Genomic DNA, 62,819 nt, shown 5'->3' on the forward strand with positions numbered 1-62,819 from the left:
TTCATGCATTGGAGAAGGAGATGACAACCCACTCCAGTATTCTTGCCTGGAGAATCCCAGAGATGGTGGAGCCTGGTGGGCTGCCGTCTATGGGGTCGCACAGAGTCGGACACGACTGAAGCGACTTAGCAGCAGCAGCAGCAGCATTTCACTATATGAATTGAGCACAGTTTGTTTATTCATCTCACCTGTTGACTGACGTTTGGTTTGAACCAACCCTTTCTAGATGCAGGTCATAACTTAAGTACTTGAGCGAGATAGCCAGAGTCTCATGAATTCACAGAAGGGGACTTGGCCACCCTCCAGGAGGTGTCTGGCTGGATTGGGCCTTGCTGAGAAGTGTAGAAATCTACTTTCATCCTCTCCTCCCCCTAGTCTTGGCACAAGGTCTCCTTTCTAAGAATTGCCTCATCTCTACTCACTTAGATGTGGCTTGCCTGGTTCTAATGATCCATGACCATCTGTTTCTTGCTGTATTTTATATTAATGCAAATTTTATTTATAAATTTATGTTATATAATCATGTTTATTAATTATAATTTAATATAATAAAACATTTGTTATATTGTGAAAAGTGAGAATGTTAGTCAGTCAGTTTTGTCTGACTACACAACCCCAATGACTGTAACCCACCAGGCTCCTCTGCCCATGCAATTCTCCAGGCAAGAATACAGGAGTGGGTAGCCATTTCCATCTCCAGGGGATATTCCTGACCCAGGGATTGAACCTGGGTCTCCTGCATTGATAGTAGATTCTTTACCATCTGAGCCACCATATTGTATATTATAGTATATAGAAATGTATACTATATATAGTTATCCATTATATATTACTTCTTATTTGAGGCAGAAAGAGAAGAGGGTGACAGAAGATGAGATGGTTGGATGGCATCACCAATTCATTGGACATGAACTTGGGCAAACTCTGGGAAACAATCAGGGACAGAGAAGCCTGGCGTGCTCCAGTCCCTGGGGTCATGAAGAGTCAGGCATGATTTGGCAATTGAACAGCAACAATTCCAAAAAGTTTTTTTAAATTTTATAGGATTTCAATTATAGTTTTAATTTTCACAAGAGTTATATTTCCAAAAATAAATTATCTTGCAACTGCAAAAACATAACTCCATTGTCTTCTTGGACCTAGTGTACTGATGAGAAGCTTGGTCCCAGTATGGTGTTCATTCCATTTTCATAGACTAGTTCTCCCTGGCCTTTGTTCCTAGGAACTTTTAAGAACTTCTCTTTATATTTGTTTATATTTAGCGCCTCTATTTTTTGTTTTGTTTTGTCTCTTTGTAGTTGGTAGGCATTTACATTTGGAGTTTAGATTCTTTAGCCCAGAGAAAACTTTCTCTAGGATCATTTTTATTATTTTCCTGTGCTCATTCTTCAGCTGATTTTTTCTGGGATTAAGGATTTCTCCCAGGTCCTATGGAAAGAATATTTCTCTTACCCATCTGAGAAACGTTCACTGTGTTTAATGTGGGTTGTATTTTCTGTACCTAGGGTTTTCCATCTGTTTGACCCTATCTCATTTTTATCTTTCAGAGATACACTTTAGGGCATCTAACTGGAATTTCAGAAGTAAGTAAATTATCAGCTCACTTATCTTGACAGGGCTAATCTTCAGATGGTATGTACCAATTCAACCATTCCATGGTGAAAATGATGAAATGCTTAACTGCTGGTTGGTAAATATCTGTCAACCTGAGCCTCCTACACCTCTCAAGCCTTGACATGATCCAACAAGGAAAGATCAATGGAAAGCAAAGGTGGGCACCTCCACAGATTAGCTATCTCTCAAAAGAGCATCCTTTCTGACCAGTCCTTGCTCATGTCTTAGCAGATGGATTTTTTCACATTTTGAAATGTCAGCCCTAAATACTGACCCAGAAATCAAATGGTCACTTTTTGACGAGCACTTCATCAACAGTAAATTTACTTCTGATGATGAAAACTTAAATAGGGGGAAATTAAGAATGTACTCAGGAGTACCGAGTGATTGTTTAAATAATTATTATTCACTTTCTAAGAAATAAATGAGATTTCTGAAAATCTATAATGAGATGATGGGAAGAAGTTTTCAAATTATTCAGGAAAAGCATTAAAGAACAGAAATCTAGTCATTAGCTTCATCCTTCCTTCTAGTCTGATTAGGAAGTCTGGCCCATCGAATATGTCACTAGATTTGGGACAGTCTGAACTTGGTGCATCTCAAACATAAAACAGCTTTACCATTTATCTCCTAGAGCAGGCAAATCTACTCTATTGATTCTCCCTTCCCCACATTTTAAGAACATTCTGGGAAGGTATTACTCTTTTCCATTCAATTTCCAATATTTATGAAGTCATGATAAGGTCTTTATAATTCAGAGTAAAGCTTTAAAATCACATCCAGTTAAGTAATCTTATCTTTCCTACTCTAGTCAGTGCCATCCAGGCTTAGGCCTCTTCCTTTCACTCCCAGTTTCTGCTTGGAGCCCCAACCACCCTTCAGGATGGAACAAGAATAAAAAGAGTATTAATAAAGAGATGAAAGCTGTATTCTCATGCCTTGTAGTGTCATAGTAATAATGACCTATGTCTTGATTGTGGCAGAAGCCCAACTGTAGGCTCAGTGATGAGGTATACATGTAACTTCTTTGGGGGGAATCCACCCACTGTTCAATTCCCTAATATGGGGTGAACTCCCCACCCAACTGACCTCTCTTGACTTCTCCTTAGAATCTCTCCAGACAGACTTTTCTTCTGGGGTCCTTTGTTCAGAAAACTACTCTAATGAAGAAGGTACTGGCAAGATGATTCAATCTTAATTGCCTCTTTAAATCTGCTTCTTCAATTGCTTGCTGACCTGCTCTATGTTTGTGTTAAGCAGTGCGTGCACGCTAAGTCGCCTCAGTCGTGTCCAACTCTTTGCGACCTTATAGACTGTAGCCCACCAGTCTCGTCTGTCCGTGGGATTCTCCAGGCAAGAATACTGGAGTGGGTTGCCATGCCCTCCTCCAAGGATTCTTTCCCACCCAGGGATTGAACCTGAGTCTCTTACATCTCCTGCATTGGCAGGTGGATTCTTTACCACTAGCATCACCTGGGAAGCCACGTTAAGCAGAGGAAAGTAGAAATGGAGAGAGATGGCTGGGAGGAGAAATGGGCCAGTGGGGAGAGAAGGCCATACTGTTAATGATTCTGGTGCCAGAGATGCATTAGTTTCATGAGGTCTGGAGGCCAGTGGAAGTCAGTCTGGTTTGGCCCTTCCTCAGCCCTCCCACTTCAGGGTGTGTCAGGCAACTGTGACACATCCCGCAGGACTTGAGGAGGATGCTGAAAAAGGCCAAACCAGCACTGATCACAAGGACGAGGGACCTGGGGTGGGAATGCCTCCTGCAGGGATGCCTGCAGCCCCCAGATATGCGATGCAGGAGTGGGGTGCTGTTAGAAGGCTCATACACAGAAGTTGTGACCACTAAATGAAGGTTACAAGGAACCAAATTGGGCACAGAATGATTGTGCTCTTTTTCTTCTACTCTCTTCTTCTCTTTATGGGATAGAGCAGAAAAGGAGGGTGGGATAAGGAATAAATGATCAGACATGCTGTTTCCCTAAAATCCAGTTTTAAACTTAGGCTTGGCTAGTCTGGGTTCAGTGAGAATGCAGATAGTCGATTTGATAGAGATTATGGTTTTAAATTAGTGTAGATCAAAATGGAAATTTTTAACACTCAGAGTGACTGGACAGCTCTGGGGTCTGCCTGAAATCTCAGGAAGGGATAAAAAGGAAGATATGTCTGGGCTGTGATGGGAGAGAATGTAATTTTGTACTATTTCTCACCCCCAAAATATTCCATAAGCAGTTATACACATTCCTAAGAAATACTTGTTAAATACAAATGGATTGTATGGTGAATCTAGGTAAGAACTGATTCAGTTAGGCACCAACTTGAAGAATGCTTAGACTGTAAATTAGATACTTTGATCAAAGTGGCCAATGCCAAGGGCTGTTTGTTTATAGTTTAACACTCTGACCCTGCTTTGTGTTTGGTTACCTCTTGACTCTAATCCAAAGAGACAAGAGTACAGAATATGTCTCGCCCCTTCGCATTAGCAAGCTTCTGAGTTTGGGCACTGGAAAAACCACAGAGCATCATTAATGCATCTTTCTCCCACTTTCATCATAACTGAGGAATACCTCACATTCTTAGTCACTGGGGAATTTATTAAACAGACTTTAATTTGAGGAATGTCTTAGAGAAGTTCAAAGCCTGTAAACAAAGGTCCAATGTAGATATGAGACTGAAAACTGTAGATGATGCAAGACAACCAAAGTTTGACTCCAAATGCTGCCTAGTGTTCTCTAAACCTTTGAGAAACGTGACTGCTGCCTAATCTTGATCTTTATCTGATGCAAATGCATTTACTTAAGATGGTCTTATGAAGGCCTTAGGAAGAGCCTCCAATTTATTTATTTATTTTTTAAATATAAATTTATTTATTTTAATTGGAGGTTAATTACTTTACAATATTGTATTGGTTTTGCCATATATCAACAACAATCTGCCATGCGTGTACACATGTTCCCCATCCTGAACCCCCCTCCCACCTCCCTCCCCATACCATCCCTCTGGGTCATACCAGTGCACCAGCCCTAAGCATCCTGTGTCATACATGGAACCTGGACTGGCTATTCGTTTCATATATGATATACATGTTTCAATGCCATTCTCCCAAATCATCCCACTCTCTCCCTCTCCTACAGAGTCTAAAAGACTGTTATATACATCTGTGTCTCTTTTGCTGTCTCACATACAGGGTTATTGTTACTATCTTTCTAAATTCCATATATATGCGTTAGTACACTGTATTGGTGTTTTTCTTTCTGGCTTACTTCACTCTGTATAATAGGCTCCAGTTTCATCCACCTCATTAGAACTGATTCAAATGTATTCTTTTTAATGGCTGAGTAATACTCCATTGTGTGTATGTACCACAGCTTTCTTATCCATTCGTCTGCTGATGGACATCTAGGTTGCTTAGAGCCTCCAATTTACATTTCATCTCAACATGACACGAGTTCTCTTTTGGGACTAACCTAAAAGAACCTAGATTCCTGTAATATACTTCAGTTCAGTCGCTCAGTCATGTCTGACTCTGTGACCCCATGAACCGCAGCACGCCAGGCCTCCCTGTCCATCACCAACCCCCAGAGTCCACCCAAACCCATGTCCATTGTGTCGGTGATGCCATCCAACCATCTCATCCTCTATCATCCCCTTGTCCTCCTGCCCTCAGTCTTTCCCAGCATCAGGGTCTTCAAATGAGTCAGCTCTCCACATGAGGTGGCCAAAGTATCGGAGTTTCAGCTTCAACATCAGTCCTTCCAATGAACACACAGGACTGATCACCTTTAGGATGGACTGGTTGGATATCCTTGCAGTCCAAGGGATACTCAAGAGTCTTCTCCAACAACCACAGTTCAAAGCATCAATTCTTCTGCACTCACCTTTCTTTATAGTCCAACTCTGACATCCATACATGACTACTGGAAAAACCATAGCCTTGACTAGACAGACATTTGCTGGCAAAGTAATGTCTGCTTTTTAATATGCTGTCTAGGTTGGTCATAACTTTCCTTCCAAGGAGTAAGCGTCTTTTAGTTTCATGGCTACAATAACCATCCGCAGTGATTTTGGAGTCCAGAAAAATAAAGTCAGCCACTGTTTCCCCATCTATTTGCCATGAAGTGATGGGACCTGATGCCATGATCTTAGTTTTCTGAATGTTGAGCTTTAAGCCAACTTTTTCACTCTCACTTTCAGAGTTGTAGCAAAAAAAAAAAAAGGCGGAAAAATGCACGACAATTCTTCCCTTTTTATAGTAGATGTTTCACATTGCTTCTTCTATGCAGCTGGTTTCTTGGACTTCTCCTTCCCTTGGATCATGTCAAGTTTATTACCACTCATTGTTACTTCACTGAGTGTAATGTTTGGAATTGACCAGTGTTGCCCTGGTTTGTCAGAGGGGCATAATAAAAGACTTACCTGCTGAAAATACCACCTTTGATATTAAAAATACTAATGTTATGAAACTGGTTGCTGGAAACTTGGGCTTCAGAAATAAAAAAAAAATTGATAAAAATTAAGGGAACCAATAGATAATTATCCAAGTTTAACTTGCCAAATAAAGATAAATAGCAATAATAACTGTGGGAACAATGTTCATGCCTTTTCCCATAATTTTATAAAAGTGTTTTAACACCAAAAATTAGGAACAACATAATCTAAGAAGAAACAACAGTCTTGTAAATTGAATAAATTTTCCATTATGAGACACATGCCTCATTGTTCTTTTTTTTTTCTCATTTTTTCCTTCTGACCAATGAAAAGTTTGCCGTAGTTCAGCACTGATTCCCAGACTGGCCTTTCAACATAACTGAATTAAGATTAAAAGACAGTATTACAAAGAGTAAATACTGAGAGATAACTTTACAAACATATTTCCTTCTATGCAGGTTCTCTGTAACTTTTAGGAACCTGGTCTTCACCTGAGGACTCTGCTGTCTGGTGTCAGAGCAAATGAAGTGGCATCCTCTGTATTCCTCATGGTGGTGGAGCATTCGCCCTCCATCACCCCAGTCCCCCCAAGGTCATTACACCGTACCAGTCTCGCCTCTCTCCAATACTGTCAACACATCCTTCTTTCTATTTTTGCTCCTTAATTTTAATACCCAGCACTCTGTCATTCTCTCTAGTTCTACTCTCAGTATTTATTATATTTTAAACATAAACACTTGCTATATTAAGTACTATACCATGTGCTTTAGAAGTGTTTACCTCAATAGTCATCACAGTAAGCCTCCAATGAAGCTAGTATTATTATCCCCATTTCACAGCTGAGAATACTATGGCCTAGGAGGTTACAAAGTTGGGGAGAGTCTGGAGACAGTCCTAGGCAGACTGAGTGGACTCTGTGTTCTGTCCATATGCTAAACCTGCCTCCATAAAATCCTTTCCTTTCAGGATATCACCACCACCCTACCGCAGTTGTAACCTAGGACTTGTAATCTACAAGCTACAATCTTATCTGAAACTCTTGGGACTTCTGGAAATTGGATTTTTTTTTTTAGGTGAAAAAGGCACTTCTGTTAAATATTTTGAATGTATTAGTGAAGTATGTGAAGCATTTGACATCAGCGCTATTATCTCTGCACCAAAGCATGAACCTTCAGAAGGGCTGGTCAGAAATAAACATTAGAAATAACTTCATGTCAGTGTTTGCCACCAAATTAATCAGACACTAACTTCCAATATTTTTACTTTTCGAATTTCAGGATGTGGACTTGTGCCAAAACTTGAAATCTCTCCAGTTTGGGTATATGATCCGCGACACCTGCCTTTCAGTCTCACTAGCTCTAGAAAGCCAGCTACTAGTCACTTTACCTCTCACTTCCTCTCACTTTACTTTCATCACTTGCTTCCTCACCCACCTTAAATATCAGCAACCATCATTCTAATCATTCCTTAAAATTTGTAGTTGGAAGAGACGATTCTGAACTTGTCTTATTTTGTTAATGATTATCTATCAAGTACTTTACCATACCATGTTATGGGTTACTATATAGTAACTCAGCTCCAACTATAAGTTGAGTCCTTTTCCCACCTTATCTAACTCATACAGCTCTATATGGAGGTAATATTATTCTTATATTAGAGGTGAAAAATCTGCAGCTGGAAGAGGTTATGGAAGTTGTCCAACGTCACAAAGCCAGGATTTGTCCTCAGCACTTTCTGATTCAAACTCCTGTGCAATGATTCTCTAGAGACTCTGCCTTCCTGTATTAGAAATTGAGATCTCTCCCATCTTATACCCAACACATCTACTATTACTGTTTATCACTTTTCAAGAATTGACATATAGCGCAGAAGCGAAACACAAATAGAAGTTAGAAGTATGACTCTTGGTAGAGTCCACAGCTTCTGAATACAGCTTCTGATTAATGTTAAAGAGGAAGAGTGGGAGGATCTTAAAGTACCGCTACAAAAAAAAGTGTTTTAAGCACTTCAACAACACTGAGATATAACTCCTAAAATATTTACATCACTTTAAAATATGGTCTCTTAACTCTTCCCATGCAGCTACTATTTAATTTCATTTGGTAAGAAGATAGTATATCAGAGATTCATACTGAAAAGATAGTCACCTAAAATGAAAGAAATGAACACATAAACCCAACCCAAATGCATAGATAAGAATAGAGAAGTGTATGGTAATATCAATTTTCATATATTTATTTCATCACAAATATTGAAACTATAGAGATAAATTATAAATTAGATCCCCTGTACACACACACTGTCCATTATATATAAAGTTAGACCTTGTACAAGCATATAGAGGTATATGTAAGATATATATGGGGGGCATATTGCATATGCTGTTTTATAATCTGGGTCGCAGTTTTCTGGTTTTGAGTCAAAAAATAGATTGTGGTTGCCTTTTTATGTGAACTGATACAGAACTTCTTAGTGCTTTTTATTGGCTTTGCAACATTCTATTGCATAGGTGGACCATATTTACTTAATTTATCCCACATTGATTTACATTTTTCTCCAGTTAGTAATTGAGACGTATACAATGAATATGCTTATCATGTTTGGTTACTTGCCTGACTCTTTTCTTAGGATTACTTGCCAGGAACAGAATTATAGAGTCAAGTGACATACACAATTTGAAATTTTACATAAACATCTTAATCCTTCTCAGAAAGAAAATACTGAATTATATTTCCCTTAAATGTATATAAGCATGCTCAGCTCTCATGAGAGTGCTCATTTTCCACACTCTAATTATTAATAGATATTACTGAGTCATATAAAGTTTGCCATTTTGCAATCTGGAACTCTATTACATTTTTTAGCATTATTTGATTATTTGCACACTTGACCTTTTAATGTATTCCTTAGCCACATCTCTGTAAAATTGCATATTTATTTGTTTAGTGGGATGTTTGTCTCTCTCTGTCTGTCTGTTTTGTAAAAGGCTTTTACATTTTTTTTAACTTCCCAGGCCAGAAATTGATCCCCTACATTGGAAGCATGGAGTCTTCTCTGGACCACCAGAGAAATCCAAGCTTTTACATTTTCAAGTTACTAACACTTTCTTCATCATGTGTGCACCAATGGCTTCTAAGTTTGTCTTTTTTTCTTTGTCATGGCTCTATTTTTTTTTTTAAGTTTAAAAATATAGAACATATTTTCTGTTCTGAGTCCACTAATCCAAACTATAAAAACTATGTTATCTTCTAGACTTTTAACATCTGGAAGAAAACAGTTTTGGTTTTGTGAACTACATGAGGCAAAATACTTAAGACTTTTCCAATAAATTTTATACCAAATCAACATTTCTAAATTATCTATTTTTCCTAATAACATAAACGACAGTGTCATTTTAATCATGGACAATGTACAAACTCGAAACAGTTTATAGGAAAGAAATGACCGGAAATTGCCCTCTGTCAACACTGGAAGTTAAAACAAAAAACCTCACGGAATAAGAAAACTATTACACAAAATGAGAACTACTATTACGGTAATTTCACCATTTGTTCGTAGTTTTTCCCACAGTTACAAAATATGCTACTAAATGTAACATACGAGCGTCGCATTGAGTTTGAGATGGCTGATGTGCGGGGCTAGAGGCCTTTAGGACGTCCAGAAATACCAGAGTTCAAGGAAAAAGCTGCTCACAGTGAAAGTAAACTGAGTCCAGAGAAAGACAAGGAATACACGGCGTTAACAGGGAACATGGAACAAGGAAACTTTTGAAAGCGAAGAAAAGGTAAGCTTGTTAGAAAAGGCATGACAGGTAATCAAGGCCTGAAGAGAGAAATAATTAACTGACAGAACAGGGTGGTACTCAGATTTTAGGACACTAGAAAATATGACCACCATGTCAACCATTAGTTAAGAAATATATTTCTCTCAGATGCTCAAGGATGTTCACATCAGCAAGAAGGTAAAGTATAAAGGTGATGCTACTGAAACTGCGGTACCGTTTCTCTTCCCCAGTTTAATAGGCCACTTTCAAGCACTGCATTTCATGTCACAGTTATTGGCTAACTCCCAATATATCACCAAATTAATTTCAAATTTTTCAAATTATCAATATGAAATTTATGATTATTTTGATATTAATTTTTATGTTTGATGAACTCTTCTTTAATATTGGCCAATTTGATAAGTTATATTGCAAAAAAAAACACCCCACAATAGCCCAGTGAAAGTCATCATAGAGAAGTTTTTGACAAGTTGGAAGTGAGTGAAAGTCTTTGTAAAGAAAAGAGGAAATCAAGAAAAAGACATTTTCAGGTTACAAAGGAAAGAGTCAATGGAATAAAAAGAAAACAGAAAGAGGAATGTGTCAACTACATTCCACCTTTCACCTCTTGCTTGCAGGCATTCATTACTCACTCACCTTCAGTGTCAGCACCATCCTACTCAGGCCTTAGAAGTGAAGTTATAAACTGGAAAGAAAGATCCTGTACTTGTTTTATTGTTTTTGCTAGTGGTTATTATATCTTTAACTGTAATATGCTATACTAACCTATACTATTCTACATTATTGGGGTACAGAGTGAGCTCCACTGTAGATAACAAATAGGGATTTAACATTTATGAGTCAAATAAATATTCTGGAGAAGCAACAGGAAGTGAGCATCCTAGCAAGACTGAAACATATTGACTTATCCAATTAAATTGGAAAAGCAATTTGCTTTCTCTTCAGTAACAGTCTTATTTGATTTTTAAAAATTCATTTCATTTGGAAAATGTAAAGATATCTTCAACTTCCTCAATCCAATGGCTTACATTTATTCAGAGGACAAATTCATGCTTGCTGAACTATTCTTGAAAACCCGACCACTCACAATGACTTTGATGGCTTTCCTAAACCAAGGGTAAAATAAAGCATAGATCAAGGGGTTCATGGCTGAGTTGTAATAAGCACACCAACAGCAAATCTCATAAATATAGGCCGGGGTTATGAAGCCCATAAAGGCATCAATTAATGAGTCAATACTGTATGGTAACCACGAGATCATGAATGCTATGACAGTGATACCCAGGGTTTTAGCTGCTTTTCTCTCTCTCTTGGCTACTCTGGATTTGTAACTGTCTGATGATGAATCTGTTTTGCTACCAGTATTTTCAATCTTTTTAGCCTGTTGTCTGGCCACAAGAAAAATATTACAGTAGAGAATGATCATGACAAGGGTAGGTATAAAGAAGGACAGAAAATCTATCAATACCCAGTTTTGATTTACAACTGTCTGACAGCCTCCTGCACAGTTGAGGGCATGAGACAATTCCTCTAGCCCATTCTCATTGGTACCCGTGTAGAACACGGCGCCACTGTAAGTAAGGGGCAGGATCCAGGAGATGCTGATGCATATGCATGATACAGACACCGTGAACTTGGTGGGATAGACCAGAGGGTCAGTAACAGCAATGTACCTGTCGATGGAGATGAAGCACAGGTGGAAGAGAGAAGAGTAACAAAATGCTGTGTCAAAGCATGTGTGAAAAGTGCAGAAAGTTCGCCCAAAGTACCAGCAGCTCTCCACAGACTTGACCATACTGAAGGGCATCACAGTCACTCCCACTAGAAAGTCTGCACAGGCCAGAGAGGCGATGAGAAAATTGGTTGGTGAGTGCAGCTGCTTGAAATGAAGGATGGCAGTCATCACCAGGAGGTTTCCAAACACAGCCAGGACAGCCCCAAAGCCATACACCATGTACAGAATCACGCGGGATGCGGGTGAGTAGGGGGTCTTCACACAGGATCCGTTCAGGTGCTCATAGCAGAGCTGCACAGCTGCAGTGGGGGACAAGTTGCTCATGATCTGCCCTTTACACTCAAAGAATTCTGTCCTTGATTTCCACAGACTTTCAATGCTTCTGAGGGAAAAACCTACAGTAGGATGCCTGAGGAAATGATCACATATTAGTACTATTGTTTTTCAATTTTCCTTTTTTTTTTTTTTTACTATAAATCTGAATTGTGTTCAATAGCAAAATAAAATACAAAAAATTACATTGGCCAAGATCACTAGGAGTTAGTTTTGACTAATACTTAGTTTCCTTGATTTGGTAAAGTCCTAAATATTTTTAGATGTTTTACTTCCAGATTTCCTCTTTTCAACAGGGTGTGAGATGAGAAGTAATTGTAGACGGAAAGCATCATCTCCTGTTAGGTTTATCTGCATTACTGCCTAAAGCACACAGTCCTTGCAGATAAATAAATGCCATCTATAGGAAAATCCCTAGATGGAATCCCTGTAGAGCAACGTGTGAAATTGGAAGATTGTTTTCAAGAGTGATTATTAAGATGGTTATTCTACAAAATGACTCCTCGCATTAAGTTAGGTTACTCATTACATTTCTACAAAAAAAAAAAAAAAAGCCAAAGACTTTTTTTTCTTCTTAGACTTGAAAATTTCCCCTATTCTCACTTCCGTTGTGGACACTTTCTTGCGTTTTTATTACAAAGATAAAAGAGGGTATGAGCAGTGACAGTGAATACTTGGCTTTTTTCTCCAGTTAAGAATCAGCTTTGCATCTTCACTGGACACCAACAAACAGAAAAAGGAACACACACTGTGAGCAACTTGCAATGAAAGCACTGAAAGCTCCATTTGTTGTATTTAGACACATCTTGCTTTCTGAGCTTCTGTTACAGTTAGCGCTGGTAGAGAGAAGATCATTGTGTTCTTAGGGTATTGTCACTGAAAGCAGATTGCAATGTCTCTCCATCCATGTGAGAAATGGGTGTAAACCCCCCAAGTCCTGCTTCTGTGAGATACTCACAAACAGAAGACTTCCCATTCCCCTCTGCAGTGGGTTCCATGCTATCCCTGCCCCAACCTTTGCAAAAGATATGTCCTTGTTCTAACCCCCCAAATCAGATCTTCTTTGGGAAAGAGGTCTTCACGAATTTAATAAAGAGATCACCGTGTACTATGAAGAAGGGCATTAAATCTAAGAGCAGTGTCCTTCTAAGGAACAGAACTTGAGAAACAGGGAGAGGAGAGAAGATGGCCCTGTGAAAATGGAGGCAGAGAATGGAATGGTGCCACCAGAAACCAAGGAATGCTTGGAGGATCAGAAGCTGGAAGAGGTAGAGAATGACTCTCCCCAGAGCCGTGGGAGGGAAGCATGGCCTGTCAATGCCTTGATTTCAGACTTTGGTTACAGGACTGGGAGAGAATACATTTCTGGGAGGGAATAGAGCCAGCAAAATTGTGGTTGTTTGTATGGCAGCCCTGGGAAACTAAGAGATCTCTTGGATGGTTTCCATTAGATGGTTGGCAAGGAAGAAAATTTAGCAAAGTATCAAAGGGTGAAAATCAACACAAGTCATTCAACAAGCTGGATTTCACAGCTTTGAAGGCAAGTTGCAAACAATGAGAGTGTCTGTTGTCAGACAATTAGCAGTCATAACCTGATACTGTAGGTATAATTATGTTCATTTTAAACAAAATATTTTTAGAGGAGTTTTAGGTTCAAAACAAAATTGTGTGAAAGGTACAGAAAAGTTTAAATCCAGCTTGTACATCTGGAAGTTTTCGATTCATGTACTGTTGAAGCCTAGCTTGAAGGATTTTGAGCTTTACCTTTATAGCATGTGAAATTAGTGAATTTGTGTATATGTACCACATCTTCCTTATCCATTTATCTATAGATAGACAGTAATGTTGCTTCCATGTCCTGGCATTGGAAGCATGGAGTATTAACCATTGGACCACCAGGGTCTCCTTTCATTCTCCTCACTGTGCTGAGTGTCAGAACCACCACCCACCAAAAAGTCAGCCAAGGTCAGAGAGGTGATGAGGAACTGAGCTGGAAAGGACAGCTGTTTGGAATGAGGCCAGGGAGTAGACCTGCTGGTACTTTGGAGAGCTTTATTATCAACTGCACTCTTATTTTGAAGAGATCTTTTGTTATTCTGCCAACTGTCATTGAGTTTGATTTCTACTCTTTATGCCATTTCTGAAAAAGTGATGAGCTACAATACACGAGTTTGGCATAAGCTATAGGGGGAGCCTACCTTCTAAGCTGGGAAGGCAATGTCCCTGGAGAATGATTGTACAGGGGTTTGATTCAGAAAGTACCAAGGGTAAATCCTGGATATGTAATCTTGAACAGCTTACTTGAACTCTCCTGGCATCAGATTGCTCAGCTCTGATTTGGGAGTAATAATACCCACCATAAAGGGCTGTCGAAATAGAGGTAAGGTAGGAAAAGACTCAACTTATGCTTAAGTCCAATTAATTACCATATTACATTACCAATAATATAGAATAGTACAGGTTAGTATAGCATAGTAGAGTTAGAGATATAATAACCATTAGTAAAAATAATAAAACAAGTACAGGATCTTTCCTTCCAGTTTATAACTTCACTTCTAAGGACTGAGTAGAATGACGGTGCTGACACTGAAGGTGGGTAAGTGATGAATGCCTGTAAGCAAGAGGTGAAGGTAGAATGCAGTTGGCTTCCTAGAGCAAGTGAGCTGGAAAGACTGGTATCAGTGATTAGATACCCAAATTGGAGGGATTTCAAGTACAGGTCCATATTCTAAAATTCTAAAATCTATAACATTGAAAGGTTGTTTCTAATTAATTTGTTGACAAACACTTGCATGAGGCTATTTCTAGTGTTAATTTCTTATCAGTCTATCTGAATATTCATGCAGATACATTAATATTCTTTTGACTATCTGAGTATTGATGTGGAAATAATGCATTGATGACAAGTGCTTCACAATATCCACTGGTATATTCCAAATATTTAATGGATAGGCCTTTTAAATGAAAAAGTAAAAGAGTCTGAATTCTACAAGTTTAGGGGTTTCAGATAAAAGATTGTGTCTAGTAAACTACAAGTCCTAAGTAAGGACAGAGGCAGGGTGGAGGTGATATTCTAGAAGGAGAGAATTTCTAGAAACTATGAGGCACATTAGTGCATGGTCAAGAGCACAGACTCTAGATCCAGTTGTCCTAGGATTGAATTCAGGCTTTCCCCAACTTCATAACTGGCCCAGGTCTCAGTATTTTCAGCTGTGAAATGGGGACGATAATTTTACCTTCAACAAAGAGTAGTACGATGATTATTATTAAATTGAAGAAAGTAGGGAAAACCACTAGACCATTCAGGTATGACCTAAATCAAATCCCTTATGATTACACAGTGGAAGTGAGAAATAGATTTAAGGGCCTAGATCTGATAGACAGAGTGCCTGATGAATTATGGAATGAGGTTCGTGACATTGTACAGGACAGGGATCAAGACCATTCCCATAGAAAAGAAATGCAAAAAAAGCAAAATGGCTGTCTGGGGAGGCCTTACAAATAGCTGTGAAAAGAAGAGAAGGGAAAAGCAAAGGAGAAAAGGAAAGATATAAACATCTGAATGCAGAGTTCCAAAGAATAGCAAGAAGAGATAAGAAAGCCTTCTTTAGTGATCAATGCAAAGAAATAGAGGAAAACAACAGAATGGGAAAGACTAGGGATCTCTTCAAGAAAATCAGAGATACCAAAGGAACATTTCATGCAAAGATGAGCTCGATAAAGGACAGAAATGGTACGGACCTAACAATAGCAGAAGATATTAAGAAGAGATGGCAAGAATACACAGAAGAACTGTACAAAAAAGATCTTCACGACCCAGATAATTACAATGGTGTGATCACTGACATAGAGCCAGACATCCTGGAATGTGAAGTCAAGTGGGCCTTAGAAAGCATCACTACGAACAAAGCTAGTGGAGGTGATGGAATTCCAGTTGAGCTATTTCAAATCCTGAAAGATGATGCTGTGAAAGTGCTGCACTCAACATGCCAGCAAATTTGGAAAACTCAGCAGTGGCTACAGGATTGCAAAAGGTCAGTTTTCATTCCAATCCCTAAGAAAGGCAATGCCAAAGAATGCTCAAACTACCACACAATTGCACTCATCTCACACGCTAGTAAAGTAATGCTCAAAATTCTCCAAGCCAGGCTTCTGCAATGTGAACTGTGAACTTCCTGATGTTCAAGCTGGTTTTAGAAAAGGCAGAGGAACCAGAGATCAAATTGCCAACATCCTCTGGATCATGGAAAAAGCAAGAGAGTTCCAGAAAAAACATCTATTTCTGCTTTATTGACTATGCCAAAGCCTTTGACTGTGTGGATCACAATAAACTGTGGAAAATTCTTCAAGAGATGGAAATATCAGACCACCTGATCTTCCTCTTGAGAAATTTGTATGCAGGTCAGGAAGCAACAGTTAGAACTGGACATGGAACAACAGACTGGTTCCAAATAGGAAAAGCAGTTCGTCAAGGCTGTATATTGCCACCCTGCTTATTTAATTTATGTGCAGAGTACATCATGAGAAATGCTGGACTGGAAGAAACACAAGCTGGAATCAAGATTGCCGGGAGAAATCTCAATAACCTCAGATATGCAGATGACACCACCCTTATGGCAGAAAGTGAAGAGGAACTCAAAAGCCTCTTGATGAAAGTGAAAGTGGAGAGTGAAAAAGTTGGCTTAAAGCTCAACATTCAGAAAACGAAGATCATGGCATCCGGTCCCACCACTTCATGGGAAATAGATAGGGAAACAGTGGAAACAGTGTCAGACTTTATTTTTCTGGGCTCCAAAATCACTACAGATGGTGACTGCAGCCATGAAATTAAAAGACGCTTACTCCTAGGAAGGAAAGTTATGACCAACCTAGATAGCATATTCAAAAGCAGAGACATTACTTTGCCAACAAAGGTCCGTCTAGTCAAGGCTATGGTTTATCCTGTGGTCATGTATGGATGTGAGAGTTGGACTGTGAAGAACGCTTAGCGCCAAAGAATTGATTCTTTTGAACTATGGTGTTGGAGAAGACTCTTGAGAATCCCTTGGACTGCAAGGAGATCCAAGCAGTCCATTCTGAAGGAGATCAGCCCTGGGATTTCTTTGGAAGGAATGATGCTGAAGCTGAAACTCCAGTACTTTGGCCACCTCAGTGGAAGAGTTGACTCATTGGAAAAGACTCTGATGCTGGGAGGGATTGGGGGCAGGAGGAGAAGGGGACGACAGGATGAGATGGCTGGATGGCATCACTGACTCGATGGACATGAGTGTCAGTGAACTCCGGGAGTTGGTGATGCACAAGGAGGCCTGGCGTCCTGCGATTCATGGGGTCGCAAAGAGTCGGACACAACTGAGCGACAGATATGATCTAATCTGATTGCTAAAGCACATCTTGAGTATTTAACAGAGCAAGTGTTCATAACTTTAAATGTTTTATATACATATATGTATATGTATAGATATATGTATTTTAGTTGTGGAGAGGGTGATGGAGTGCTCAGAATTAACATAAAGATGCAAAAAGGAAGAAGGACCCTGTGCCCATGTTGACAATATTGGAGAGAGGCAAGACTGGTACAGTCTGATGACCTTAGGGGTTTCTGGGAGGTTGCAAGGTGAATGCTCCACCACCATGAAGAAGAATGCAAAGGATGCCCCCTCATTGCTCTGCTGTGAAAGAGCAGAGACTTCAGATGAAGACCAGGTTCCTAAAAGGTGCACAGAACTGACACAGAAGAAAACATGTTTGTAAAGTTAAATCTCAGTATTTATTCTTTGTAATGTCTTTCAATTTTAATTCATTTATGTTGAAATGCCAGTCTGGGGATCAGTACCAGTCTGGGGGTCAGAGGAGAATGAGAACAATAAAATGCATGTCTCATATTGTTTGTTCAATTTACAGAACTGCCCTTTATTCTTAAATAATCTATTTCTTATATATTGATATTAAAACATACTTTTTTTCTCTGATGCTGCTGCTGCTAAGTCACTTCAGTCATGTCTGATTCTGTGCGACCCCATAGACAGCAGCCCACCAGGCTCCGCCATCCCCAGGATTCTCCAGGCAAGAATAATGGAGTGGGTTGCCATTTCCTTCTCCAATGCACGAAAGTGAAAAGTGAAAGTGAAGTCGTTCAGTCGTGTCCAACTCCTAGCGACCCCATGGACTGCAGCCTATCAGGCTCCTCCGTCCATGGGACTTTCCAGGCAAGAGTACTGGAGTGGGATGCCATTGCCTTCTACTTTCTTCTGTGAAATTCAGCCAAAACATAAAGCTGTCCCTGCTACTGTTGCTGCTGCTGTCTATGATGTCCTGAGTTGGCAAAGTTTATATTTGGCAACTATCTGTTGGTTCCTTGAATTTTTTTTTTTTTTTTACAAATTTTCTTATTTCTGAAACCCAAGTTTCTAAGAACTACCATCCTGAGACATTAGTCTTTTTAATAACAAAGGTTGTATTTTTGCATAGAATAACCCTAAAAATAAACCAGGGCAGCCTCTGGTCAATTCCAAACTTTTGAGACAGTGAAATCTCTTCCAATAGAAGCAGATATCTGAGAAATCAACCACATATATTAAAAATAAATAAATAAAATGCAAAAAAAAAAGAAAAAGCAATATCTAACGTCAACTATGAAAAGAGTTGTGCTGAGTCTTTCTATATTGTTTTTGCTACTCATCAAAACTTATTAGAGGAATCTATGCTATTTGCTACTGTAGTGTTTGACTCTCTCCTATATTACACATATAGTGGGAGGTCCATCTTAGAGGTATTCATATGAAGAGCTGGTTATCTTCCTCTGAGGAGCACACATTTGGGGAGAGAGGGGCACACAATATACCAAACAGATCATCAGAAAGCAGAAAGCAGTGTAACAGACAAATGAACAAAGTGGTTCCTGAGAAGGCAGGGGCTATGTAGATATACATTTACAACCTCTATTGTTCTCGCTTTTCATTCATGAAGAAATGAAGACACACGTTACCAGGTACTGCTGGGACTTCCCTAGTTGTCCAGTGGCTAAGACTCTCCATTCCCAATTCAGGGAGCCTGCTTTCAGTTTCTGGTTGGGGAATTAGATCCCACATGCTGCAACTAAGACCCGGTACAGTCAAATAAAATAAAATAAAATAAAAATAAAATTATAAAGTACTGTTAATATATGAGCTATTAAAGGAGCACATGATTTGCAAATACAATCATTCTTTATCATAATAATATATGATATTCATGAAAAAATTGTATGCAATTTGCAAATTTGTAACACTCAGGTGCCTTGAAATGTTTTGAAAGTAGAAGTCTTGCTGTGGAGAAGCGGCTCAAAGGAACCAAATAGTTATTAATAGAAACAATAAGATTGTTTGTATTTGCTTGATGTGCTGACCAATCCTGCTATAGAAATTATGATGTAATTTATCTAAATGATGCTCCCTTCACCCTTAGAGGGGGAAACCTTATACAGTAAAATATATAATGAAGAAGTCTAGGTTGAAATGATATGTCACAGGAAATCAATTATTCCCACCAGCGTTCCATATCTCCAAAGAATTTTGTCTAACCTTTCCTTTATGATGACAGAATTTTCCCTTTGACATAATTAGTACAAAGCGTGTTTTCATATTGTTCTCAGAAACTTGATGGCAGTGGCTGGGCCGCAACAGGGGAGAAAATTTACTTACTGGTTATTTCACTTAATTTCTGACTCCCTGGATGTGAATACTGGCTGTGTGTGTGTGTGTGTGTGTGTGTGTGTGTGTGAACACTCAGCCACATCTCACTCTTTGCGGTCCCATTGAATGCAGGCTGGCAGGTTCCTCTGTTCATGAAATTTTCCAGAATACCTGACTGGGTTGTCAGTCCTTACTCCAGGGGAGCTTCCTAACCCAGGGATCGAACCTGCATCTCTCGTGTCTCCTGCACTGGCAGGCAGATTATTTACCACTAGCACCACCTGGAAAGCCAGAATACTGGCTCTATTCTTTAGCGGATATGCCACCTTGGGCATGAGACTCACTTCTTTATGCCCCAGGTTCCTCATTTATGATGTAAAGTAATAATAATATAGTAAAAATATTCCCTTGTACATGGAGTTGTTGTGAAGACTGAGTGGGGGAGGTAAGGTGGTCCCAAGTGCTGAATGAAAGATCCATAATTTAGACAGCACTCTTAGGGTTAGATGGTTTTTATCGTTGTACCCTGCCAGTTCCAAAGCTCACATGTTACACACCAGAAACACTCAATCAGTGTTCACTGACACAAAGGCCAGTAGACTAGCCCGCATACAGCCAGAGTAAATTAAGAAGAGAAATGAGGGCAAGTGCTTGTTGTTTTCTCAATAAGAAAGTTCTAAAATATTTATAATTATAGACAGAATTGAATGTTGACCTAGGAAAGGAAGTGGTAAAACTAAATGTTTTGTCTAATATATGTGCAAGTCTACTAAAACAAAAGGAAGACAAGTATAAATGCATTAAACTAGATGTTAGAGTGCTTATTTGAATCCAGAAGCTTTATGACATTCAGCAGACTTTTAAACTTTGATTTTAGCTTTTTCATTTTTAAAACGAGGAAGAATGATTTCTCTATATCTTGTGGCACAGGATTAGAGAAAGTTACTGCACTGAAGAAGGCAAAGTGGTTGTCTGAGAAGGTTTCACAAATAGCTGATGAAAGAAGAGAAGTGAAGAGCAAAGGACAAAGGGAAGGATATACCCAACTGAATGAAGACTTCCAGGAATAGCAAAGAGAGATAAGAAGACCTTTTAAAATGAACAATGCAAAGAAATAGAGGAAAACAACAGACTGGGAAAGACTAGAGTTCTCTTCAAGAAAACAGGAGATATCGAGGGAACATTTCACCCAAGGATGGGCATGATAATGGACAGAAATGGTAAGGACCTAACAGAAGCAGAAGATATTAAGAAGAGGTGGCAAGAATATACAGAATAACTATATATAAAAGGTCTTAATGACTCGCATTAACCACGATGGTGTGGTCAGTCACCTAGAGCTAGACATCCTGCAGTGAGAAGTCAACTGGGCCTTAGGAAGCATTACAAGGAACAAAGCTAGTGGAGGCAATGGAATTCCAGCTGAGCTATTTTAAATCCTTAAATCTGATGCTGTGAATGTGCTGCACTCAATATGCCAGCAAATTTGGAAAACTTAGCAGTGGCCACAGGACTGGAAAAGGTCAGTTTTCAAACCAACTCCAAAAAATGGCAATGCCAGAGAATGTTCACCCGAGAATTGTACTACCATACAATTGTGTTCATTTAACATGCTAGTAAGGTTATGCTCAAAATCCTTCAAGCTAGGCTTCAACAGTGAACCGAGAACTTCTGGATATAAAAACTGGGTTTAGAAAAGGCAGAAGAACCAGAGATCAAATTGCCAAAATTTTTTGGATCACAGAGAAAGCAAGGAGAGTCCAGAAAAATATCTACTTCTCCTTCATTGATTTCATGAAAGCCTTTGACTGTATGGTTCAACAAATTGTGGGAAATTATTCAAGAGATGGTAACACCTTACCACCTTACCTGTCTCCTGAAAAACCTGTGTGCAGGACAAGAAGCAACAGTTAGAACCGGACATGGAACAAAGGACTGGTTCAAAATTGGGAAAGCAGAAAGACAAAGCTGTATATTGTTACTCTGCTTATTAAACTTATAATCAGAGTACATCTGAATGTCCTGGCATGTGTACATCTGGCATATGTAAACCTGGCATGTGAAATGCCAGAATGGATGAATTGCAAACTGGAATCAAGATTGCCAAGAAAAATGTCAATAACCTCAGATATGCAATAATACCACTCTAATGGCAGAAAGTAAAGAGGAACTACAGAGCCTGTGAATGAGGGTGAAAGAGAAGAGTGAAAAGCTGGCTTACAACTCAGCATTCAGAAAACTAAAATCATGGCATCTGGTTCCATCACTTCATGGCAAATAGAATAGGAAAAAAGCCGAAGCAGTAACAGATTTTATTTCTGGCGGCGGGGATCGGAGGGGGGGGCTCCAAAATCACTGCTGACAGTAACTGCAGCCATGAAATTAAAAGACGCTTGCTCCTTGGAAGGAAAGCTATGATAAACCTAGACAGCATAATAAAAAGCAAAGACATCATTTTGCTGACAAAGGTTCATAGGGTCAAAGCTATGGTTTTCCAGTAGTCGTGTATGGATGTGACAGTTGGACCATAAAGAAGGTTGAGCACCAAAGAACTGATGCTTTCCAATTGTGGTGCTGGAGAAGACTCTTGAGAGTTCCTTGGACAGCAAGGAGATTAAACCAGTCAATCCTAAAGGAAATCAACCCTGAATATTCATTGGAAGGAACTGATGTCAAAGCTGAAGCACCAATACTCTGGTCACTTGATGGGAAGTGAAAGTCGCTCAGTCGTGTCTGACTCTTTGCAACCTCATGGACTATAGAGTCGAGGAATTCTCTAGGTCAGAATACTGGAGTGGGTAGACTTTCCCTTCTTCAGGGGATCTTCCCAAACCAGGGATCGAACCCAGATCTCCCACATCGCAGGCAGATTCTTATCCAGCTGAGCCACACCTGATGACAAGAGCCAATTCATCAGAAAAAACCTGGATGCTAGGAGAGATTAAGGGCAGGAGGAGAAGGGGGTGACAGAGACAGAGGATGAGATGGTTAGATAGCATCATAGACTCAATGAACATGAATTTGAGCAAACTCTGGAAGATAGAGAAGGACAGAAAAGACTGGTATGCTGCAGTCCATGGGGTTGTGACAAATCAAACATGACTTAGTGACTGAGCAACAACAAAGATTGTATTTTTGAAAGCAGTAAATCAAAATGATGATTTTCACTGTCAGAGCTAAAGAGTTGAGGGTAAACTAATGCTAAGCAGTCTAGGGTGCCTTTAAATCATTTGTTTCATCTTTAACCATCAAGTAAAGATGAGAGAGTTTCTCACAAGTACATTAAATCAGAAATAATACACAATCTCAGGAAAGGTTTACCAACTGATAGCATTTGTTTAATAATAATCAGAAATGATATCCCTAATATATGATTGATTTACATTAAATGAGAAATTAGAGAAATAAACAAGGGTATTTTGATATATATTCATCCCTGTCCCAATGATATGATGCTCTGATTTTTCAAACTTGATATCTGATTGCTACAAAATAAAATTAGAATAGAATCAAGAAATTTATTTTAAAAATTATTTAAAAATACAGAAATATACATTCTCTAGTCTTGGTACCAAAAACAAGTCTCCATGTCTGAAAAGTTGACCGGCTTCTATACAATGTGAATTGCTTAACTTGTTCAGTTTCAAATTTGTGGGTTATATAAAATGCATTTATCAGCCTCTGTCATCTTTTTATATCCTTCATTTCAGTTCTGTATTTTTTAGAACATATCTGTAATTTGAGCTTTCATGTATATCATTGAAAATCCTTATAACTAATCTTTGGAGCACTGCAAAAGTGAACAAAACAGAAAGCTAATTTGACATAAAGTACAATAAAAAATGACAATGTTAAAAACTCGTGCGTGCTCTAAACATATATTAATCGGCAAAATTTATAAAGTCAGCCAAAATTTTATGAGCAGACAATCACCAGGAAATAGCCCACTCAACAAATGAATGCTATTTATAACATCAATTACCTTTCCCAGGGCAAATAATTCAACAGATATTATAGTCAATACTTTTATCTCTGGGTTTATTTTACCTGACTCTGAGATCATATTTCTGGACTCACAAATCTGAACACCTGACAAGGCAGAGTCACTACTTTGCCCTCCCTGAGCCAGAATATCTCTAAGTATTCCCCAGCTACATTTACACTGTAATAGTAATTTAAAAAACATTTCAAAGGAATAAAGAGAAACTATAACCAGGGATTAAACTATTATAAAGTAATAAAAGGGAGGATTTAGAATAACAAAACATTGCAGTTTCTGTCTATACATTCTTTTACATTTTCTCAAGAATGTTACAAGGAAGGGATTAATAACTAGAGATGTACAGTTAAGATCAGAGACAAGTAGCAACCCAAGATCAATGTTAAAATATCACGTTTCTGGCTCCAAGGTCATGCTGTTTCCATAACAACCAGGTTTTTATGTTATACTGACCAAAGAATGATGAAACTGAATTTAAGTCTTCAGGTCATAATTTATTATGAAGCATAATTTATTCTTTTACTTTATAAGATCTTGCATGTATATGATTACATTTTCTACCCAATGATGTGTTTACTGTGAATCTATATTCAATTCCTCTATCTAAAATGTGGGCTTACCCAGAAAATAAATTTACTGTTGAGGAATTCTCTCTCAAGACTTTGCCTGTGACAATGAGTTTGATGGCTTTTCGAAACCAAGGATAAAAGAAAGCATAAATCAAGGGGTTCATAGCTGAGTTATAATAAGCAATCCAAACCAATATTTCATAAACATATGTGGGAGTGATGAAACCTAGGAAGGCATCAATGATGGAATCCAGGAAGTAAGGCAGCCAGGAGACCAGAAACGCTAGCACTGCCACGCCCAGTGTTCTTGCTGCCTTTCTCTCCCTCTTGGCCACTCTGTCTTGGAAGCTGTCTGAGCATCGCCCTGTCTTGTTGTTCAGACTCTCAATTTTTCTAGCCTGCTGTTTAGCAATGAGGAAAATCTTGGAGTAAAGAACTATCATCACAAGGGTGGGGATGAAAAATAATAGAAAATTCACCAATACCCAACTCTGATTCACTGCAATTTGACAGCCTCCCACACAGGTGAGAGCACTTACTAGATCCTCCAGTCCAGCTGCATTTGCTCCTGTGCCAAGAAGGGAAAAAGTATAAATAATGGGAAAGAGCCAAGAGAAGACAATGCACATGCCAGAAACAGACACAGTGAACTTTGTTGGATAGACCAGGGGGTCAGTGACGGCAATGTACCTGTCCAGAGAGATAAAGCACAAGTGGTAGATGGAAGCGTAACAGAATGACCCATTAAAACAAGAGTGGAGTTGACAGTAACTCTCCCCAAAGTACCAGCAGCTCTCCACGGACCTCACTGTGCTGAAGGGCATCACAGTCACTCCCACCAAGAAGTCTGCACAGGCCAGGGAGGTGATCAAGAAATTGGCTGGAGAATGCAGCTGCTTGAAGTGGAGAATGGAAATCATTACCAAGAGGTTTCCAAATACAGTCAGCACAGCTCCAAAGATGAACACTGTGTACAGGATGAGGCGGGGGCCTGGTGAGTAGGGGGTTTTCACACAGGATCCGTTCAGGTGCTCGTAGCAGAGCTGCACAGCTGCAGCAGAAGGAGACGCACTGCTCATGATTCTTTGATTTGATACCTGGAAACCTGTCACCCTCTGTGGCCCAGGATGTCATTCCAGTTTTCAAAATGTCCTTAAAGAGAAGATAAATACAATGTCAGCACTTGCCAGTGTATTCTGTCTTTAATTCCTTGTAAGTGCAAATCTTCACTTGCATGTTTAGAAAGTGATTCATATCCTCATGTAAAATGATCACTTCCAAATGAATAAGAAGTTAATTTTCAACATTACATAAAATGCTGTTGATTTAAATTTTGAAAAATCTTCCCTAGTTTTTCATATTAAAGGAGAGGTTGTCTTCAAGAAGCTTTTACAGGATACATGTTCGAATGCCACATTTTATTAGCGTTATTTTCCTAATTTATCAGAGCAATGATAATGACCCAAACACTCCCTCCCCTCAGGAATGTAACTAAACAATTTCAATCCCCAAAGCCCTTAAGATTGAATCCCCATAAGTTCAAGGTGCTTAGAAAGAAAAAACTAAATAACAATTATGTTTATGCTAAAATAAGTTTATGCCCTACTAATTTCCTGATGACACTTTAGCTTTGCATGGAATCGAATAGTGCCTATCCTTTAAAACCTTTGAGTGGAATTTGAAAGTCATATTATTTGCTATTATTAAATACTGCCTTTTCACTGTTTTTAGAACCTTTTATGTATATGATTTCTGTGTTGAATGTCACTACAACTCTTTCAAATAAACTCTTTATCCCTACCAGTGTTGATTTGTGTTAAAAAAGTAAATGTGTGGGCTCAGTTGCTCAGTCACGCAGTCGTGTCTGACTCTTTGTGACCACATGGGTTATAGCCCACCAAGCGCCTCTGTCTCGCCTTTTCCAGGCCAGAACACTGGAGTGGGTTGTCAATTCCTTCACCAGGGGACCTTCCCAACCCAGGGATCTAAATGTGTGTTTTATGTCTCCTGTATTGGCAGATGGATTCTTTACCACACCACACACTGAAAAGCTCAAAGAAGTTAAAGAATCATATGTTAAATACTTGAATGCTTCAGGTTTGCTTTTAAAAATTCTGACCTGGGAAAGTGGGGTAGCAGAATAGAAGGAGTTTGCCTCAGGGAACAACAAAGGAAGTGTGAGTACAAAGAAAACATCGTTTCTGCTCCTGTTGTTGTTGGAGTTGTAGTGGGAGCAGCGTGGAAGATACTTAAAAAATAAAATATTGAAAGGACTTTTGGAATGTGGATATTCCTATTATATACGCTGGATTATACCACTGACAAATTTCCTTTTTCTCTCAGCATTCTACAACAGATCTCACCTTAGTTTTTCAAAAAGTGTTTTTTGCGGCTTCCCTGATGGTTCCCTGGTAAACAATTGGCCTACCAGTGCAGGAGACACAGGTCCGATCCCTGATCGGGGAAGAGCCCATAGGCCATGGAGCTACTGAGTCCCTGCACCACAACTACTGAGCCTGTGCTCTAGAGCCCGGGAGCCGCAACCACTGAGGCCGTGTGCTGCAGCTACTGCGGCGCATGCACCACGTGCTCACAGCGAGAGAAGCCGCGGTGATGAGAAGGCTGTGCCCTGCAGCTAGAGAACAGCCCCTGCTGCTGCTGCTGCTAAGTCACTTCAGTCGTGGGCTGCCATCTATGAGTCACACAGAGTCGGACACGACTGAAGCGACTAGGCGGCAGCAGCAGCAACTGGAGAAAAGCCTGCGCAGCAACGAAGACCCAGCACAGCCATAAACTGAACAAATAAAATTATTATTTTTTTGTGGGTACCATTTTTAATTTTTTAATTTTTTTTTTACTTTACAATATTGTATTGGTTCTGCCAAACATCAATATGAATCCACCACGGGTGTACACATGTTCCCCATCCTGAACCCCCCTCCCACCTCGCTCCCTGTACCATCCTTCCAAGTCATCCCAGTTCACCAGCCCCAAGCATCTTGTATTGAACCTGGACTGGTGATTTGTTTCTTATATGATATTATACATGTTTCTGTGCCATTCCCCCAAATCTTCCCACCCTCTCCCTCTCCCACAGAGTCCATAAGACTGTTCTATACATCAGTGTCTCTTTTGCTGTCTCGTACACCGGGTTATTGTTACCATCTTTCTAAATTCCATATATATGCGTTAGTATACTGTATTGGTGTTTTTCTTTCTGGCTTACTTCACTCTGTATAATAGGCTCCAGTTTCATCCACCTCATTAGAACTGATTCAAATGTATTCTTTTAATGGCTGAGTAATACTCCATTGTGTATATGTACCACAGCTTTCTTATCCATTCATCTGCTGATGGGCATCTAGGTTGCTTCCATGTCCTGGCTATTATAAACAGTGCTGCGATGAACATTGGGGTACACGTGTTTCTTTCAGTTCTGGTTTCCTTGGTGTGTATGCCCAGCGGTATTTAAAAAGTGTTTTCTGAGGAATGACTTCTATGTTTAAAAATCATTTTTTTCATATTGAGGCATAAAATAAATTTGAAAAGTTTACATTTTCAGCACACACGGACTGATGACATGATAAATGTATCCACCCTTATATTCAGCACCACAACCAAGGTAGAAAGCAACACCCTGGCAATTCTCCTCAGGCCCTTTTATAGTTAATCTCACCCCACATTTCCTAGGGAAAACGCTGATCTCCATTCTATGGCTAGAGATTAATTTTCAAGGCCTAAAAATCTTTTATGAAAAGCGTCACAATGTTTGTCCTCTTTGATGTCTGGCTTATTTCACTCAGGTCAATGTCTGTGAGTTTCATCCATGTCTGAGTACATTTTCAGGTCATTCCTTATCGTTGCTAAATGTAATTCCATTGTCTGAATATACCACAATTATTTTATCCATATTTTGTTGTTGTCCAGTTGCTCAGTCATGTCTGATCAGTTAATAAATATTCAGACTGTTCAGCTTGGGGTTGTCATATTGGGAAGTGTAGGTTTAACTCTGCAAGAAAGTATACACTTTCTTCTAAAGTAACTGGACCATTTTATACTCCCACCAGCAACCTATGAGTGTTCCAGTTTGCTCCAAATCTTTCTTTCCTCCTGGTGGATTGTCTATCGACTTAAAAGATGTTGGAATAAATCAAAGCTTATCCATCATATTTTATCTTACTTCTCTAACTCCACGTGAGAGGCCAACCTGTGAACAAGTAATGACAACTCAATGTGGTGACGGCTCGGATACACAGAGTGCAGTGGAGGTCACCGCAATGAAGCAAGGGAACCATATCCACAGGCAAAGTTACCAAGCAGGTAACTATAAAGATAGGTTGAGAGGGTCAAGGAGATATTTAAGGTAAAAACAGAGAAGGGTTTCCCAGCGCAAGAGGGCAGTGTGTTTTGAGGCTCCGAGATGGGGGTTGGACGCACTCGCAGGGCTGAGAGCAGCTGTAGCGCAGGCGCAGTGTGGGGAGCGGCATGAGCTCAAGGAGACCTGTGCACAACCTGACCCCACCCCCCTCATTTTGCCAAGTTGTTTGGATTTCTGTGGAGGTCAGAGGTTAGGAGGGGAGAGGACATGAAATACCTGTGGTAACAGATACAAATCTTCGTTTCACCTGCTCAGGGATGCTAGATAGGATTTATTTTTCTGCAGTACTCTTAAATCTACTTAGAGTCTCACATTGCACCAGATACAAGAATAATACCTCAGTAAGTATAGGGATTGTGACCTTATCCCCACAGTGTCATCCGTCTTCAGAGAGCTTGGTCTCACATTAGTATCTGTGGGTGTTCTTTGAGGTCTGTCTTCTGAGGAATGCATTTTCCTGACCTAAGGGACAGACTTATAATCTTTCCTGGTGGCTCTGTCCATGGAATTTTCCAGGCAAGAGTACTGGAGTGGGTTGCCATTTCCTTCTCCAGGGGATCTTCCTGACCCAGGGATCGAACCCGGGTCTCCCGCATTGCAGGCAGACACTTTACCAAAGAATTCGCCTGCCAATGCAAGGGATGCGGGTTGATCCCTGGGTCAGGAAGATTCCTTGGAGAAGGAAATGGTAACCCACGCCAGTATTCTTGCCTGGGAAATCCCAGGTACTCTAGCCCGCCATGCTCCTCTGTCCACGGGGTCACAAAAGAAAAGACAAGACTTCGTGACTAACAACAAGGGGCAGACCGGGCAACATTCCCCTTCTAGAGGGGAAATGCTCCTTCCAGCCTCGCTGGGAGGTGAAGTCTCTTCTTAGAATATGTGCGTCTACTCAACACATCTACTGTTTATCACTTTTCAAGAAATGACATGAAGAGTAGAAATAAAGCACAAGTGGAACGTTTAACCATGACTCTTGATACCTTCCATCGCTCCTAAAGACAGCGCATAATTAATATAGACCAGAAGAGTTGGAGCATGTTAAAGATCTGCTGAAAGAAAACCATAAAAATACTTACAAATATTAAGATATAATTCCTTAGATATTTATCTATATAAGGTGCAGTTTCTAAAATATACTAATGTACCTATGTCATAGTTTCATTAGATAAGACAAAAATATACCAAAGATATATTCTCAAAAGATATTCTTCCCCTGCCAAATAAAACAAGCAAGCACACAGATAAAGCTAATGATGCTTAGATAAAAATAAAGGTGGTATTATTAATATCAATTTTAACCTATGTATTTCAATCACAAACATTAAAATGGTAAAGCTAAATTACAAAGTAAGTCCCCCTCCCCAAACACAGACACAGTCTTTTATACATAAAATTACATTTTGTAAAAGTGTAATATGGGGACCTAGTCCATATATTGTTTTACAATCTAGGTCAGATTTTTTTGCTTCTGTTTTCTTTTGATTTTAGTGAAAAAAATATATTGTGGTTGTCTTACCTTGTTAACTGTTACAAGGCATTTGTTCTTTTAAATGGTTTTATAATGTTCCATTTCAAAAGTAGAACATAATTGATTTAATTTACACCATATCAATCCTAGTTTATTTCCATCTATAATTGAGAGATATACAATGAATGTCCTTGTCATGTTTCCTTCCTTGCCTGACTCTATCTTCTTAGGCTTGCTTGGCAGAAATGGAACTACAGAGTCAAGTGATATGTGATTTGAAATTTTATATAAATGTCTTCATTTTCCTCTAAGACAAGAGATATTAAATTGTGTTTTTCCTATATGAACATGCCCAACTCTCAGCAGTGTGCTCAACTTCTCAGAATCTAATTAATCTGATATTAATGATCCTTTCAATGCTGTCCTTCCAATTTGAGATATGAAACTTTATTACATTTTAACTAACTTTTAAAATTATTTGTACATTGGACATTTTAATGTATTTATTACCATATCTCTGTAAAATTTCCTGTTTATTTGTTTAGTGGGACATTTGTCTCTGTCTTTCTATTGTGTAAATTGCTTTTACATTTTAAAATCTACTAATTCTTCATCCTACATGCTACCAATAGTTTTTCTAAGTTTGTCTGTTTTCCTTAACATGGTGTTGTTTTTCTTTGAAGTTTAAAAATTAAGTGCCTGAATCCATATGGATTTTCTGTCATGATTCCACCAATAAAGTTAAAAAAATATATATGTTTTCTTCTGGTTTTTTAACATCGGGAAGAAATCAGTTTTGATTTTGTGAAATACATGAAGCAAGATCCTTAAGAATCTTTCAAAAAGTTTTATACAACAACATTTCTAAATTACACATTTTTCCAATAACATATATAATACTGGTATTTTTTTTTATCATAAACAGTATATAAGCTCCAAATAGTACCTGTAGAAGGAAAAATAACCAACAATTGCTCTCCATCATCAGCTGGAAGGTAAAACAACAAACTTCATGAAATGAGAAAACAGTTACATAAAGGGATGCAACTATGATAGAAACTGGGCTTCCATTTGGCTAACAGTTATTCCTACATTTACAAAATGTCTCCTAAAAAAATAAAACATGAATCTCATCCTGAGTCTGAAATGGCTGATGGATACGTCTCAGAGACCTTTAGGAGCTCTAGAAGACTGGACCTCAAGAATCAATTTGCTCAAAATAAATGCGAACGGAGTCCACAGAACAACCTGACATTAACAGGGAACAGAGAAGGAAGAAATGTGAAAATGAAAAAAAGTTAGGTGGTAGGAAAGGTAAAACAGCAACAGGCTTGAAAGAAGAAAATAACAACTGACAGAGCAGGCTGGTGTAAAGATTTGAGGAAACTAGAAATTACGGCCACTGTGTGGACCACTACTAGATAACAGGGTTCTATCAAATGCTCAAAGGATGCTCACTTTTCAAAATACGTAAACGTTTAAAAGTGAAGCTGCCAAAGTTGAGGTACCATGTCTCCTCCTCAACTGAATGATCTTTGTCAAGTCTATATTTCATGCAATAATCACTACAGAAATTTCCAATATATCACCAAATCAACTTAAAATTTTTCAAATCATTGATACGAAATTTAGGCTTTAGAAGTTAGTTTTATAATTCATAAACTGTCTTTTAATATTGCCAGTTTAATAGGGTTTATTGCTCTCCCAAACCGATGGTAAATGAAGCATAAATCAAATGATTTAGGGCAATTTGCAATAACTGAACCAACAAAGTATCTCATAAGCATATGAAGTGTGATAAAACTTAAAGAAGAATCAATGAATGAATGAATCAGATACATCGAGTAATCATGAGACCAAAAGTGCTACATTGTGAAGCCCAGGGTTTTAACTGCTTTTCTCTGTCTCTTAGCCACTCTGATCTTGCGAGTCCCTGGTAACAAATTTATTTTCTAGTAATATTTTCCATCTTTTTAGTCTGCTTTCTAACCATAAGAACAATATTTCTGTACAGTAGGATCTTAACAAAGCCAGGTGTGAAAAATAATAGAAATCCTATCAATATCCAAAACTGATTTAAATAGGTTGAAAATCACTTATTATGCAGAGAGCACTTACTAATCCCTCCATCCCATCATCTCTGACATCTGTGTACAGCTTGGCACCACTGTAGGCCAGGGGCAGGATGGAGAAGATGCTGAAGCCAATTCCTGACACAGACACCATGCAGACTTAAACATAATACTTTTAACTGCATCCCCAAAAAAATTCCCTGGGAAAATAATCAAAGCAAGAAAAGCAGCAAACTGGAGAAAGTTAATCACAGAGAAATTTTTGATAAATTGGGAAAGAGTAGATCAGTTTGTAAGGAAAAAAAGAAAGAAAATAAAAAGCAACAGACCTGTTTACAGGTTACAAAGGGAAGAGTCAATGGAATAAGAGAGAAAAGGTGGGGAATGACTGCAGGGAACAGGAAATGGTGCGTTCTACAGCAGTTAACAATAATGGGCTTAACATTTATTAGTCAAATAAATAATTTTGAAGAAGCAAAAGGGAAATGCACATCCTAATAGACTGAGACATTGATTTATCCAATTAAACTGGAAAAGCAATTTGTTTTCTCTGTAGTAACAATCTTACTTGATTTTTTAAAATTCATTCATTTTTAAAATGTGAAGATACCTTCAACTTCCTCAACCCAATGGCTTACATTTGTTCAGAGAATAAATTCATGCTTGCAGAACCATTCTTGAAAACCCCACCACTCACAATGACTTTGATGGCTTTCCTAAACCAAGGGTAAAATAAAGCATAGATCAAGGGGTTCATGGCTGAGTTATAATAAGTACACCAACAGCAAATCTCATAAATATAGGCCGGGGTTATGAAGCCCATAAAGGCATCAATTAATGAGTCAATACTGTATGGTAACCACGAAATCATAAATGCTATGACTGTGATACCCAGGGTTTTAGCTGCTTTCCTCTCTCTCTTGGCTACTCTGGATTTATAACTGTCTGATGATGACTCTCTTTTACTACTGATATTTTCAATCTTTTTAGCCTGTTGTCTGGCCACTAGGAAAATATTACAATAGAGAATTAGCATAACAAAGGTAGGTATAAAGAAGGATAGAAAATGTACCAACACCCAGTTTTGATTTATAACTATCTGACAGCCTCCTACACAGTTGAGGGCACTAGACAATTCCTCTAGCCCATTCTCATTGGCACCTGTGTAGAACACGGCACCACTGTAAGTAATGGGTAGGATCCAGGAGATGCTGATGCATATGCATGACACAGACACTGTGAACTTGGTGGGATAGACCAGAGGGTCAGTAACAGCAATGTACCTGTCGATGGAGATGAAGGACAGGTGGTAGAGAGAGGAGTAACAAAATGCCACATCACAGCATGTGTGCAAAGCACAGAAACTTTGCCCAAAGTACCAGCAGCTCTCCACAGACCTGACCATGCTGAAGGGCATCACAGTCACTCCTACTAGAAAGTCTGTACAGGCCAGAGAGGCGATGAGAAAATTGGTTGGTGAGTGCAGCTGCTTGAAATGAAGGATGGCAGTCATCACCAGGAGGTTTCCTAACACGGCCAGGACAGCCCCAAAGCCATACACCGTGTACAGAATCACCTGGGATGTGGGCAAGAAGGGGGTTTTCACACAGGATCCATTCAGGTGCTCATAGCAGAGCTGCACAGCTGCAGTGGGGGATGAGTTGCTGCTCATGATCTGTCCTTTACATTCAGAGAATTCTGTCCTTGATTTCCACGGACTTTCAATGCTTCTGGAGGAAATCATACATACAGTAGGATTATTATCAGACATTAGTAGTATTGTTTTTTCAATTTTCCTTTTTTATCATAAATCTTAAATAAGTTCAGTAACAGAATAAAATGCAAAAAATTTACATTGGACAAAGTCACTGGGAATGAATTTCAACTAACTAAAGCTTAGATCCTTGAATTTGATGAAATTCCCTTTTGGTCCTAAATATCTTTAAAAATTTTTTACCTTCAGAGTTCCTCTTTGCAACAGGCACTGATATGGGAAGTAATTATAACATTACCTCCTGTTAGGTTTATCTGCCTTACCGCCTAAAGCATACAGCCCTTCCAGATATATAAATGCCATCAATAGGAAAATCCCTAGCTGGAGTCCCTGTAGTGCAAGGTGTGAACTTAGAAGTTTATTTTCAGTAGTGAGTATTAAGAAAGCTATTGTACAAACAACTGTTTTAATTAGGTCATTATGTTTCTTGAACTCAAGATTTTTTTTCTTCTCACCCTTGGGACTTTTCCCCTATTTTTAGTCCTGCTGTGAGCACCTTATTGGATTTTTGTTACAGAGGTATCATAAGGTACAGGCACTGCGAGTCGACTTAGCCTTGCTCTCCCAATAAGGATTAATTTTTGCCTGTGCACTGGCTACTAACAAACAGAAAAGGTAGCATACAGCGTGAGCAACTTGACTTGGATGAATTACATTTCAGGAAAACATTAAAAAACACACCAGGGTACTTAGACATGTCCACATTTCTGAACTACTACGACTGTCAGTGCTCTTAGAGAAAAGATGTGTTCTCTTCTCAAGACATCATCGGAAGTGGATCTGTAATGTCTCCTCATCCACGTGAGAAGTCCACCCATGAACCCTCCGAATGATTCACATTCGTTTGTGAATCCAAGTGATTTCTGTCCCTTGTGCTAAAAAATGTCAACTAAGGAATAATGAACAGAAAACGGAAACATAGCAATACATTTCTTGGTAATTTCCCACCCTTGGAATGTCGGGACAGAGCAGAGCAAAAGAAAGTATTATCCAGCCTTCTTCAAGCAGGATTCCAGACTCGATCATATGATACTTTTTTTTTCCCCTAGAATCATGGTTCTAAGTAAGGCAGATCCACTGATATATTGGGTTCAGACAGTAAAGAATCCATACGCAATGTGGGAGACCTGGGTTCAGTCCCAGGGTTGGGAAGATCCCCTGGAGAAGGAAATGGCTACCCACTCCAGTATTCTGGCCTGGAGAATTCCATGGACAGAGGAGCCACTGATTTTGAAGATATATCTGGACTGTAGGGCCACTGATTTTGAATATATATCTGGACTTGTTCTTTTGAATTGTGCCATAGAAATTATTATTAATTCATCTGGCCATCTGACTCCTAATCACACACACACACAAAATATTCTTAATGATCTCTAAGATTCTTCCTAATGTATTCTGAGAGTTTGATTTTGTAAAATAATCAACTACTTAAATTGACAAGGGTGTAGGCTAGGCTTTCTCATGGAGAAGGCAATGGCAACCCACTCCAGTACTCTTGCCTGGAAATACCATGGACGGAGGAGCCTGGTAGGCTGTAGTCCATGGGGACGCAAAGAGTCGGACATGACTGAGTGACTTCACTTTCACTTTTAACCTTCATGCATTGGAGAAGGCAATGGCAACCCACTCCAGTTCTCTTACTTGGAAAATGCCAAGGACAGCGGAGCCTGGTGGGCTGCTGTCTCTGGGGTCGCACAGAGTCAGCCACGACTGAAGTGACTTAGCAGCAGCAGCAGCAGCAGCAGCAGGCTTTCTCAGCTTCAGCACTATTGACATTTGAGTTCTGATAAGTTTTGATGTGGGATCTGTCCTGTACATCGAAGGACATCTAGCAGCATCCCTGTTACTAGATGCCAGTAAAATCCCCTTAATTGTGAAAGCCAAAAATATCTCCAGACACTGAGAAGTGTCCTCTGAGGGGCAAATGTATCAGAGAGGGAATGAGTGAAATGAGCACAGTCGTGTCTGACTCTTGGCAACACCATGGACACCTCTGTCCATGCCAGGCTCCTCTATCCATGGAATTCTCCAGGCCAGAATACTGGAGTGGGTAGCCGTTTCCTTCTCCAGGGGATCTTCCCAACCCTGGGATTGAACCCAGTTCTTCCTCATTGCAGATGGATTCTTTACTGTCTGAACCCAATATATCAGTGGATCTGCCTTACTTAGAACCATGATTCTAGGCAAAAAAAAAAGTATCATATGATCACAAGTATTACAAGTATCATTTGTCATTTGGGGTCCAGAAATAACTTTATCTCCCTCAATTATTTTAAATTTATTCAATAATTAATTCTTTAATCCAAGGCATATTTACTGAGTGCCAAGAGCTGGGTACAAAGAAATGAACAAAACAAATATGACCCCTTTCTTTATGACACTTTCTGTCTTAAAAGGAGGATAAACCTTCAACAAGTAAGCAGATAAATGGATGTATGAATAAAAATTGTGAGAAGTATTACAAAGGTGAAAGACAGTATTGTGTGAGAGAGTAGTGACCACCTAGACAGGCAGGTGGAGACAGTAAAGTTCCTACCAACAGAGTAAACCCAAAATGCTGCTGCAATATTATAGACTTTTAATGTAATATATGGGCTTCCTTGGTGGCTCAGTGGAAAAGAATCTGCCTGCTAATGCAGGAGATGCGGGTTCTATCTCTGGGATAGGAAGATCCCCTGGAGAAAGAATTGGCAACCCACTCCAGTGTTCTTACCTGAGAAATCCCTTAGACAGAGGAGCCTGGTGGGCTATAGTGCATGCGGTTGTAAAAATGTCGGACACAACTTACAACTAAAAACAACAACAGCAAGTAGAATATATACTCAGAGAAAGAAAATAGGAAATGAGTGAAACTATAGTTGGAGATTTCAGACCTTTTTTTAGCATAGAGAAACTTAATGAGAAAGAAATATTACACCAAAAGAATAGAAAGAGGGAAAGAGGGAGAGAGAGAAGTCTGGCCGTGGTCAGAAGCAGGATGGGGTGGGAGACCTGAAGCTTCTTCTGTGTAAAACCTGGACAGACCCCTAGATCTCCATAAAGTGAGGAGCTAGATTCCTCTCAAAGTAAAGCACACTTTTCTTTTATGAAATTATTGCAAAGTATATATGATTGTCCTTGCTGCTGTTGTGGCTTTTTGCGATGTCCTTGGTTGGCAGGGTTAACACTCAGAAATTATCTGGGGGTTCCTTGAATTTTTCACCATCTTTATTATTTCTGAACCCCATGTTTCTAAGAACCACCATCCTGACACATTAGTCTTTTTAATAGTAAAAGTGGTATTTTATAAAGTTACAGACACAGAAAACAACTTTTAATACCAGGATATAAGTGGTGGAGGGATAAACTGAGATTGACATACACACAATTTCTATATATAAAATGGACTTCCCAGATGGCTCAGTGGTAAAGAATCTGCCTGCCAATGTGACTGAACAACAAAACGGGCAGAGAGTATGTTACGCTTAAATTTTCTTCTCCTGCCTTGAAACATAAACTGCATTCCATCAGTAGCTTGCAAAACAAGATTATATAGGAAAATTACTATATTGAAACCACAGAAATCAAAATAAATTCATTACACTGTGTTAGAACTGAAAAATTGTGTATAAACTGATACCATGCAGGCTAGGGTGCCTTTAATTATCTGTAAAATCAGATAGAAATGGTATGCTCAGTCACTAAGTCGTGTCCAACCCTTTGTGACCCCAAGGAGCCCGCCAGGGTCCTCTGTCCATGGTATTTCCTAGGCAAGAATACTGGAGTGGGTTGCCATCTCCTTCTCCAGAAACAGTATAATTAGGAATAATACACTATTTCTAGAAATGTTTACCAATTCAAAGTATTTGTGTAATGGTAGTCAGAAATAATGTGCTAATAGGTAATGTTGATTTACATCAAGCTAGAAATTTTTAAAATAGAGCAAGAATACTTTGATGTATATTCTCTCCTGCCCCAAAGATATCATAATCTGATTTTAAAGTCTTGATGTCTAATTGACACACAGAACCCTCCAGTCTTAGTATCAAGAATAATTCTCTGAAATAATTGGCTTGATTTATCCACTGTTAATTGCAGAACTAATTCATTTCTTTTTTTTTTTTTGCCTTAGAACTGAGTTTGTGGGACATAAGAAAATGCCTTTCACAGCCTCTGTCTTGGCTTCATTCTATGCCCTTCACTTCAGTTTTCTTTCTTCTTTTGAGCACACTTTTAAGCTATGCTTTCAAGTGTATCCTCAAAATCCACTGTAAATTACTTTTAGAACACTGTACAACTAAATGAATATGGAATAAATTAATCCAAAAATAAAATAACATAATGAATGACAGTCTTAAAACCCTGCTTTAAACATCTGCTAACTGGCTCTAAACTCTAATATAATTTTATGAGCAGACTTAATAATAAGGAAGAAGCTCACTGAATAAATAAATGCTATGATGCAAATTATCTTTCCCATTGTGCACAACTGAGTTGATGTTATAGTTAACAGAGTGATCACTTGATTTGTATTCCCTGATCTGAAACCACAGTGTGGGAATCACAAATCTCAACACCGAACAGTGCAAACACACTGCTTTGCCCTCCCCGAGCAAGGAGGCGCCCCATCACTAAGTGGTTGTATTTACATTTTAATAGAAAAACTATACAAAGGAAGAAACAGAAGATTTAGGCAGAGATTGAACTAATACAAGGTAATTGAAAGAAGGATTTATATTAACAAATGTATATTAGGTCCTTCACTTGTATTCTCCTAAATTTGGTCATGACTACTACAACGGAGAGGTTATTCTCCAGAGAAATACCATGAATTTCAGAAAGAGCCAAGCCACCCAAGATCACCTAAGATCACCCAAGTGTTCAACAGCAGAATGAAAATTGCCATCCAGGCATTTCTGGCTCCAAAGCTGTGCTGTCCCCATTACAAATAGGTTTTGATGTTATATTTACCAAAGAATTATGAACTTAAATTTAAGCATTTGGGTCAGGGTTGAACTACAGTTAAGTTATTTTACATAACAAAAATTGCACTTTTACAATCAACTTTTTCTCCTCATTATCTGTCTAATGTGAGTCTATTTTCAGTTTTCCCAAACTAAGACCAGAACCTACTCAGAAAACAAATGTATTGTTGAGGAATTCTCTCTCAAGACTTTGCCTGTGACAATGAGTTTGATGGCTTTTCGAAACCAAGGATAAAAGAAAGCATAAATCAAGGGGTTCATAGCTGAGTTATAATAAGCAATCCAAACCAGTATTTCATAAACATATGTGGGAGTGATGAAACCTAGGAAGGCATCAATGATGGAATCCAGGAAGTAAGGCAGCCAGGAGACCAGAAACGCTAGCACTGCCACGCCCAGTGTTCTTGCTGCCTTTCTCTCCCTTTTGGCCACTCTGTCTTGGTAGCTTTCTGAGCATCGCCCAGGCTTATTGCTCAGACTCTCCAATTTTCTAGCCTGTTGTTTAGCAATGAGGAAATTTTGGAGTAAAGAACTATCATCGCAAGGGTGGGGATGAAAAATAATAGAAAATTCACCAATACCCAACTCTGATTCACTGCAATTTGACAACCTCCCACACAGGTGAGAGCACTTACTAGATCCTCCAGTCCAGCTGCATTCACTCCTGTGCCAAGAAGGGAAAAAGTATAAATAATGGGAAAGAGCCAAGAGAAGACAATACACATGGCAGAAATAGACACAGTGAACTTTGTTGGATAAACCAGGGGGTCAGTGACGGCAATGTACCTGTCCAGAGAGATAAAGCACAAGTGGTAGATGGAAGCGTAACAGAATGAGCCTTCAAAACAAGAGTGGAGTTGACAGTAACGCTGCCCAAAGTACCAGCAGCTCTCCATGGACCTCACTGTGCTGAAGGGCATCACAGTCACTCCCACCAAGAAGTCTGCACAGGCCAGGGAGGTGATCAACAAATTGGCTGGAGAATGCAGCTGCTTGAAGTGCAGAATGGAAATCATTACCAAGAGGTTTCCAAATACAGTCCGCACAGCTCCAAAGATGAACACTGTGTACAGAATGAGGTGGGGACCTGGTGAGTAGGGGGTTTTCACACAGGATCCGTTCAGGTGCTCGTAGCAGAGCTGCACAACTGCAGCAGAAGGAGACGCACTGCTCATGATTCTTTGATTTGATACCTGGAAACCTGTCACCCTCTGTGGCTCAGGATGTCACTCCAGTTTTCAAAGTCCTTAAAAAAAATAAATACATACAATATGTTAGTAATTGCCAGCATATTCTGTCTCCATTTCTTTGTAAGTGCCAATCTTTATTTTCTTTTTTAGAAATATATTTGTTTGCTGTGTTGCATCTTAGTTGCATCACGTGGGATCTTCTGTTGCATGGCAGGGACTCTCTAGTTGCTGCTTGTGGACTCAGTACTTACAGTGTGTGGGTTTAGTTGCCCTGCAGCATGTGGGATCTTAATTCTCCCACCAGGGATCAAACCCGTATTGCCTGCATTGCAAGACAGGTTTTTAAACACTGGACCACTACGGAAGTCCCCAAATCCTTACTTTCCTGTTTAGAAAGTGATTCATGTCTTGTAAAATAATTCACTTACAAATGCATTAACAGTTAACTTAAATCATTAAATTATTTAAGTTAAAAAAATGTATTCCTTTGCATTACCTGGTACTTCATGTCTGAGAAGTGCTGGTCTTCAAGAAGCTGTTATATGATGCTTGTTCAAGTGCTACATTTTATAGGACCCTTTTCCTAATTTATCAGAGCAATGATAATGCCCCAAACACTCTATCCCCTCAGGAAAGGAGCCAAATGATTCCAATACCCAAAACACTTAAGATTGTATCCCCATAGTGGAAGGTGTAGAAAGAAAGGAAATTTTAAATCATGATTGTGTTTATGCTAAAAATAATTTTATGCCCTACTAATTTTCTGATGACATTTGACCTTCTCATGAAATAGAAATGGGAATAGTCTCCTTAAAAACTTGCTCAAGATTTGAAAGCCATATTGTTTATTCTTACTAATTATGGTGACTCAATTTTCATTTTGTAAGGACCACTGGTTGTTGATTCCCGTTTGTCACTAGAAGTCTTTCAGAGAAGTTGTTAAGCTCTTACAGTTCTAGTTTGGGTGAAGAGATTAAATACAGAATTATATTAAAATCTAGACTGTTTCAGGTTTAGTTTTAATAATCCTGATTTGGAAAACTGAACGTGGAGAATCCAAAACGTTTCCTCATAGAAATACATGAAGGAAGAGTAAGTGCATCTTAAAAGCAGTTCATGCAAAGGTTTTTATTTTGGAGAGGGAGGAATTTTGTTGTTTCTAAATGGGAACTGTTGGGGATATATTAAAGAAAATAATATTAAAAATGTATTTTGGGAATGTGAATATTCCTATATTATACTATGAATTTTACCATTGACAAATTCTCCTCTTAGAGCTCTAGAACAGAACTCAACTTAGACTTGAAAAAAATTTTTTCTGATGAGTGGCTTCTGGTCATTTTACAAAATCAGCTTTCTAAATCTGAGGTGTAGTTTATATTTGAAATTTTCACACTTTTAAAGTGAACAGGTTGTGGAATTATGGTAACTGTATCCACCCATGTAACCACCCCTGCAATCAAGGTAGAGAATAGACTGTTTCCAACACCTCAGTTCAGTGTCTGTGCAATATTCATCCATTTATTTGGTATATAAGGAATGCATTCCCAGTTATTTGCTAAGGAGTGATCTATTGTAGGAACATACCACAATTGTTTTATTCGTATATATTTTGATATTCATTTGGACTCTTGTTCACATTAGGGCTGTTATTAGGTGTTGCTAAGAACACTCATATATAATTGTCTGCATAGACATGTGTTTCATTTCTTTTGGGTAAATTGCTGGCCCTAATGGAAAATATATGTTTAACTGTACAAGAAAATACAAACTATCTTCTAAAGTAACTGTAGCATTTTATACTCCCACCAGCAATTTATGAGTGTTCTAAATGCTTCAAGTCTTCTTCAACACTTGCTATTTACATGTTTTTAAATTTAACCATTCTAGATGGTGTATAGTCACATCTCATGCTTTTAATCTAATGAATGGTGGTATTGAAAACCTGTTCATGTTATTATTGACCATTAATGTATCCACTTTTGGTGACATGTCCATTAAAAATTTTGCCCATTTTTTACTTGAGTTCTAAAATTTCTTATTATTGAGTTTACTGGGTACCAGTTCCTTTGGCATATATCTTCTGAATATTTGACTGAATATTTGACTTTAGTTTCCTGAATAGTTTCCTGAGAATGTCTTTTAAAGAATAAAAGGTTTTATTTTTAATGAAGTCCAACTTACTATTTTTCTAATGGCTAGTGTTTTGTTTTTTTTTCCCTTGCCTAAGAAAATTATCTAATGCAGTCACAACTATTTTCTTCTATGCTTCTTCTAGAATTTTTATAACTTTACTGCTAGTGTTTTATGACTCACATAATATTAATTTTAAATATGTTATGAGGAGGGGTCTGAGGTTTATTAGGAGAATGAGTAGTACTATAAGGATATTTAGTAATTCCAGCAGCGTTTCTTGAAATCACTATCTTTCTCCAGTGATCCATGTTCGTTCATATCAAAAATCAATCAATCATATGTGTGTGGATTTATTTCTAGATTCTCTTCTATTCTGTTGATCTCTATTTCTATATTTAGGTCAATACCCTTTTGTCTTGACTGAAACTTTACCTTAAGTCTTAAAGCCAAGTTGTGTAAACCTTTTACTTTTTTGTCTTTTCCAAAATTGTTTTGGCCATCTAATGTCTTTATTTTTTATAAAAAAACCACCTTGTCAAAAAAGAAAAAAACAAAACAAAACCCAGCAGTGTTCATTGTTATAAAATTGAGTCTTTAAAACAATTATGAAGAGGGGCACTGGAATATTTGATCGGGACAGTAAATTTTCTCATTTCCCCATTTAATTACATCATGTATGGTTTTCTAACTCATTGGAAAAGATCCTGATGCTGGAAAAGATTGAGGGCAGGAGAAGAGGGGGTGATAGAGGATGATATGGTTGGATGGAATCACTGACTCCATGGATCATAGGTTTGAGCAAACTCCAGAAGATGGTGAAGGACAGGGAAGCCTGGTGTTCTGAGTCCATGGGGTTGCAAAGAGTTGGATGTGACTTAGTGACTGAACAACAACAACCACAATGATTTATGAATTTAGATGCTTTGAAAATAGCTGCAAAGCCTCTAAATTTTAAATTGCTATAGTTTCCTAACATTGAAGGATTGTACATCTTAATAATATTGAGCCTACCTAGCCAAATGCATATTTTGTCTTTCCATGGTTAAGAAGCTAAAAGAGGAAAAAAACCAAACTAAAAGTATTATTTTAGCAAAATTAAAAAAAAAACACGAAAGAAACAATAGAGAAACAAAATATAAGGAGAAACAAGTATCAAGAGAATAGAATCAGGTCAAATACGGAAAAACATCAGAGGTCAAGTATGGAAAGATAATCACTGTTGCAGAAATAGCACCACCTGTTCATGGCTATTTCCACATTTACAGAAATCCCAAAATTATATAAGTCCAGCCCTGAGTCCGAAATGGCTGATGTATATGACTCAGGGAGCTCTTCAGTTCCCTGACTTGACTCAAGGACCACAAAATCTTTTTCTAAGATACAAGCCTCTGCAAATGAGAACAAAGTTAACTGAGTTCAGAAAAAAAGACAGGGAATACAAGACGTTCATGGGACAGGAAATAAGAAACTTTTGAAAATGAAGGAAGAAAAATACCAATACAGTATACTAATGCATATATGTGGAATTTAGAAAGATGGTAATGACAACCCTGTATGCAAGACAGCAAAAGAGACACAGATGTATAGAACAGTCTTTTGGACTCTGTGGGAGAGGGAGGGGGGGATGATTTGGGAGAATGGCATTAAAACATTTATAATATCATATAAGAAACAAATCGCCAGTCCAGGTTCGATGCAGGATACAGGAAGCTTGGGGCTGGTGCCCTGGGATGACCCAGAGGGATGGTATGGGGAGGGAGGTGGGAGGGGAGTTCAGGATGGGGAACACGTGTACACCTGTGGTGGATGTATGTTGATGTATGGCAAAACCAATACAATATTGTAAAGTAAAAAATAAATAAATTAATTAATTAATTAATTTAAAAAAAAAAGAAAGTGAGGGAAAGATCAGCCTGAAAGAGAGGCCCAGAAAAGGAAAATCATTAGCAACAAAGCAAGGAAGCATGCAGATTTGAGGAAACTAGAAAATATCAACTTGTGTCAAACATTTTTATTGAATATATTTCTGTCAAATGATTTAAAATGTTCACTCATCAAAAAAGTAAGAGCATGAAGGTGATGCTGCAGAAACTGAGGTATTGTTTCTCCTCCCCAGCTGAATGGAACAATTTTATGCAGTGTATTGCATGCCACAGTTACTGAGACATTCCAAATAAATCATTAAATTCCTAGGTTTGAAAATTAGCTCTCTTTAGAAAATAAGTTTATGGTTGATGAGCTGTCTGTTAACACTTGGCCTGTTATGATAACTTTTATTGCTTTCCTAAAACAAGAGTAAAATAAAGTATAAATCAAAGGATTTAGAGCAGAATTATAATAACCAAACCAGCAAAATAGCTCATAAACATATGAAGGTGTTATAAACCCCCCCCAAAAAAATCAATAAATGAATCAATCATATACGGTAACCATGAGATCAAAAATGCTATCACCAAAAATGCTATACTTGGAGTTTTAGCAGCTTTTCTCTCTCTCTTAGTCACTCTGGTTTTGTATATGCCTGATAATCCTTCTACTTTGCTAGGAATATGTTCAATCTTTATAGCCTGTTGTCTAGCCACAAGAAATATATTACTACACAGAATTATTATAACCAAAGTAGATATAAAAATAATAGTCTATCAAGATCCAAAATTGATTTATAACAAGCTGACAACTTCCAGTGCAGCTGAGGGCACTTACTAATTCCTTTATCCCATTCTTGTGAACACCTGTGAAGAACACAGCTCCGCTGTACCCAGTGGGCAGGATCCAGGAGATGCTGACACATTCCCCTGACACAGACACCGTGAACTTGGTGGGATAGACCAGGGGGTCAGTAACAGCAACGTACCTGTCGAAGGAGATGAAGCACAAGTGGAAGAGAGAAGAGTAACAAAATGCCACATCACAGGAACTGTGAAGGGCACAAAATCTGGCTCCAAAGTACCAGCAGCTCTCCACAGACCTGACCATGCTGAAGGGCATCACAGTGATTCCCACTAGAAAGTCTGCATAGGCCAGAGAGGTGATGAGAAAACTGGTTGGTGAGTGAAGCTGCTTGAAATGAAGGATGGCAGTCATCACCAGCAGGTTTTCAAACATGGCCAGGACAGCCCAAAGCCAAACAACAAGTAGAGAATCACCCGGGATGCAGGTGAGTAGGGGGTTTTCGGAGAAGGCAATGGCAACCCACTCCAGTACTCTCGCCTGGCAAATCCCATGGACAGAGGAGCCCGGTAGGCTGCAGTCCATGGGGTCACAAAGAGTCAGACACGACTGAACGACTTCACTTTCACTTTTCACTTTCATGATTGGAGAAGGAAATGGCAACCCACTCCAGTATTTTTGCCTGGAGAATCCCAGGGACAGAAGACCCTGTTGGGCTGCCGTCTATGGGGTCGTACAGAGTCGGACATGACTGACACAACTTAGCAGCAGAAGCAGCAGAAGGAGGTTTTCACACAGGATCCGTTCAGGTGCTTGTAGCAGGGCTGCACAGCTGCAGGGGTGGATGAATTGCTATTCATGATGCTGCTGTTAATAGCATGTAAACACCTGGAGATGTTCTGCCCTTTTCAATCACATAAAATAGAGCAGTTTTCTATCTTCTGAAGAGAGAGGAGTCTCTTAACTAAATACCCATGTTACAGCTATCAGGTATTATCATAATGCCCTGTCATATATCTATTTTAATTTTAAGCTCATAACATATACAATAATAATACATGCAAGTTAAGTTCTCAATAAATACTACTATTAATAATTACTATTTTATTTTTATTCTTTAGAATATAGTTGAAAACAACTTTCCATATCCAATAAGAATTTAAGCAAATCTGTGGCAAATTTGCTTTTGCCACAATAAATGTCTTGCCTTGTAATTTATGAAAAAATTTTTTACCTGGACTGGATATTGGATTTATTCCTCATTGTCAAAGTTAGTGAGATACATGTGATTTGTTATTTATTAGTTACCTTTACTACCCCCACCCCCTCAAGAATGTCTGAGGAGTTAATGACAAAAACCCCCAGGAAATACCTAAGTTCAGTTCAGTTCAGTCACTCAGTCGAGTCTGACTCTTTGCGACCCCATGAATCGCAGCACACCAGGCCTCCCTGTCCATCACCAACTCCCGGAGTTCACTCAAACTCATGTCCATCGAGTCGGTGATGCCATCCAGCCATCTCATCTTCTGTCGTCCCCTTCTCCTCCTGCCCTCAATCCCTCCCAGCATCAGCATCTTTTCCAATGAGTCAACTCTTCACATGAAGTGGTCATAGTATTGGAGTTTCAGCTTCAACATCAGTCCTTCCAAAGAACATCCAGGGCTGATCTCCTTCAGAATGGACTGGTTGGATATCCTTGCACTCCAAGGGACTCTCAAGAGTCTTCTCTAACACCACAGTTCAAAAGCATCAATTTTTCAGTGCTCAGCTTTCTTCACAGTCTAACTCTCACATCCATACGTGACCACTGGAAAAACCATAGCCTTGACTAGATGGACCTTTGTTGATAAGTAATGTCTCTGCTTTTTAGTATGGTATCTAGGTTGGTTATAACTTTCCTTCCAAGGAGTAAGTGTCTTTTAATTTCATGGCTGCAATCACCATCTGCAGTGATTTTGGAGCCCCCCAAAATAAAGTCTGACACTGTTTCCAATGTTTCCCTATCTATTTGCCATGAAGTGATGGGACCAGATGCCATGATCTTAGTTTTCTGAATATTGAGCTTTAAGCCAACTTTTTCACTCTCCTCTTTCACTTTCATCAAGAGGCTTCTTAGTTCCTCTTCACTTTCTGCCATATGGGTGGTGTCATCTGCATATCTGAGGTTATTGATATTTCTCCTGGCAATCTTGATTCCAGCTTGTGCTTCTTCCAGCCCAGCGTTTCTCATGATGTATTCTGCATAGAAGTTAAATAAGCAGAGTGACAACATACAGCCTTGATGTACTCCTTTTCCTATTTGGAACCAGTCTGTTGTTCCATGTCCAGATCTAACTGTTGCTTCCTGACCTGCATATAGGTTTCTCAAGAGGCAGATCAGGTGGTCTGGTATTCCCATCTCTTTCAGAATTTTCCACAGTTTATTGTGATCCACATGGTCAAAGGCTTTGGTGTAGTCAATAAAGCACCCAAAGCCCATATCAAAATATCTACAGTGGAGTCCCTGTAGTGCAAGGTGAACAGAGAGAAGAAACTTATATTTAATAATCTCCAGTTATAAGGCATTGTGTGATGTAGAATGACCTCACACCAGGGATCACATGAAAAATGAAAATGAGAGGATATCTCACTCATATACAAAGATGCAAGTATTCTAAACAGATGTTTGTAAACCAAATGTATCAATATATAAAAAGATGATACATTTGATTCAATCAATGCCAAGAGTGGAAATTGTGTTAACATTCAGTTCAGTTCAGTTCAGTTCAGTCACTCAGTCATGTCTGACTCTTTGAGACCCCATGAATTGCAGCATGCCAGGCTTCCCTGTCCATCACCAACTCCCAGAGTCCACCCAAACTCATGTCCTTTAAGTTGGTGATGCCATCCAGCCATCTCATCTTCTGTCATCCCCTTCTCCTCCTGCCCCCAATCCCTCCCAGCATCAGGGTCTTTTGCAGTGAGTCAACTCTTCGCATGAGGTGGCCAAAGTATTGGAGTCAGCTTCAGCATCAGTCCTTCCAAAGAACACCCAGGACTGATCTCCTTTAGAATGGACTGGTTGGATCTCCTTGCTGTCCAAGGGACTCTCAAGAGTCTTCTCCAACACCACAGTTCAAAAGCTACCGGGCTCCAGCCCTGGTTGGATCCAGGGATTCCTTCGGGAGGACAGCATTGGCGATTAAAAGGATAGATAAAAGGAGAAAGATCAGAGGTTCAATATAACTGGTTTATGTGGAAAGCCAATAAAACCTGTAACACCAGGTTTGCACTAACCGTGGAGGCTGCAGGTACCCTCTTGAATAGCGGAAGGTGCCCCACTTAGGCACCTTCTCTAGTGGGTCTTAGAAGCCTGGGCAAATAAGTAGTCTCAGAGGGCCCCCGTGCTCCAATTATTTGTCCTGAAGGAAGAACAGAGAAGAAAAGGTGAGAAAAGGAAGCAAGAAAGAATGACACGGGGAGACCAAGCTTTGAGCAAGGCCCATAGCTTTCTTTTCTTTTTCTTTTTTTTTTTTGCTTTAATTATATATTTTTTTTAATTTTTATTTTTTAAATTTTATTTTATTTTTAAACTTTACATAATTGTATTAGTTTTGCCAAATATCAAAATGAATCTGCCACAGGTATACATGTGTTCCCCATCCTGAACCCTCCTCCCTCCTCCCTCCCTGTACCATCCCTCTGGGTTGTCCCAGTGCACTAGCCCCAAGCATCCAGTATCGTGCATCGAACCTGGACTGGGAATGACACGGGGAGACGGAGCTTTGAGCAAGGCCCGTAGCTTTATTTTCAAAGGGAGCTTATATACCTTAAGTTGTGCATAGAGGATAATAGGAGGTGTAAAATCATGCAAAGTCAGCAGTATTTTATCCTTATCGAGACCAGGCTTTCTTTTCTGCAAACTTACCGTATACTCTTACCGTATACAAATGGTTTAGGTGATTTACATCATCTTCTGGCCAGAAGGCCTGTTAACATTTTATGACTCTGATAAAGTTTTGTCAACCATGAGACTTATTTTCTCTAAGAGTAATTATTTTAAAGTTTGGCGCCATCCTCTGACGGTGTTAGATAAAGTTGCATTCCTATAGGGCAGAGGTGCAGTGGGTTTACAACAAGGAAAGAATTTATTACCTTAAGGGTCTAAAGTTGTTAGCACCAAGGCCACTACTTATTTTTTCTATATACCAACTATATTAATTAATATATTCCCAAGGACATAATACAGGGGATGTGGAAACTTGGCAGCAAGCATTGGCTCAACAATGAAATCTTCTACTAGTTTTATTCTAACAATTTCTAACTCTCTGAGAGGCTCTATACTATTTGAATATCTTAAGCTTCCCATGCCTCTCGAGGTTGGGAGGCTGTAAACAATCGTATGCGTAGCTGTAGGAGTCCAGGTAAACCTGTCAGGCAAGTGAGAGAGCCATCTGAGGGGTTTGCATTGAAACACTCCTAATATGCCCAGGAGGCTAATTAACTAGAGCTCTAAGTTGATTTCCTTCAGAGAAAGTTGATCAGGGATAGCCCCCCCCCCCACCCCCGTTAATGTCAGAGGAGTTGGTGAAAGTCGTAAAGTAGTAAAACAGACAGATTGTGGTTTTGGGGTAGATGCTCAGGCAGATCCAGGGGGTCCCTCGAGTCCTGACTCGCCTTTGCATGTGAGGCCTCTCCACATGACCTTTGTCATGGGTGGGAACTCCCGTGCTGGCTCCCGGCAAAAAGCATCAATTCTTCTGCGCTCAGCCTTCCTCACAGTCCAACTCTCACATCCATACATGACCACTGGAAAAACCATAGCCTTGACTAGACGGACCTCTGTTGACAAAGTAATGTCTCTGCTTTTGAATATGCTATCTAGTTTGGTCATAACTTTCCTTCCAAGGAGAAAGCGTCTTTTAATTTCATGGCTGCAGTCACCATCTGCAGTGATTTTGGAGCCCCCAAACATAAAGTCTGACACTGCTTCCACTGTTTCTCCATCTAATCAATTAATATAATTCACCATATTATCAAGTTAGAATTTTGTGATTATTTTATTAAATGCAACAATAGCACTCATTTTCCCCCCACTCTTTTTCTCGCATAATTGCATCAGCATTCCAGGATGCTAAGCAGATGACCTGGTTTCCATGTGAGCACACTGGGATGTCTTTGTATATTCTATCTGGTGACAGATGGACATTTCTCATAATGGGAAAAAAAATGTTCACATTACCCTAAGCTTGAATCCACTTGAGATCTGTGAATCTGGTGACCCTCTCTCTATGTGCTTCAGACCATCCATGTGTGGCTCATGATGTAGTATGCTGCTTTGGCTTTTTTAGATTTCAGAGCTAAGGTACCATAATCAGTTTTCCCTCTATCTGTGGGAAAATGTTCCACTTTTAAAGAAATTATAGACTTATCAGGGGGTCTAGTTCTCCTATTGAAACCCCTTCCTTTTTAGTGTCTTCAGCCAGGACTCCAAGATTTTAGTTATGTCAGAGTACTCGGTCAGTTTTCTGTTTTTTAAATCTTCCTTCTTCCATCTCTCCTTCTCTCTTAGTCTCTTGATAATTACCCTGTGCATGTCCAGAAATGTGGAAATATTCTGAAGTTCTTTTTCAAATTCTCTCATCACTGTCACTTGTAATTTCTGAACTGAATATAACTTCAGAAAGCCTACTGTACATCTATCTTCACACCAGTTTTGTTGGAATTTGAGTCACAGCCCTTGGCTTACAACTTTTAATCAGTAGGCATACAGATGTGTGCATCCTAAAACATGATAGATATTCCAGACACACCCACAAGTATCTTCTGTGATTCACAGAGAATAGATTAAGGTGAGCAAGACATGTTACTTTAATGCAGCCATCATTGTAATGGTAGCAAGCAGCAAACAGTATATATAAGTGGTTTTGTTTACATGTATTAAGTCATAATATGGTTATGTGCAAAAAAAATGAAGTCAGAAGTATTATTATCCTTATTTTAAAAATGAAAAAACTGATAAACTGAGAAGCTAATAACTTGCCTAAGATTACACTTCCAGTAAATGATGACCTTGGGCATTTGTATCTAAGCCATTTAGCTCCAGATTCTATGTTCTGAGCCTCCATGCTCTGAGCTTCTACTCCTATCCCCTCATTACCCCAGCAGGATGCCTCAGGGCCTTAGCACAGACTCTCATCTGCCTGCATCACTCTTTCCTCGGATTTTCACAGGTTCTTTCTCATTCTTCAGGCCTCAGCTTTAAAATGACTTCCTCAGAAAAATCACTGTCTCAGCTAATTGGTACTGTCTCAGTTGGTACTGCTATTTTATTGTTTTATTTACCTGTTTTCTCATGTTCTTAAGTGTATGTATCAGAATTTGAACCCAATCAGTCCATCCAAAAGGAAATCAGTCCTGAATATTCATTGGAAGGACTGATGCTGAAGCTGAAACTCCAATACTTTGGCAACCTGATGTGAAGAACTGACTCATTTGAAAAGACCCTGATGTTGGGAAAGATTGAAGGCAGGAGGAGAAGGGGATGACAGAGGATAAGATGGTTGCATGGCATCACCGACTCTACGGACATAAGTTTGAGTAAGCTCTGGGAGTTGGTGATGGACAGGAAAAATTGGCGTGCTGCAGTCCATGGGGTCGCAAATAGGCAGACATGACTGAGTGACTGAACTGAACTGAACACCACATTAACCCATATTTTAATTATCAGAACATGTATGGCCAAGCCTAACATCAGTGGACCTGGAACATTTGCTACTTCCCAGGGATTAGGGAACAGGGGAGACTGCAGTCAGAAAGAAGCATGAAATAGAGGCGGAAGTAGAGAAGACAAAGTCTCAGTGCCATCCTGTGATAGGTGCCAAGGGCCAAGACTGAGGATGATGTGTTCCTTGTCTTTGATTCTCAAATCCTTTCCCTACAATTCCAAATTTTCAGCCGTCAGAGTTGCAGAGGAAATCCATGCAAACTGTAAAGGTCTGTGGGGGAAGGACCAGCTGCTTTCACACACTTTGTAGGCCACTGTTTGTGTGACCTTTTGGTTCCCAATGCCTTCTGCAGAACTAACTTTACAGAACAGAGCTATTCAGAAGCAATACAAAGAATCTGACTGCAATGAGGGAGACCTGGGTTCGATCCCTGGGTTGGGAAGATTCCCTTTAGGAGGGCCCAGCAACCCACTCCAGTATTTTTGCCTGAAGAATTCAATAGATAGAAGAGCCTGGCAGGCTACAGTCCATGAGGTTGCAAATAAACGTGATTGAAGTGACTGAGCACATATACATTCATGTGTTTTCTCTATTCTGAGATGCTACCTGCTGGGATGAGCTATAACCTGATTTGATTAAATTGTAAGAAAACAATGTAATTAAATTGAGAGATATTTAGAGGAAAAATAATGGTCAGGTTCATACAAAAGCAGAATCATTTCCTGCTGTGTGGATGTGATTGACTTGTAGAGTTCCACTTTGTGAAGCTGCTAAGTATTCTTACTTTCAGGACAGACAGCACCATACCTAATGGATTGGGAATGGGTATCGATGTATTCTAGGAAGGGAAGAGGAAAATGTGTTTTTAAAAATAATGACTGACATACTTTGCAAATTATATTTATTGTTACATCTAAGACACAGTGTTCCAAGCTCCTTAAAGTTTCAAAACTGTAGTACTAAGATAATTTGAATTTGTAATTCATTTGTAATTTATCTCATAATGCTTGAGTTAAATGCAAAAGAAAGAATAATTACTTTCAAAGAAGTATTAAGTGTTAAAAAATACATTGAATATAGCAGTGTGTACATGAACACTGCTATAGTTTAAATGGATAACCAACAAAAACCTATTGTATAGCACATGGAACTCTGTTCAATGTTATTTGCCAGCCTGGATGGGAAGGGGATTTCGGGGAGAATGGATACATGTATATGTATGGCTGAGTCTCTTCACTGTTCACCTGAAACTATCACAACATTGTTAATACAATGTTGTTAATACATTATTATTAATATTGTTAATACAATAATTGGCTATACCCCAATACAAAATGTTTTTGCTGTTAAAAAATAAAAGTAAAAACATTAAAAATATATTGGAAAATATTTTTACAACAAATGTATTTTTTAATTATGAAAGAGTGGGATCGGTAAGAGTTATCCTTCCATCAAAAATTAAAAGAAAGAAATCCACTTCAGCTAACTTCATTGCCAAAATATGACTTTTGCTTCTTTATTTATTGATTGCTATGTCTATGTCTGTATCTGCATCTATAATATCATCTATATATCTGTACACTAGACACTTAAAATTAATTTACAAATAGTTTTCCAAGTAAGTAATTATTAATCTGAAAAAGTCACTAAGAAATATGGAATTAGACTGACTAGAGACCTTTAGGGAAATATTTAGGAAGAAAACAGAAACAATATGAACATAAAAGACACATCCTTCCTAATAATAGCTCCTGTAAAGAATGATTCAATTCTGAGCAAGCATGTGGTATAAATAACTTATTTTTCTGTAGAAAATACACATACCAGTGTCTCTGGAAAAATAGGTCTAACTTGTATGACTTTTTAAAAGGAGAAAATATTAAAATGGTGAGATGTGGAGCATCATCACTTTACAAATACACCAGACATTTTCATTGTTCAATTATTAAAGAAAAAAGAAGAAAACATTCCTTCAAGAATATAATACATTTACTCATTGAGCATTGGAACAGACATTGAAACAAACCTGGCTTATCATCAACCTGTTTAGCAACTCGGTTCCAAGGAGACAGCATTTTTAAAGGGACCATTTTTAAAAAGAGACAGTCTGAACATTTGACCATGATTATGAAAAGTGATGCGAAATTAGTATGCAAACAATCTTTCCCAAAGTTCAGTTATACAAAGCTCAATTATTTGAACTTAAGGACATCTTAGAGAGCAAAGAGTACAAACCCTTGATTTTTTCTGATGGAGAAACTCATGAAGGGAGGGGTAAGATATTGTCAAAATAGCCTGACCTGGCGCTGCCAGGTTGTAGGATCAGGACAGGAGCTCAGAAAACTGCCCTCTGTATTTCTTTCCCTTCACTTCTGCATCTTAGTTGTCTCCAAGGAAGTAATAAATGAGGAGATTAATATTTGCACAGAGTTTTGAAATATCCAATAAACATTTAGAGGATGGCACTCTCTCCTTTCCGTACATTCTATAGAAACATTGAAGGAGAAGAATGCTGTATCTCTTCCCAGAATAAGAAGTTTGTCTTTTTCCCCACTGCTCAAACCATGCTGCCCTGGAAGCCTGCCCACACTCCCAACACCACACAGCTCACCTTCACCATTCCATTCGTGCTTTTTGCAAAACCCTTTCCCTAGATGGTTAGATAGCGTCACTGATTCAATGGACATGAGTTTGAGCAAACTCTGAGAGATAGTAGAGGACAGGGAAGCCTGGGGTGCTGCAGTTCATGGGGTCACAAAGAGTCAGACATGACTTAGTGGCTGAAAAACAACAAGCCTGCATTCGGTCAATCTTGGTACAAATCAATTGTGGGAGTCCGTGGCGAGAAGATCTCCCGACTCAGGAGAAGTTTCAGCGCCTTCCTGAACCACCGGTAGGAAAAGACATAGATGATGGGGTTGCAGGCTGAGTTGAAGTAAGCAAGCCAGATAAACGTGTCGAAGACCAGCGGTGGTGTGATGAAGTTAAGGAGGCTGTCGATCATCGTATCGACAGTGAAGGGAAGCCAGCACAAAAGGTACACACCCACAGCGATGCCCAGGGTCTTGGCAGCTTTTCTTTCACGTTTGGCAGCTCCAGCCAGGCTTTTGCTTAAGTTGTTGATCTGCTGAGCCTGCCTGGTTGCAACCACAAAGATCTTCACATATAAGCTTATCATGATGAAGCACGGGAAAAAGAACACAGGGAAGTTTAGCCAGCCCCAAAACTTGTTGAACAGCAACTGGCAACTGCCCACACAAGGCATCTCTTCCAGCCACAGGTGGAGCCCTCTCTCTGCCATGTCTGTGTAGAGCAAGAAGGCGGTGTAAGCTGCTGGCAGCCCCCAGCCTGCCAGGATATACCTGAGGGCCACCCTGACCGTGAACTTAGAGGGATAGAGTAGGGGCTCACAGATAGCACAGTGGCGGTCAATAGAAATGAAACAGAGATGGAAGATGGAGATGAGGCAGAAGAGGGTGTCCAGGTAGGTATGCAGGCGGCAGAGAGAGTCTCCAAAGAACCAGCAGCTCTCCACGGAGCGGATGGTACTGAGGGGCAGCACCAGCAGACCCAGAAACATGTCAGCCAGGGCCAGGGAAAGCAGCAAGAAGTTGGTGGGAGTGTGAAGTGCTTTAAAGTAGGACACAGCAAACACCACAAACAAATTTCCTAGGACTGTAATCAGCACACCTGCTGCACAGGACAGGTAGATGGCCAGCTGGATGCCCAGGGGATGGATTGTCCTGGGGCAAGACCCATTCACCTGGTAGCAGAAAGTCTCGGGGCGTTCTTCAGCATCTTGGTTGAGGACCACACTCATTTATGGTTTCTCCTCCTCTTCTCTTTCTGGGAAGAGTTGCCTGTCCCCAACAACAGCAACAACAACAAAATTTATCTGATAAACGACTAAAAAGTGAGATCTACAGGAAGAACCAAAGGAAGATTTGAATCAACTGTGCCTTGAAAATTAAATACAGCATGGGACTCAAGGTCCCAGAAGAGTTACTTCTGTTAGCCCTGGTTTGTCTGACTAAGCACTTTTAAAACTACCAGAGACAATATCCTTAAGTAAAGAGAAGAAGGATGTAAGTACATATTTCCTCAAATAAAAAGCTAATTATTTCACAGTAGGGAGTATAAAATTATTGAGAGGTGTCTCTTCCATTTTGAAAATGTACCTGCTGTCAAATGTAAAGCGAGATTAAAATGATGAGGGAGAATTGGATGAAAATAGTCAAAAAGATACAAACTTTCAGTTATAAGATGAATAAGTACCTGGGATATAAAATACAACATGATAAATGTAATTAACACTGCTGTATGTTATACATGGAAATTCTTAGGAGAGCAAATCCTAAGAGTTCTCCTCACAAGGAGAAATTTTAAATTATACAGTACTTCAACTTATACAGCACTGTAGGTCAATTATTTCTAAATAAAACTGGGGAAAAAATAAAATTATTTTTGAGTCTGAACCAGGGAAGAATTAATTCTTGCTAATAAATCATTAGTTGGGAAGATGTAACTTCTGGCTCCTCCTTCTAAGAATTAAATAAACTGTCAATAAAATCAACTGAGTAAGCTGTTTTTAATTTATTTATTTATATTGAGGTATAATGACATATGGGACTTGCCTGGTTGCTCAGTCAGTAAAGAATCTCCTGCACTGGAGGAGACCCAGGTTTGATCCCCCTGGGTCAGGAAGATCCCTTGGAAAAGGAAATGACAAACTACTCCAGTGTCTTTGCCTGAAAATCCCATGGACAGAGGAGCCTGGTGGGCTGCAGTCCATGGGGTCACAAAGAGTCGGGCATGATTGAGCGACTAACACACACATAATGACATGTAATCTTAACTTAGTTTCAAGAACAACATAATGTTTTGATATTTCTATATATTTATATTATGAAATGATTTGCACACTAAGTTTAGTTAGCATTCAACATTGCACATAGTTACAGAATTTTTCTTATGATGAAAACTTTTAAGATCTACTCTCTTAGCAACTTTCAAATATGCAGTACAGTAATATTAACTTCAGTCATCATCCCTATGACTTAATTATTTTATAAATGGATGTTTGAATGTTTTGACACCCTTCACCCATTCACTCAATCCCAGTCTCTGGCAACTTCCAATCTGTTCTCTGTATCTATGAGCTTGTTTTTTTAAATTCTACATATAAGTGAGATCACACAGTATTTATTTTTCTGTCTGATTTATTTCACTTAGCATAATGTCCTCAAGGTCCATCAATGTGGTCTCAGATTGCAAGACTGAATTTTTTATTACTAAAATATATTCCATTTATTATTTATTTTTTAATTGGAGGGTAATTGCTTTACAATTTTGCATTGGTTTCTGCTGTACAACACTGCAAATCAGTCATAACTATAACTCCCTCCCTCTTGAAGCTCCCTTATACCTCCCACCTTCCTGCCCCTCTAGGTCATCACAGAGCACCAGGCTGGGCTCCCTGTGGTATACAGCAACCTCCCACTGGTTATGATAGTGGATACATGTCAATGATACTTTCTCAATTTGTTCCATCCTCACCATCCCCTGCTACATCCGCAAGTCTGTTCTCGACATCTGTGTCTCCATCCCTTCCCTGCAAAGAGTAAGCTTGCTGAATTAAGTGTCAACTCTCCTCAGGAAAAGAATTCAGCATACAAATAATTAAATGAATAGAATTACCCTATTTTAGCTCTGCGTGCTACACAAGTTCTAAAGATAACACAATGTTTACACATCCTGGGGGAACTGTCACAAATAAAAAAAGCATTTTACTATCTAGTCTAGTCACTAGTCTGTGAAATTCTAAACAAAGTCTAATAAAATTGTACTCTGAGCTGTTAAGCTACTTACAGAAGAGTCAGAATCACTTCATGGAAAGGAGGTCTTCTTTTAGCAGGTGACATAAGGTACATAGCACTCACTTCCTTTAGCAAAGATGGCAGATATACAAGCAGGTAATGATTTTATACTCCAAATAGAAGCTGCTCCTCTATTTCGGCATGCGAAACAAATTAGTACTGAAGGAGTACCCAGGGACCTAGTTTGCACAGTTCACAAGTCTCAGTAGTTTAAGGCTCCTTCTCAATATAGGATCATTTATCCTGCTAATTAATTAGAGATGAAATTTAAAGACACTGGATTTACATTTTATTTTCCTTAATTTTACTTTAAGTATGTTCCATATATCTCTTCTGCTTTAAGATTATGTATTTTTCTCCCAGCATGAGAAGTAATTGAGAATAATTGATCATAAGCCCTTTGGTTTGTGACTCCTACATTGGATTCATCATGGATTCTTTTTAAGCTCTCCATTTTGTGCTGGTTAAAGAAATCACAGAAGGTGAAACAGTTCACCTGGACATAGCAAAGTTAGATTCCCGTTCTGCCACTTTCTAGGTCATCACTGATCCTCTTCCTCCCTTTGTTTCCCCATTGATAAGACTATCTACGATTAGACTCATATGTCTGTATATCACAGAGATAATATCGAGGAAAATGTTCAATCATACTCTGCTATTTCTGTTTCTTGGTACCAAATATCCAGAGGATGGAATGTCTCTTTGCAGCCTTGGAGAAATCATTCCACAGTGCAAATTAAACTGATGTCGCAAAAATGATAGAATTCAGTGGATTATATCTAGCAGCAGGGCCTGTAGGACAAGGTGGGAAGTCCAAAAAGAAAGAAAGGAATTTGGCATGTACCTCCCCCTTCTCTGCAAAGTCAGTGTTGACTGTCAGAAACTTGCATTGTGTGTGGTTTTAAGGTGACGGACTAAGATGTAAAAGACAAGCACAAGAAAATGCACAATCCATTTGTCTTGCGAATTGGAGGTTCAACTATTAATATCATATGAATACACTCACCTCTAAAACAATGCATATTAGAAAAAAATAAGCTTTTCCTAGTCAATACAGATTTAGGGACAAGTATTTCCATGAAGTAGATCCTACAATTTCTCCTGAACCGAGACCACAAAACAGACTGTTCAGAAATACCAGCTCCTAGTTTTACATCTTTTCTTTCATCTCCTTCTTCTAAACAAGCCACATCTGGTATCCCAAAGGCCATTCAAGAGTCCACATGGATTATTTTGACTAGTGTGTAAAGAGAGACAGGAGCAGCTAACACAGCTTATATGTAACCACTTCCTAGCTCAGCAATAATCCTGGAAAGGTGGTATTATACATAATACTTATACTGAATTGTCTCTAATTTGCATCCTTTCATTCCTATGTATATTAAAACCAAAGCATAATATGATGGGGAGGAAACAGTTAAAATCTAGTATTGGAAATTTCAATCTATTTCAATGCCTCCCCCTCACCTAATGGGTGAAATTCAGCCTTTAATAGGCACAGAAGGTGCTCCCAGTTCACTCCCAACATCTCTGCAGTTTCGTCTCCCTACGTCACGTGGCCAAACTTGTTCTATTCTTACACAAATATCTGGCTGCTCTTTTCTTTCCCTTGTTTTAGTCCTTGTGATGAATTATGCTCTGCCAGCCTGAGAAATATGTTTCCCAGAATATGTATATGATTCCAAGTTAGAGGAACTTTGGGGAGATTTGGAAAGCAGAAATGAAGCTGCAGTCATTATTCTTCTGGTTTTTCCTGGAAGACACAGAGGATGAGATGTTTGGATGGCATCACCAGCTCAATGGACATGAGTCTGTTCAAACTCCGGGAGCTGGTGAAGGACAGGGCAGCCTGGTGTGCTGCAGTCCATGGGGTCACAAAGAGTCGGACATGACTTAGTGACTAAACAACGACAGTGGTGGACAGAGGTAACAGGTTCCAGCTCAGCCTCACTCCTGTCTGCTGGCACTGCTGACCAATGGTAGCCTCAGGTATCCCACCAAATTCCTGGAAGGATGCACCGAGGCAGCAGTCAGCCAGAGACAACAGCTAACCATTGACTTCTCTATAAGCTCAAACTTTGCAGTCCTGTGTCAGTGATTGGTGGAAAAGGAAATAGCAATCCACTCCAGCATTCTTGCCTGGAGAATCTCGTGGACAGAGGAGCCTGGTGGGCTGCTGTCCATGGGGTTGCACAGAGTCGGACATGACTGAAGCAACTTAGCATGCATTCATGCATTGGAGAAGGAAATGGTAGCCCAGTCCAGTATTCTTGCCTGGAGAATCCCAGGGACAGAGGAGCCTGGTGGGCTGCCATCTATGGGGTCGCACAGAATTGGACATGACTGAAGCAACTTAGCAGCAGCAGCAGCAGCAGTCAGTGATTGGAAGTGAGTTCTTTAATGAGCCTGATGATAACAATCCTTTGGCCTAAAACTCAGGCTGCTGCTCCTGCTGCTAAGTCACTTCAGTCATGTCCAACTTTTTGTGACCCTATGGAATGTAGCCCAGAAGGCCCCTCTATCCATGAGATTCTCCAGGCAAGAATGCTGGAGTGGGTTGCCATTTCCTTTTCCAAAATGCAGGCAGTCTTCTCTAAATCCCAAACCTGGCTAAATTTTCCTCTTCCATACTTCCTCTGCTTCCTGCAGTATAATTGAGTGGTGACGGATCATAAGCTTCTTAAGGCCAGGATTTGTTTTATTCATCTCAGAACCACAAGCATTCAGAGCAGTGCTTGGCACATAGTAGATGGCCAATAAATGTTTAATGAACTGAGTGGTTTTTAATAAAGAGAGCAAAGTGTCCATGCAGTTACCATGCTCTTGAGAAAATGACTACTCTGTTCATCCTAGATAATACCTAGATAGAAGATCTATTTTGGATTAGGAATAAGGATGGGATGATTCACTTTTTATATGAACTGGCCTGAGAAAAGCATGTGAAGCTGTTTTGTGAAACAACTGAACTAACATTCATGGGACACCCTTTCAAAATTACAAAAGTCCTCCATTGAGGTAAGAAATGATTGTGACTACGGTAGAAGCTTCTACCTGCTCCTTCATTTCTTCTCTATTTAGCTTGGCTCCTAGTGGGCAAAAAAAAAAAAAAAGCTAGGTGGTCTACAAAAAGGACCACCCCATGGCCTCAGACCCCAGTTTCTTGATGTTCAGTAACACATTTTATGTGATCTTAAGGAGAAAAGAAGTATGTGCTGAATGAATGGTTGCCCTTCCTATTCAGCCCCTTAGAATCAGCAACCCAAACATCTCTGCTAAATTCTCAAAGAGGAAAAGAGGCTTATCATGGGAAGCGGATTATAAAGTGCTCCTGTTATCATATAGTGGTCTATTGCCCATCAGGCCCTGGAAGGAGGTCTAACTTGGCCTGAAGTCTGAGTAACTATTCCTGTTCTTTTGATTTTCCAAAAGAAGTGCCTTACCCTCCAAATACTGCCTTCAGGATTATGGGTGGAGAAAATCTCCTCCTGAAGGACTACATTACTGCTCTTAGAAGAGAATAAACTAATTCTCTATTAAGCATCTTAATGTCTAGTTTTGATTTCATATATTGTACTGTGATAACAGTAATTTGCTGAAACATCTCAGTACTTAAATATGTTATATTCAAATTACTGAATTACAAGTACTAACTTTGGGAAGCTATGAATGTTCAATAGAACACATAGATCAAGAGGGTATTGGAGATCTCCAACTGAATAGAGATGTTGTTAAAGGTGTTTTAAAATAATGAGTAGTTTCCTCAGTAGATACACTGAAGCAAGGGTAGATTCAAAAAAAGAGTAAAAAGTTTCACAAAAGCCTTAGGATTTACCTATATGAATATTGGAAACTTTAGGATTAGCTGTACTGCATAGACGTGTGATGTCATTTTACCAGGTCAGAGAATGGGGGGGAGGGGATTGGTTAACCAAATATTCTGATATCACTGTAAGAATTGCTACAATCAAATACACATGTATTTGTAGCAAATACATACATGCTTAAGGTAACAAGTTTTCTCTTTGCAATTTGCCAGTGACTTTTGGTTATTGTTATGAAAAACAACCTTACTTTCTGCAAAAAAAAAAAAACAAAAAAACACCTAAGGTTGGTGAATATGTTGCTCAAACTACATATGAACAGATTCTAAGTTTGTGACTATATTCCATTTAGGCTGGAAGAATGAGCCTATTAATGATTTACATTAAAAAAAAATCTCAGTCTGCTGTGGCTGATTCAAGTTGATGTATGGTAGAAACCAACACAATATAGTAAAGCAATTATCCTTCAATTAAAAATAAATAAATCTGAAAACCTCAATCTGTTAATACATAGAATAGTGAACAATATTTCTGTACAACCACACCTTTCTATAGAGCACTTGTACTACTGAGGCATTAGGAAAGGAGAGATTTAATGTCTATCCTCAGGAAGTTCACTGTATGAACATGAAAATTGTAGTCTGAATGTTGCAAGTGTTTCTGAGCTGGTCAGTCATTTTCCACCGTGTGCCTCTTCTGGCCTTGTCCTCAAGTTTCCCAGCACAACATTGTACACATATGACCAAAGCCCATTAGAGCATGTTTTAAATTCAGTTCAATTCCTTCTTTACAAGTGGACTTTTTCCCCATCTTCCTTGCCAGGAGAAGGAGCCACCACTGTCCAATATCCTTTATCATTGTTTCTTTCTGTGAATTTGAGGAACTCCCTCCCATTTTCCTCAAAGTTTCTGTTTTGGTTATCCAATGAATGCATCCAAAGATATTTATTGGAAAGGAACTATACCAATCACTGTGGGATACAAAGATGAATAATATAAAGAGTCTTACACACAAGAAGCTCATAATCTACATAAACAACCAACACATATATGCATACTTAACTCCAGTACTGGTGGCTCAGATGGTAAAGAATCCACCTCTGGTGCAAGAGACCCAGGTTTGATCCCTGGGTCAAGAAGACCCCCAAGAGAAGGAAAAGGCTACCCTCTCCAGTACTCTTGCCTGGAAAACCCCGTGGACAGAGATGCATGGCAAGATATAGTCCATGGGGTCACAAAGAGTTGGACGTGACTGAATGAATTAAAAAGTAGAGACTTTGCCAACAAAGATCCATCTTGTCAAGGCTATGCTTTTTCCAGTAGTCATGTAAGGATATGAGAGTTGGACTATACAGAAAGCTGAGTGCCAAAGAATTGATGCTTTTGAACTGTGGTGTTGGAGAAGACTCTTGAGAGTCCCTTGGACTGTAAGGAGATCCAACTATTCCATCCTAAAGGAGATCAGTCCTGAGTGTTCATTGGAAGGACTGACGTCGAAGCTCCAATATTTTGGCCACCTGATGCAAAGAGCTGACTCATTTGAAAAGACCCTGATGCTGGGAAAGATTGAAGGCGAAAGAAGAAGGGGATGACAGAGGATGAGATGGTTGGATGGCATCACC

General features: G+C 39.2%; 4 protein-coding genes and 2 pseudogenes across 4 annotated transcripts; all 6 read right to left on the reverse strand.

The window, feature by feature from the left end:
* Window positions 1–10,859: 10,859 nt before the first annotated feature.
* LOC147366139 (trace amine-associated receptor 6) lies at window positions 10,860–11,978 on the reverse strand. The gene has a single exon (XM_086316154.1). It carries the CDS (start codon window positions 11,886–11,888, stop codon window positions 10,860–10,862), a length of 1,029 nt encoding a protein of 342 aa, XP_086172280.1. The 5' UTR covers window positions 11,889–11,978.
* Window positions 11,979–24,183: 12,205 nt separating this feature from the next.
* LOC147366140 (trace amine-associated receptor 7a-like) lies at window positions 24,184–25,215 on the reverse strand. The gene has a single exon (XM_086316155.1). The coding sequence runs from the start codon at window positions 25,213–25,215 to the stop codon at window positions 24,184–24,186; it is 1,032 nt and encodes a 343-aa protein (XP_086172281.1).
* A 7,476-nt stretch (window positions 25,216–32,691) lies between these two features.
* Window positions 32,692–33,855, reverse strand: LOC147366141 (trace amine-associated receptor 6-like). The gene has a single exon (XM_086316156.1). It carries the CDS (start codon window positions 33,826–33,828, stop codon window positions 32,692–32,694), a length of 1,137 nt encoding a protein of 378 aa, XP_086172282.1. The 5' UTR covers window positions 33,829–33,855.
* Window positions 33,856–38,942: 5,087 nt separating this feature from the next.
* Window positions 38,943–39,973, reverse strand: LOC147366142 (trace amine-associated receptor 7a-like; annotated as a pseudogene).
* A 4,353-nt stretch (window positions 39,974–44,326) lies between these two features.
* On the reverse strand, window positions 44,327–53,591 carry LOC147366143 (trace amine-associated receptor 6-like; annotated as a pseudogene).
* Window positions 53,592–54,307: 716 nt separating this feature from the next.
* On the reverse strand, window positions 54,308–55,321 carry TAAR5 (trace amine associated receptor 5). The gene has a single exon (XM_086316159.1). The coding sequence runs from the start codon at window positions 55,319–55,321 to the stop codon at window positions 54,308–54,310; it is 1,014 nt and encodes a 337-aa protein (XP_086172285.1).
* Between the last annotated feature and the right edge of the window lie 7,498 nt (window positions 55,322–62,819).

The sequence above is a fragment of the Bos grunniens genome, chromosome 9 (assembly GCF_055505025.1).
Source record: "Bos grunniens cultivar Pamir isolate PY7600 chromosome 9, Bosgru_T2T1.0, whole genome shotgun sequence".
NCBI classification, from domain to species: domain Eukaryota; kingdom Metazoa; phylum Chordata; class Mammalia; order Artiodactyla; family Bovidae; genus Bos; species Bos grunniens.

Excerpts from the sequence above, each read along its gene's own strand:
- LOC147366139 (XM_086316154.1), bottom strand. The coding sequence starts at position 11,888 with ATGAGCAACTTGTCCCCCACTGCAGCTGTGCAGCTCTGCTATGAGCAC.
- LOC147366140 (XM_086316155.1), bottom strand. The coding sequence starts at position 25,215 with ATGAGCAGTGCGTCTCCTTCTGCTGCAGCTGTGCAGCTCTGCTACGAG.
- LOC147366141 (XM_086316156.1), bottom strand. The coding sequence starts at position 33,828 with ATGTCTGATAATAATCCTACTGTATGTATGATTTCCTCCAGAAGCATT.
- TAAR5 (XM_086316159.1), bottom strand. The coding sequence starts at position 55,321 with ATGAGTGTGGTCCTCAACCAAGATGCTGAAGAACGCCCCGAGACTTTC.